Source organism: Puma concolor, chromosome A2 (assembly GCF_028749965.1).
Source record: "Puma concolor isolate L17-30 chromosome A2, mPumCon1.1.hap2, whole genome shotgun sequence".
Taxonomy (NCBI): Eukaryota; Metazoa; Chordata; class Mammalia; order Carnivora; family Felidae; genus Puma; species Puma concolor.
Window position 1 is genome coordinate 170,153,931 of NC_141668.1, and position 70,951 is coordinate 170,224,881.

At 47.9% G+C, this 70,951-nt stretch overlaps 2 protein-coding genes across 2 annotated transcripts; both read left to right on the top strand.

Moving 5' to 3' along the window:
- The first annotated feature begins 850 nt into the window (after positions 1-850).
- LOC112852812 (uncharacterized) lies at positions 851-27,530 on the top strand. Its single transcript, XM_086699566.1, has 5 exons — positions 851-1,347; positions 3,085-4,549; positions 23,316-23,442; positions 24,691-24,871; positions 25,279-27,530. Exons 2-5 carry the CDS (start codon positions 4,547-4,549, stop codon positions 26,972-26,974), a joined length of 2,007 nt encoding a protein of 668 aa, XP_086555692.1. The 5' UTR covers positions 851-1,347; positions 3,085-4,546; the 3' UTR covers positions 26,975-27,530.
- A 17,377-nt stretch (positions 27,531-44,907) lies between these two features.
- Positions 44,908-61,969, top strand: LOC112852810 (zinc finger protein 77-like). Its single transcript, XM_086699576.1, has 4 exons — positions 44,908-45,045; positions 52,330-52,456; positions 60,063-60,243; positions 60,637-61,969. Exons 1-4 carry the CDS (start codon positions 45,043-45,045, stop codon positions 61,646-61,648), a joined length of 1,323 nt encoding a protein of 440 aa, XP_086555702.1. The 5' UTR covers positions 44,908-45,042; the 3' UTR covers positions 61,649-61,969.
- Positions 61,970-70,951: the final 8,982 nt, after the last annotated feature.

Consider the following 70,951-nt stretch of genomic DNA (forward strand, 5'->3'; position numbering starts at 1 on the left):
GTTTGTTCATGAACGTGGGTGCCCAGGCTATAGCACATTTATTATTTGTTCCTTCAACTTCACATAATTTTTTGCTTGAAATTGTTTTTTTTTTTTTTTTTTTAATTTTTTTTTAACGTTTATTTATTTTTGGGACAGAGAGAGACAGAGCATGAACGGGGGAGGGGCAGAGAGAGAGAGGGAGACACAGAATCGGAAGCAGGCTCCAGGCTCTGAGCCATCAGCCCAGAGCCTGATGCGGGGCTCGAACTCACGGACCGCGAGATCGTGACCTGGCTGAAGTCGGACGCTTAACCGACTGCGCCACCCAGGCGCCCCTTGAAATTGTTTTTAATTTTAGAGAGAGCATGAGTGGGGAAGAGGGACAGAGAGAGAGAGAGAGAGAATGAGACAGAGAGAGACAGAGAATCCTAAACAGGCTCCATGCTAGGCGCAGGGCCTGAGTGGGGCTCAATCCCACGACTCTGGGATCATGACCTGGGTCGAAATCAAGAGTCAAGATGCTCAACCGACTGAACTACCCAGGCAGCCCTAGTTAAAATGATTAAACTTAACATTAAAACATTTAGTGCGTTTTTTTCCTCAGTCCAGTGTACTTCGCAATACCAATCTAAATAATTTTTAAAGCATGAAATAATACACAGTTTTCAAATATTTATTTTACCACATGATGTGACCATCTCCCATTTTTTTTTTAATGTTTATTTATTTTTGGGAGACAGAGAGAGAGAGAGACAGAGAGAGGCAGTGTCAGCAGGGGAGGGGCAGAGACAGAGGGAGACACAGAATCTAAGCAGCTCCAGGCTCCGAGCTGTCAGCACAGAGACAGACGGAACTCATGAACCGTGAGATCATGACCTGAGCCAGAGTCAGACGCTTAACAGACTGAGTCACGCAGGCGCCCCTGACCATCCCCCAGCTTTGATTTCACTCTTAGTTTGGAAGAGGTTCTCAAGCCTTTCATACCGGGTGCTTTGAAATTTAGTTGGTTTACAGGCAAATGGAACTGAGAGTAAGAGCTTTCATTCTCCCTGTTGAAAATGAGGAAACAGATGGCTCCCTCCTTTTTTTCTTAGAGCATTTTCTTTAGAGAACTTGTGTTTATAAACCCCTTCGCCTTTGAAATGTACGTAAACCTCTGTAAAAGCTAAGGAAAGCGTTCACCTGCTTTACCACCGGGACTCTTTCCTGGGAGCTCACTTTGAAATGCCATCAGCAAAAGAGAGCGGTCTCTCCATGGGGGCTTCTCTCACTTACAAAACTACCGACCCGACCGTCACAAAGAGAAGCTTGTTTTTCCTTTGCACAAAGCCAAGTAACTAAGACGGACGGTCACCGAGTCACCAGGTGGGTGGAGGATGCATGATTGTATGACAAAGGCTCTTGGGATTGGCCACGGGAGGACTGGTTATCACTTATCCTGAGAACGTGTATGGAATGGCTTGACTGTGCTTGGCTGCGTAAGGGGGAGAGATTTCTTTGTCTTTCCAGGTTCTCAAGAGGATTGCCCGAGATGCAGGTCACATTCTGGCTTAGTGCTGACTCAGAAATAAAACTGTTCTCCTGGTCTCTTTCTCTTCAGTCTTTGTGACAGGTTTCCTGGGTTGGCAGGAGGTTTGGTTTTCAGTTATATTTTCCCAACAGAGAGCAGTATTTGAGTAGCAAAAGTTTGGAAATAAACCCAGTGTCCAGGGCGGAGACCAACACGGGGTCTGAACTCGTGACCCTGAGATCAAGACCTGAGCTGAGATCAAGAGTTGGACGCTTAATCCACTGAGCCTCCCAGGTGCCCTGCGCAGGATTTATTTCTAATTGAACCAAAACCTCAAATTCTATTGCCGTATAAATATGTTCCTTTTTTATGTAACAAAGAAAGCAAGATAGGTATATGAAATTGTTACTTTTTGCATAAATACTGACCAGATGTACAGGAAATGAATTGCTGAAGGACATGCTACCAGAGAGTCTTAGAAGGATTTCTGAATCCCAGGCTGGATTTTTTTATATGTGGCATTTATTTATTATTAATCCATACCAAGAAAGAAATGTTTAGTTTGTAAGTCAAAAGGGATTTATTTTTAATTGGAAGTCACTTTTCTACATAGGAAATTATTCTCAAATATGTTCCTCTTGTTAAAAAAAAATGTTTAGTGTTTCTTTATTTTTGAGACAGAGAGCGGGGGAGGGGCAGTGAGAGGAGGACAGGGGATCCGAAGCAGGCTCTGTGTTGACAACAGGGAGCCCGATGGGGGGCTCAAACTCATGAACCTCAAACTCATGACCCGAACTGAGGTTGGACACTTAACCGACTGAGCCACCCAGGCGCCCCTATGTTCCTCTTCTTAAAAAAGAAACAGCAGATCTCAAATGGAGTCACTGGTGCTAAGTCCCACATCAGCACCGAGAGATTTAATACTTAATCTAATTGCGGTTTTGGCCTCTCTTGAGGAACGTGAACTTCACCGGTCAGTCTGGAATTGCTGGTCAGCACCAGTGAGATAACCTGCCTGATACACACACTTTCCACCAAAGGAAGGTGACCTTGCCTGAAACAATCCAGCCTTTGCTAGAAACTTCTTTTCCCCATCCCCTTCTTCTTAAGAAAGGCTTCTATTTTGTGTGGTTCCTCAGAGCTCCTTTGTAAGATAAGATGTAGTCTGATTCATGAATCGTGAAATAAACCCAAATTACATATTCAGATGTGCTGAGATGAATTTTATTTCTTAACACCCTGAACACTCCTTTTTATGAAAGTGAATAATACCTTTTTGCAAAACAGAGAAAATTAATTTTTATAATTATGTTTGTAAGTAACAGGGTCAATGATGCTGGAGTTTACACTTCTCTACCCAACGCTGGGGGGGTTATTTTTGAAATGAGCAGTCGTATTAAATGCTGCTGATGTATTTAGTGTTTCAGGTCCAACATAAGTTTATTTCAGCTTTTAATGCTTTTATTTCATCTCACTTTTTTCAGCTTTTGTTACTTTTAAATCAGTTAAAACAGGAATTCAATTGCCTTCAGGATATCGTAGGCTTTAATTGTACAAAATTCGCTAGAGATCTGAAAAACATTTCCTTGCAGAGTGTGAAAGACGACTCAATGAAGAAGGTAGCCCTAAAAGAGTCACTCAAAATACAGTCGGAAGGACATTCAGGAAGCAGGGACTACGCACGTCCCCTGTTTCAATTTTCAGAACACCGTGAACTTTTGACTTTTGTCAATTGCAATTCCACCTCCTCCTGGAACACTTCCTCCTACTGGGGACCGAAATAGAGATCATGTAATGCCTGTTAGCCAAGTAGCCAATCGTGTATTAGACAGTCAGTTTAAACTCTGCCAGCACCAATCATAATTCTTTCAAAACAACTTATGTAACCTTGTATTTTTTTGCCTTTATAAGCCTGCTCTCCTTGTTAGCATTTCGGAGCACACTTTGTATTTTGACTCTGGCTCTCCGGATTGTAAGCCCTAAGACCCCAAATAAACGCTTTGGGTTGCTTTACAGTCTTGTGGGCTTTTTGGCTGAAAAGAGTAAAATGCAGGTCTGAGAATTCCAACATCCCACCCCTGTGGCTGTGCTGAGGGGTGAGGTTGACCGACCTCAAGTCCCAGAGGTGGGGGACGGGAGAGGAGGCGGGGCCTCCTAGCATGAAAGGTCACAGGTCAAAACCCACGGACGCTGGCTCTGCCCTTACTGTTGAGGATCTTTGTTCTTTTTTAATATATATATTTTAAGTGTTTGTTTATTTTTGAGAGAGAGAGAGACAGAGCTTGAGCAGGGTAGGGATAGAGAGTGGCAGACACAGAATCTGAAGCAGGCTCCAGGCTCCGAGCTGTCAACACTGAGCCCGACAAGGTACTCGAACTCACGAACAGCCAGATCATGACCTGAGCTCAAGTCGGAGGTTGAATCCACGGAGCCACCCAGGCGCCAGGAGGATCTTTGTTCTTAAACAAAAGTCACGGATCCGCTCTTGACCTCGCCCCCGCGCCAACCCTTGACCCTAGGGCTCACCGGCCCCTCCCGTCCGTCCCCTCCTGTCCAAGCTCCTGACAAGGGGCGCTCCGCAGGGAAACTGAGTCAGGATCTCACGGTCCAGGAGGAAGACGCAGGCAGGATGGGTGGCCGAGCTGCAGGCGCCGGAAGTCCAACCGCAGGGAGCGGTCTCAGCTCTAAGCCCACGCTGGCCAGACACGTGTGTCCGAACGACCTGTCACTCAGGACGCAAGGGGCAGGGTCTGGGAGGATTGTCCAATCAGGGGGGGCAGGGGCGGTGCGGAGGCGCGGAGGCACTGTGGGTGGGCAACCGCAGGCCCGGTCTCTGAGGGGGCGGGGTCCGGAAGACGAACCAATCAGGACGCATGGTCCCGTAGCGCCGTCCAATCAGGACGGGGGGCGGGCGCGCTCCAGAGGCGAGTCCCTTGCTGCCCTGCTGCCCTGCGTCTGAGCGCACCTGCCTCGCGCGGCGTCTAGCCCGGTTTCGCGGTCGGTGTCGTACAGCCGCTTGCCTGGGCGCCGGGACAGTCCGGAGCGGGCTGCGAGATGGTGAGTGCGCGGGTTTGGGCGGAGCCCCGAGGGGCTGGTTCGATCCGGCCGGAACCGGCTGGAGGGGGCCCCGGCCCAGGTGGCACCGCCCCTGGGGGTCCTAATCCGAGCCTGTGCCCTCGGCCGGGAGCGGGGCTGCAGCGTCCTGCCCTTTCCTCCTCTTCCCGGTCCCCATCCGGGTCGTTCTTGGGCGGGGGTCTGAAGCGAGGGTGGGAGGACCCCAGCGCCGGCGATCAAGGGCTCGGGGGCAAGTGGGGGTGGCTGAGGTGGAAGACCCCCGCCCCCCACCTGACAGATAAAATCAAATCCATACTTGGTTAAGGAGACTTTGTTCTTGCTAAAAAACAAAATTCAGCTGAGTAATTGGCTTTATTCAATGATTCATGACTCGGGCAGCATGCCATCTCGCGGATACAAGGGAGCTCGGAGGAGCTGCACAAAATGAAAGGCTCACAGGCAGGAGGAGTGGGGACAGGAAGTTCTATTAGACAAAAAGTGGATGGATGGTGGGAGGTCACCTTTCCTTCCGGGAGGGCAGGGGTCTAGCAGCCCGGCGACCTCACTAGTGCTGACCAGGTCGTTCCTGATTGACTGGTTTAAGATTCCATTTCTGGGAGAGGCCGAAACTGCAATTAAGTTAACTCTTGGTCTGGTGACAAGGAGCTTAGTATGAGGGACTCCATTTTGGCTCTGTTGTCTTGTTTTTAACATTCCGAAGACCGCCGCAGAGGACACTGGGTTCGGAGACTCCCCCCACCCCCCACCCCCAGCACCTCCAATACTCAGAAACAGGCTTTCTGTATGAGGAGCAGTGACCAAAAGGTGTTTGGACAGGAACGGGCTCTCTGTGCTCGGAGGTTTCTTTGCTCAGGTGGGCAACTCAGTGCTTGTTCTGACCAGGTGCCGATGGGGAGGCAATGTCAGGGGCCTGTGGGGAGGACAGTGGCCTGGATAAACTTTGGGTAGGAAAGGGGCGGTGGCCGACAGTTGGTCAGACCAGTGTCAAATGAAGAATCCGAATTGAGGAGGAGAGACAGGTATTGAGAAGAATGATTGCAAAGGCTGGGAGGGAGGGGACTGTTGCACTAGAGGCAGGGGCCGGGCAGGGGGTTGGGGGGCTGTTGCATTAGGGGCAAGGGCTGGGCGGGGGGGAGCTGGGGGGGCTGTTGCATTATGGACAGGGACTACGTCGACAGGGAGGACACTGAGTATAAGACCTGCGAGTGTCTCAAGAGTCGTGTAAAAGGAGAGGAGGAAAGAAACCAGTCGTGAGCAGGTGTGGTGCTGGCGTTGGGGTTCCCTGAGGCCAGCCTGTCCCCCTGTCCCCCAGGAGGGGCTGTGTGTGGCTCAGCCTGAGAGCAAGCCCACGTTCAGGGGTCTGGAGGAAGGAGAGAAGCCAAAGCAAAGCGGGACCAGCCAGCATTTTGTGCCCCTTGGCCACGGGGACAAGCAGCTGAGCTGATCACAGATGAGGCACGAAGTGCGGGTGTGGGGGGTCTGCGCGCGGCCCCGTCGTGGGTGAACAGGGGGACGTGCTGTGAGTCTCCTGGTCTGACGGGGGAGGGGCCCTCGTGCAGCCTGCTGTTTTCCAGACCCCGACAGGGTGGGGGAGGGAGTGCCTTTCCCTTCCACTGAGGTTTTCCTGGGAGCACAGGGCTCAGGTAGGCGTCTGCATGTCATCTGTGAGCAGGACCTGTCACCCTGTCCAGCCCAGCACGGATGGCTCTGTCCTCCGCCAGCCTCGCGTTGAGCAGGTGTAAAATGCCCGAGTTCTTTCTGCCTCCTTTCTTCCCCTTCAGGGCAGAGGGTGGTAAATGTGTCGGGTCGTTCCTGTCCCTGCTGACATGGGTTACTGGGGGCTTTATCCAGAGAGCGTCCCCTGGGGAAAAGTGTCTCAGGACAGAACTGTCCTTCTCCATGAGGGTTGGGGGCTCCACGCCTTCATGCAGGTGGGTGGAGTCATGGATCAGAGGATTCATCCAAATGCTGGTGACGGTTCCACGCAGGGTCCAGAGGTGGAAAACTGTCTTCCTGATCTGTCCCCTGGGAATTGCTGGTGTCAGAGACGCACACAAATTCTGTGAACTGAGACGGGTTCAATTCTAACGGTACCAGGTCCCTGTTCTCTGAAAGGGATAAACAGCTTCCATTCATGGGAAACCACACAGGGGCCCTAGAGCCGCCCCTCCCACTGTGGCCTTGACCTCAGGGTGGAAGCCGTGATGCTGCACCTGGTTGTCCACACAGCAGCTTGGGGTCCCCGTGTCATTCGGATGACCCGGGTTGCTGGAAGCTGGGGCCTCCTCTGGGCTGGAGACCGGCCACCCCCAAAGCTGGGCCTGGTGGGAGGCGAGGGAAGGTGTGGTGGGGTCTCGCTCGCCTGCAGGTGGCCTCCAGCCCCCCGGATCGGTGGGGACCAGTGGGGAAGGGGCTGGGGCCGCCCTGGGGTGTCTCCCGAGGACCGGTGTTGGCATCGTCCAAGGGGTTGTGGGGTTAAGTGGGATCTGTGGAAACAGGAAGTCTGTGCAGGTCAGACTGAGGGAAGGCTCCTCGGGGTCAAGTGCCGTTGGAAGGGTCATGAACGTAGAGCGTGTAGGGTTCAGATCCTAAACTGGGAGGGTTTCCTCTCTGGTGAGAATTGTGGCCCCAGAGGAGGGGGTTCAGGGCGTGTGGAGCTCAGAGTCCAGTCCCCAGGGGTCTCTGGTCCCCTCCTTCCATCCCAGAGGACCGGTGTCAGCAGGGAGAGCTTGGCGCTCATGGGGGGACTGGGTGTCACCCTCTGCACTTGGGTGTCATGTGTGGTGTGGCTGCCGTGGGTGACCAATCTGAGCGGCTCCTGCTCTGGTGCTCGGCCCGTTGTTCCTGGAGAGGCTCTCGCTGCCCTGGGAATCCAGTGTGGGTGACACTTAGGACTTTTGTCCCTTGGCCATACCTCTTTGTGCTGGCAGCTTTCCGTGTCGTCACCCCCCAGCAGGTGTCACTCGACCTGATCTCTGTTGCGGTGTGAGAGGGGAATGTCAGCAGTGCCACCGGTGATGTGGCTGCCCAGGGCTCGTCTGTGTCTCTCTGGGGGGTGCTTGCGGCTCAGTGTGTCCGGTGAAGCCCTCCGTCCCGGGATGGTGGGGCGTGGGGGTCTCCAGTTCATGTTTTCCTTTTGTGGACTTTGCTGCTGCCGGCAGTGTGGTCTTGTCTCCAGGGTAAGTGCCTCCTAAGTCCTTTGCGCTGGGGGGACATTGCATGTTGTAGCTCGTAAGTTACACGTTAGCAGGAACGGGGTGCGGAGTGTGAACCACGTGTCGGTTTTGGGTCCTGTCACTTGCGACTTCATGGCGTCCAGCTCGAGCGTGTGACACGGGGTCTCCTGGACGTCCCACGTTGGTTTATCTGATTCCTCCAGGGCTGAGCATTTCTCATGTGTGGGTTCCCTCTTCTGTGGAAGCGTTTCCAGCGTGTTGTCTCCTGTATCTCACGTATCTGCTTCCTGATCTTCTGTTTCCTTCACGTCCTGGGGACATGTGTCTGTTTCATTTCTGCCTGCTGTGTTTTCTCCAGGTCAGGGTGTATCATTTCTCTGTGTTGTCTGCGTGGATGGATCCTTCGCGTTGTTAGTAGAGTTGAACTTCCCGGTCTTTTCCTGTGTAGACGACCATCTTTTGTTCTGTGAGAAAACTCCTCTGTTGCTCAGGTCATAATCATACGTGCTGGAACTTTCTGTGTGTTCCACTTGTTTCCACGACAGTTAAATCCACAGGACTCAGTTACTGTCCATGACACTGATGATTCTCTTTACCCTTTAGAAAACCAGTCTTCCCTGGCCCCGTGTGTCCCAGTGTCCCTGTCTCTGCTGCTGTCCTAGGGCACCTGCTGGGTGTATATCCACCAGCCTAAATCAGGGGCACGTATCTGTACATTCCCTTTGCCCATCAGGGTGTTTTTCTTCCTGTTAATGCCAAGTGTTCTAATAACTGATAACTTGAACATTTTTTTTACTGTTATTTTTTAGAGAGAGTGCATGCGCAGGGGAGGGGCAGAGAGAGAGGGAGACAGAATCTGAAGCAGGCTCTGCATTGTCAGCTCAGCGCCCGATGCGGGGCTCAAACCCGCAAACTGGGAGATCATGGCCTGAGCTGAAGTTAGACGGTCAACTGACTGAGCCACCCAGGTGCCCCTAATTCTGTTGACTTTAAACATAAAACTGGGGCGCCTGGGTGGCTCGATCAGTTAAGCGTCCAACTTCAGCTCAGGTCATGATCTCACGGCCCGTGAGTTCGAGCCCCGCGTCGGGCTCTGTGCTGACCGCTCAGAGCCTGCAGCCTGTTTCAGATTCTGTGTCTCCCTCTCTCTCTACCCCTGCCCTGTTCGTGCTCTGTCTCTCTCGGTCTCAAAAATAAATAAACGTTGAAAAAAAATTTACAAATAAAACCGTCAGGTGATCTCTCTTTTCCAACATGGACCTCTACGTGAGGGTCAAAGGGGCAGCGGCCGCTGCACTGGACGTGCTGTGATATATCAGGGTGGGAGGCTGAAGGCTCTGGAGGGTGGATGTGAGATTTCGAAGGACCAACCTCAGTGCTTTCGGACATGGTGGTTGTGTGTGTGTGTGTGTGTGTGTGTGTGTGTGTGTGTGTGTGTGTGTGTCGGGGGGTCTCTACACAGTGTGTCCATTGAGTGTCACCAGTGCCATTAGTGCGTTCAACTGAGCCTGCGTATGGGGCACGGTACTCACAGCGAAGGTGTAAAACAGGCTGAACAGAACAGACCTGTTGAAGCACCTGCCTGGTAAACTGGGTTCCTGGATCCCTGTGACGTTAGAGGTGTGTTCCCCAGGTAGGGATCGCAAGTTCTCACAGCACTGCAGCCACGGGATAAGCAGTGGGGTATCTACACGAGAAGGCTTCTGTCCCGTGAGATAACACGTGAGCCATGCCTAAACCGTATTCATGTCTGTGAGAGAGGGAGCTGTGTGAAATCCGCTCGTGTTAACAGACTTCCCTGGGTTGTGCGTGGACAGGTGGGACCAGGGAGTAGGCGCTTTCTGTGGATTTATGAGTCTTGGGATTGAACATATTGGGTTGTTTTGGGCCAGTGGTTTCATGCATGTGTAGTGGTGAGTTTTGGCTGTTGGAGCATCTCTGGCGGGGCCAGATTGTTATTTGGGCCAAACCAGAGTTGTCCCTTTTTATTGAAGCCACGGTTACTACATTTCCAATATTGCTCATCCTTCATGGGGCCGGTTGTTGGATATCTCTTGGCAATTCTCTAAAGTATTATTTGGGAAGAACATCCCTTTGGTCCAAGACAGAGGTGTGCCTCTCGGTTTTCTCGAGTTGCTTTTCATTTTTTTGTTTTCGAGTTTGTTTTTGTTTGGAAAAAAATATCAGCAAAAATGGCTTCTGTTGGCCTCCAGGGAGTCAAATCCGGAGCCAGGACCCTTCGTAATGCCAGAGAAGTCAGTTCAAGTAGGGCATCTCATCAAATTGGGACAGAGGAGCCATTTTTAATTGGTTCCCATGTGGGTCAGGACATCTTGTCTCTATAATAGTCCAAGGTCATGAGCTCCCTTACAGGCATGGCGACTGGCCTTATAAACATTTCTGGTTTTACCCTTGGCGAAGGTGCAAGGCCAGAGGAAGGGCCAGTTGTTCAGCATGTTGAGCCGAAGTAGCCCAAAGGTAAAGTGCTGCTCAGTGACCTCAAGGGACTTGCAGTCGCATCCCCAGCATGATATTTGCCATTTTCAATTTGTAAATAAGAGTCGTCAGTAAAGCATGGAACCTGTGCGTCAGTGAGAGGCGCTCCCTGTTGGCACGGGGAGTCGGAAGGTGCCTTGTCCGTGCTAAGCAGTCACAAGGGGTTTCACGTGGGTCCAGGATCAGGCGCCCTACGTATCGATCCTGAGTTTGAGCAACCCGCAATATTTCTTTAGAGACATTTTGTCCTTTCAAGGCCAAAAGGTGTAACAGGTGGATTCGGGCTTCCTGGGAAGAGGTCTGAGAAGGAGAGCAGAGACCGAAACCGTCTCCATATCATCAGAGAGCAGAGCCTTCAGCAATTTTCCATCATCCAGACCAGCTTTTGAGATTCAAGAAAAGCAAGAAAGCCTGTGCCGCCCTGGGTGTGAGTGCCCTGGCCTGTTTCTATTTCTTTCAAATCAAAGCAGACACATTGGTCATCCCTACTGGAATATGAAAATGCACTGCATAGGGTAGTTATATCAAAAAGCTGCTTTCCATGGGAATGGATGTCAGTAGTGTTGGAGGTTGGGAATGATGGCGTGCCAAGGGTTAAATAAAAGATGTTCAGGGGTGCGTGGGTGGCTCAGTCGGTTGAGTGGTTGAGCATCTAACATCAGCTCAGGTTATGATCTCGCCGTTTGTGAGTTCGAGCCCCGCGTTGGGCTCTGTGCTGACAGCTCAGAGCTTGGGGCCTGCTTCGGATTCTGTGTCTCCCCCTCTCTGCTCCTCCCCTGTCCAAAAAAAAAAAAAAGATGTTCAAGGGGCATTTCATCCCCTGTTTAGGTATTTTGAGTATCTTCATCCAGTTCTAGAATTACTTTCCCTTTGTGGGAGAATGAAATTCCAGCGTGATCCCTTCTGAGGATCCGTGCAGTGAATGACTAGAGGTGGAGGAACTAACGTGAAAATGGTGTGTCTGTCATACGGGACTAGACACAAGGGGGCAGGTTCAGAGGCAGGAACCTGTGCAGGTTCATTAGAGACCCCACTGTTGGAGCCCGGTGAGCTCTCTGCGGCGGGACCTTCTTCACAGTGTAGGTCCCGTGTCAGGCGGCACAGAGAGAGTCCCTTCCCATCTGGAGAGTGGTTTCTCCAAGCTGATCAAGAGGGAATTTGGGGCAGAGCCCCTGTGGTCCTTAGAGCCCAGCCATTGGGCATGAGGAGGGCTTGGGAGGGGCCGGGAGGAGGGCTCCCACCTGGAGCATTCAGGCTGCTGATAACCTTCCCTCACATGTCCTGGATGTTGGCCATAATAGTGCAAACTAGGAGGTATTTGGTGGGTTTTTTTTTTTTTAATGTTTGTTTATTTTTAGAGACACAAAGTGTGAGTGGGGGAGGGCAGAGAGAGGGAGACACAGAATCTGAAACAGGCTCCAGGCTCTGAGCTGTCAGCCCAGAACCTGACGCGGGGCTCAAACCCACAAACCATGAAATCATGACTTGAGCTGAAGCTGGATGCTCAACCAACTGAGCCACCCAGGCGCCCCTTATAGAAGAAGGCTTCAGTTGCCCGAGGTGAAAATGAAGAATTTTAGCTCTCTTTCTTTCACGTGGGGTGTCAGTGGCCTAGTTTGTCAAAATAACTAAATATGCAGGGCACGAGGTTTCCCAGCCCATCCTGGTGCTTTTAACTAAAAAGAAAGATTCCAGTCCAGCCCATTAAATGCTGCCTGGTGGATTCCACATGTGAAGAAAGACCAGAAGTCTAAAATAAACAACTCGGGCAACGACAGATGTTGGCGAAGATGCGGAGGAAGAGGAACCCTTTTGCACTGCTGGTGGGAATGCAAACTGGTGCGGCCACTCTGGGAAACAGTATGGAGGTTCCTCAAAGTTAAAAATAGCACTGCCCTATGATCCAACAATTGCGCTACTAGGTATTTATCCAGGGGATACAGGTGTGCTGTTTCAAAGGGGCACATGCACCCCCATGTTGATAGCAGCACTATCGACAAGAGCCAAAGTATGGAAAGAGCCCAAATGTCCATCGATGGACAGATGGATAAAGATGTGGTATATATGCACGATGGAGTATTAGTTGGCAATCAAAAAGAATGAAATCCTGCCATTTGCAACTACCTGGATGGAACTGGAGGGTATTATGCTAAGCGAAATTAATCAGAGAAAGACAAATATCATATGACTTCACTCCTATAAGGAATGAAAGATACAAAACAGATGAATATAAAGGAAAGGACGCAAAGGTAATATAAAAACAAGGAAGGGGACAAAACATAAGAGGCTCTTAAATACAGAGAACAGACTGAGGGTTGCTGGGGCAGTTGTGGGTGGGTGAGATGGGCTAAATGGACGAGGGGCATTAGGGAGGACACTTGCTGGGATGAGCACTGGGTGATATACGTAGGGGATGAATCACTGGAATCTGCTCTAGAAATCATTATAGCACTATATGGTAACTAACTTGGGTGTAAATTTAAAAATAAAATTAATTAATTAAAAAAAAAAAAGACCAGTTGGAGTCCATTGTAATAGCCACGTACAGATTCATCAGGCTTTTGAGTGGAAACCTGAATTTTGTGTTCGTCCAGTCTTTGGAAAAGCTACTGTTGGGACACCTGGCTGGTTCACTTGTTGGAGTGTGTGACTCTTGATTTCAGAGCTGTAGGTTCAAGCCCCCACATTGGGTGTAGAGACTACTTGCAAATAAAAAAAACTTAAAAAAAAAAAAAAAGGTACCTTAATTGCTTGGCGGGGATTTCCAGCCAGTGTCATAAGCATCTTTCCAGAAATGGGTGTCTGTCTCTCTCGGGTTAGTTTCATCCCATGTGTGGCCTGGGCCCCAGCAACACGCATGTGGACTGATTGATCTAAATCTGGGAAACCATGTTGGTGAGTTGAATAGCTGTGTTATGTTCTTCAGCGAGCTTATGGGCGTTCCCGGGCACTTCTGGAAACTTCTGCCTTAGTCCAGGGAACATGAGAAACATGGGGTTTCAAATCTTGAGATGCTTTACCTTAAAGAGGCTGGGTTAACAGGTTGAGGTAAGGAGGGATCAAGGGCAGGTTCAGAAGAAAAGGGAAGTTCAGAGCATGTCGAGGGAAGTGGTTGGAGGCAGGTCCTGGGTGTAGAGTGAAGCCAGGGCAGGAGAGAAAGACCCTTCGGAAGCCATTTGTCATATTTCAGTTGTTTGCCTTGGTTCAATTTAAATAGTCTTTTGCAAAGAGGTACACTTAGATCCTGAAAATATTTGCAAGTCTCGAGGTACTGAATAAAATCTGTATCAAATTCAGTTTGCTGGATTCATGACTTCCTAATTTTTTTCTTTTCCTTTTCTCTTTTCTTTTCCTTCCTTTTCTTTCCTTTCCTTTTCTTTTCCTTCCTTTTCTTTTCCTTTCTTTTCTTCTTTCCTAACTTCTTAATTTTTTAATTTTTTTGCCTAACAATATTCAATAAAACAAGTTTGGGGAGATCGAAAGTTCCCCATAAAGGCCCTTGTAGTTGTAAATTATATTTGTTCAGTTGCTCATTTTGTTAGAAATGCACGAGGATGCACCATGGTTTTTAAACCTAAGATTGGCCAGGGTCCCAGTTGGGTCCCCCCTCCATGCGCTTTGATAACTGGAATCCATTTCTTGGTAGTTTTCTCTAGACCAGAAAAAAAGTTTATAGACACTGGTCTCTACAGGAGTAGCCTTGTTCCAGAAGAAATCAGACGAAGGGCCAGCGCATTTCCAACAGGCATGGTTCCAAGAGGAACAGTCCAGTTCTGGAAAGTAGTCGGAACAAAAATGAGTTCTCTGAGAAAGGACAAGCCCCTAAAACAGGTTCCGAATAATCCCCCGAGAGCACAGACACAGGAGAGCGCAGACCCAGGGAGTGGGGCTCTGATCCCAGCACAAAACTTAACCTCCGCTTCAGGGTTGGGGAGAAAACAGAGAGCTCATTGGGCTCTGTGGGACCTGCACCTGTTTGCTCGCCAGCCTGGATTGGTTGGGGTCTTCTCTGGGATCACTAACGTTAACCTTAACAATGAAACCGTCAGGGGTGCCTTGGTGGCTCAGTCTGTTGAACTCAGATCGTGATCTCGTGGTTCAAGGGTTTGGCACCCTGTTGGGCTCTGTGCTGACAGCTCAGAGCCTGGAACCTGCTTTGGATTCTGTGTCTCCCTCTCCCCCCTCCCCTGCGTATACTCTCTCTCAAAAAAAAAATTAAAAAAATTAAAACTGCCAGTTATTTTTCAGCGAAAATGGGATTACCTGGGAATAGCAGAGAATTATAATTTGGGACACGCCAGCCCCAGCAAAACCACAGGCAAGTCTGGAGAAGAAACGGAAGAACAAAGGGAGGAAAGCTCTTTTCTAGAGGAGAGGGGACATTGGGAGGGGCTGTGGGAAACTAAACAACGATTGGAGCAAACTACGGGAATCCAGGTGTAGTGACTTCTCATTGGCTGGACTGTGATTGTCTCTCATTGGCTGGACTGTTGCCAGGGCAGGAAAACCCTTCCTTCCTACTCCTGGGACAGTAATACACCTCATGTAGACTTGCAAAGTCCTGTTCTTGATGGTGAGGTGTAGGGCTTGAGAGCTTCCCCTGCTGGTTTCCCCACTCAATTCTAAACAGAGTTTTCTCATGTTTTCATATTCACGTACTTTAAAAACTGATTTCTAGGGGCGCCTGGGTGGCGCAGTCAGTTAAGCGTCCGACTTCAGCCAGGTCACGATCTCGCGGTCCGTGAGTTCGAGCCCCGCGTCAGGCTCTAGGCTGATGGCTCGGAGCCTGGAGCCTGTTTCCGATTCTATGTCTCCCTCTCTCTCTGCCCCTCCCCCGTTCATGCTCTGTCTCTCTCTGTCCCAAAAATAAATAAAAAACGTTGAAAAAAAATTTAAAAACTGATTTCTATTGGGCAAAATCCCACCAGTTCTGTAACATATCTCCCGTATTCTGAGAAATTTGTGTTACATTTCAATATGAGAAATAGTGTCCTTTGGGGTGCCTGACTGGCTCAGTCAGTAGAGCATGTGACTCTTGATCTTGGGGTTGTAAGTTGGAGTTGCACGTTGGACAGAGAGATGACTTAAAACAAAATCTTAAGTTCAAAGAGAACAGAAATAAATCCCATAACAAAGCCACAGACAAACCTGATTGCAGATTTAATGGGATTTTTTTTTTTAAATCTCTTGATGTTTTGGGAGAGTTGATATTATGGTCTCATTTTGGAAGACACACAGCATCTCTTCATTTATTTCATTGTGTTGTGGTGTCACTGAATGACGTTTTGTAGGTTTTCCATTAAGTTACTTTATACGCTTCATGAGACATATTTTAGGACTTAAGGAAAATTAGTTTAATAGCAGTTATAAAGGCTAATGTTAGAAAGTCTTTTTAACACTTAATTTTCAACTGCTCGCTTCTAGTGACTCATTGTACCCTGAGATTCATTTTTATGAGTTTGCCTCCTGCAAACTAAAAATCCGTTTCTGTGATAATCTTTCTATTCTTTTTGGGCGCGAGCTACACACTCATTTGAGTTAGGAGTAAAGGAAAAAATGCTTTTCGGTTACAATATTCTCCTTAGGTGAAACTACATTGTTAGTTTGCTCTCTAAACGATTATAAAACATCAAGCGTGTACTGCACTTGAGCAGTAGAGAGATTTCTTTTTTTGTTTTTTTTGTTTTTTTTTTTTTTAATTTTTTTTTTTCAACATTTATTTATTTTTGGGACAGAGAGAGACAGAGCATGAACGGGGGAGGGGCAGAGAGAGAGGGAGACACAGAATCGGAAACAGGCTCCAGGCTCTGAGCCATCAGCCCAGAGCCCGACGCGGGGCTCGAACTCCCGGACCGCGAGATCGTGACCTGGCTGAAGTCGGACGCTCAACCGACTGCGCCACCCAGGCGCCCCAGTAGAGAGATTTCTACGTCTATCATTACCGGTAGCTCTGGGTGAGAAGCACATTTGGATGGTTGAAAAGACTCAGACAAGAAATAAGACTTGAAATGTGGTTTCATGTGAATCCATTTAGAAAACCTCACTTATCTAACAGCTAAAAGTGCAGAGGAGGAGATAAAGAGGGACTTATTAAACTCTTTGTCTCCAACCATGCAAAGTAACCTGTGAAGGCACCTTTCGTTCCCATCCTGGTACATGCAGCGGGGACAGGTTTTAAATGGGAACCAGCCCTTCTCCTCAAATGCATTTGGCAGATTTATTATTATTTTTTTTAATGTTTGATTTTTGAGAGAGAGAGAGCATGAGGGGCAGAGAGAGAGGGAGACAGAGGACCCGAAGCAGGCTCCGCACTGACAGCAGAAAGCCTGAACGTGGGGATCGAACCCATGAACGGCGAGATCATGACCTGAGCCGAAATCAAGAGTCGGACACTTAACCGACTGAGCCCCCCGGCCGCCCCCACCAATTCCTTGTTTTCGGTTGCAGCGCTGGCTGAGCCCTCACAGGCGTGTACATATGCATCCTCAGCAACTTGTTCCCGATCTCCCATTTCACCACCAAATAGGGAGTCAGCTCTAGGTTTAGTGTGGACAGCATGGTTTTCTGACGGTGCATGTTTCCATGTGGTTTGTAAGCCAGTCGTCACTCATGTGTGATGACATGAGGCAGGCGTGTCCTCAGCCTGTATGGATTGGAAGCCTGTGGTTTGTTTGTCTTTTTTTCCATTAGTGCCATAAGTTGTACTTCTTGAAGAATCAGTGTTTAATCCGTGTTGCATTTCTGGAATAAAATAGCCTTGGTTTTGCTGTCAAATGTTATTTCTACATTTATGTGTAAGGTTTCCTTCTAAAAAGACTTCAGTCTTGGGCGCCTGGGAGGCTCAGTTGGCTAAGCCTCTGACTTCAGCTCAGGTCATGATCTTGCAGTTCACGAGTTCGAGCCCCGCGTCGGGCTCTGTGCTGCCAGCTCGGAGCCTGGAACCTGCTTCGGATTTTGTGTCTCCCTCTCTCTCTGCTCCTACCCCGCTCGCACTCTCTCTTAAAAATAAAAAAAAAAATAAATAAACACTAAAAAAGAATTAAGAAAAAAGTATTAGCCTGTATGCATGTTGCGTTTTAATACTATTTAAATTATTCTTTTCCTGTGTTGGTAATGCCCTGTGATTCCTTTCTACAGTTGGGAATCACAAATGTTAAAATACTTGGTGCTTGGCTCACTCAGTGTTTGAGGTTTGCATTTAGAGTGTGGAGGGTAGTTGAATCTACGGAATTCATTTCTTTAATGACCTAGGACGTCCTCCTCTGTTCCCTTGCATCATCTCAGGTATGTTACCAGTTGGTACACATTCGTTCCTTTTCTTCTGTTCTAAAACACCTGTAGTATCTCCTCAATCTGCTTAATCTCCGAAACTGTCATTTTGTTTCTTTTTCATACTTCCTTTAATTTGCCCGATTTCTATTGTTTTTGATTACAAATGCCAAAAGATGAAGAAGGATATATTTTTAGCTTCTATGACTTTTTAAAAACAGCTTTCATGGAGGTGTAGGTTCCGTACCATGAAGATTATCTGCTTAAAGTAGAAATTCGGTGGCATTTATTGCAGTTACAGAACTGTTCAACCATTCTCACTTTCTCATTTTAAAACATTTTAATCACTCCATAAAGATAATTTGCATCAGTGGGCGGTCATCTCCATTCCAGTGTATCCCTACCCTGGGTTCTAGACAATTTCTTAATCTTTCTCTCTATTGATTTGTGAGTCTGTACATTTCCGTAAATGATATCCTGCTCTGTGTCGTCGTTGTGAAGTTTGTTAATGTTCTTGAGGTTCATTGATTTTGTGAATCAGTACCTGGATCAGTACTTTGTTGTGCGCATTTCTGAATAATATCCCATTGTTTGAATACACAGTGGTCATTTTGAAATGGGTTGTTAACCTTCAAAGTAAAACTGTCATTAATGTTACCAGCAAAAATGGGTTCATCCTGGAACAGGTGAGAATTGCAACTCGGAAAAGCAGGCTACAACGAGACCAAAGGCAAGCCAGAGAGCAGAGGAGAGGGGAGGCTCTTTTATAGAGGAAACCGGGAATTTGGCAGGGGGACGTTGTAAACAAAAAGTCCATTGGAGCAAGCTGGACGCGGAAGTATTGCGGCTTCTCATTGGCTGGGCTGTGACTCTCTCATTGGCTGGGCTGTCACCACACCGGGAAATAATCTTCCTCCTGTTGCTCTAGTAAAGTGATACCCACGTGTAACCGCAGGGTCCTCCTCTTGTTGTTGGGTCTGCAGTTGACCATGAGTGGTAGGGTGTCAGAACTCCACCTGCTGGCCTCCTGACTCCATTCTTAACAAGGTTTCCCTGTATTAATTCTCACAATTTTCCCTTTTGATAGAGACCCTTTCTTAAATGCATCATTAAGAGTCAGTTTTCCATATCTGGTGGTTTTGTTCCTTGGTGCCACGAAGGATCTTTGCTGATCGTCATGTCCCACGTCATAGGGAAACCACATAGCAGATGGAAACTCGTTAAGGTGACATTTGAGTAACAAGAAAGATTAGAGGGGAGCAGTGTCAGGCACTTCTCATCTCCAGTCCCTATTTATGAAGAGAGTAAGCGTTGGAGATTATCTCCTCATGGGTATGTCACTTTTATAACGTTTTGGCACGTAACAACTGGGAAAGCAGAAGTGACGTGGGAATTCCAAATTGTGTGATGGTTCTGAACCAGGACCCTAGATCTGAAAGCAGCTAATCGAATATTGGCAGTTTTCAGACTCAGGGAAAAATTAAAAAAAAAAAAATTTTAACATTAATTCATTTTTGAGAGACAGAGTACAAGTGGGGTAGGTACAGAGACAGAGAGAGAGACACAGAATCCGAAGCCGGCTCTGGGCTCTGAGCTGTCAGCACAGACCCCAATGCGGGGCTTGAACTCAACGAACCGTGAGATCATGACCTGAGCCGAAGTCGGACGCTTAACTGAGCCACCCAGGCACCTCCAAATTTTTTATTCTATTGATAAAAACTGGGAGTCCTGTATTCCTCCTGGAATTTGCATACAGTAGGAACTGGGTCGGTAGTTTTTGGGGGTTAGGAAGCACAGGGTACCGAGGGTTAACAATGGCATATGTTGCTCAGAGGTTCCAGACAAACCTCCATCTTCAGCCGTTGGGTTTTCACACCAGTAAAAACAGGTCATTACAGGGATTAGCGTAGAGGATGATGGGCCTCTGAGGCTTGTAATGTTCTATTATGGGCCTGATGCCTTAAAGAGCTTTTTTCTTTTAATAAAAAAATTTTTTTAATGTTTATTTATCTTGAAAGAGAGAGAGGGAACAGGTGCGCACAGGGGAGGGGGGTGGGGAGAGGTAGAGAGAGAAGGAGAGAGAGAATCCCAAGCAGGCTCCGCGCTGTCAGGGTGAAGCCAACGTGGAGGGCGAACTCACGAACTGTGAGATCATGACCTCAGCTGAAATCGAGTCGGGCACTTAACCAGCGGAGCCACCCAGGCGCCCCAAGAGTTTCTTTATTTATAGGTATTGATTAATTGCAAGGAGGTCCTTTGAGAGATCTATTTTCATCTTGATGGGAGATACACTGTGGATTCTGCCAATATCGCTTAAGGATTTTGCCCAGGAAGAGGAGGGTAGGGAATCCAACAGAGACAAATGATCAGTGACCCCAGGTCCATTACAGTGCGTCAGAGATAGAGCGGATAAAAGATGTGGAATGGCCACGTATTTCCTTTGGTTGGCTATTTCGATTACTGTTTTCAGATTCTGGAATTATTTCCTCTGTCGAATAGGGGTGTAGGAACTATCTCTCAAAGGGTCTAGACAAAGGGGAGTGGGTTCAGAGACAGGAACCTGTTAACGTTCACTAGAGATGCTGCCTCCCCCCCCCCCCCCCCCCCCCCCCGCCCCACCATTGGAACTGTTTTAGGCCTTCCAGGCAGAGGCTACTTTACAACAAGGGGTTGGGCACCGAGAATGTAGCTCTCCGGTCAACAAGGACAGAGATTCATTCCCGATGTGGAGAATGGTTTCTCTGAGCTGCTTATGAGGGAGGATTGGGAAGAGTCCCTGTGGTTCCCTAGAGCCCCATCACTGGGGATGAGGAAGGAGGACGTTGGAAAGGCCGGCTGGAGGGATGCAGGTATGGGAGCACTTAAACTGGTAGCAAGTGGTCTTTTTTCCAGTGTCCTGGCCCTTTGCAAGAATAGGAGAACCTAGTTAGTTTCTGGGTTTATTTAGGAACCTGCATTGCCAGAATGGAAAATCAAGAATTTTAGTGGTTTTGGGGCACCTGGGTGGCTTCGTTGGTAGAGCGTGCTATTCTTGATCTCAGAGTCATGAGTTCAAGCCCCACTTGGGCATGGACTCTACTTCAAAAAATAAATAATGGGGCGCCTGGGTGGCTCAGTTGGTTAAGCGTCTGACTTTGGCTTAGGTCATGATCTCATGGTTCGTGGGTTCAAGCCCTGCACCAGGCTCTGGGCTGACAGCTCAGAGCCTGGAGCCTGCTTCGGATTTTGGGTCTCCCTGTCTCTCTCTGCCCCTCCCCTGCTCATGCTCACTCTCTTAAAAATAAGTAAACATTAAAAAAAAAATTTTAAATAATAAAAATAAACCAGTAAATCAAAACAAAGAATTTTAGTGGTATTTTTGTAACTCATCTAGGATGTGTGTGAGCCATTTGCCAAACTAAATCTGCAATGGACATATTTTACCATTCTATCCCGGTCCTCTTAGTGAAAAGGGAAAGATAACTGGCTCTGCCCTTTATTTTATTTTATATATTTTATTTATTTTATTTATTTTAATTTTTTTTAACGTTTATTTATGTTTGAGACAGAGAGAGACAAAGCATGAACGGGGGAGGGTCAGAGAGAGGGAGACACAGAATCTGAAACAGGCTCCAGGCTCTGAGCTGTCAGCACAGAGCCCGACGCGGGGCTCGAACTCACGGACCGCGAGATCATGACCTGAGCCGAAGTCGGCCGCCCAACCGACTGAGCCACCCAGGCGCCCCACTGGCTCTGCCCTTTAATAAACATAGACTTACATGCTACCTGGGTGGATTCTGTATCTACAGGTGGACAATTTTCTTTAAAGAGAACGAGTTGATTTTAATTGTCATGAACAAGGCTGATCGTGATGCACTGTTGACCTTAAAAATAAACCCAAATATGGCTTGTCTGGGAATAGCAGAGAATTATGATTTGGGACGTGTGAAGCCCCAGCAAAAGAACAGGAAAATCTGGAAAAGAAAGGGAGGAACACTCTTTTGTAGAGGAGAGGGGGCCGTTGGGAGGGGCTGTCCCAAACACGAAGTCCTTTTGAGCAAACTGGGGTTTCCATGTGTAGTGGCTTCTCATTGGCTGGACTGTGGTCGTCTCTCATTGGCTGAGATGTGACTCTCTCACTGGCTGAGCCCTGGCTCTCTCTCATTGGCTGAGCCGTGGTTGTCTCACATTGGCTGGGTTGTGACTGTCTCTCATTGGCTGGGTTGTGACTGTCTCTCATTGGCTGGGCTGATGCCACCCGAGGAAATAGTCTTCCTTCCTCCTGCATGAGCAGTGATGCATTACGGGTGTGCCGGTGCGTCTCTCCGTGTTGTGTCTGCCCTTGGCCCTGAGCGGCAGGTTGGGGAACTTCCCCTGTGGACTCCTGACTCCACTTCAGTCGTGTCGCCTTTACTCAGCCTGGAAGAGGTGCCCGGCTTCTGGGTGGTTTTCATCCCTGGCGATCGGGAGTCGTGCGGCGGAGAGCAGAGCGCGTGCGCACGCGTGTGTGTGATGGCGCGCGTCCTCCCGGGTCTGGGGCAGGTGGATACGAGGAGCGGACCTGCCGTGTTGGGTGGGAACTCCACGTTGCTCATGTTGGGGGTCCACCAGACTCTTCCAAAGCGGCCGCCCCCGCTTACATCGGCAGCAGGATAAATGAAGGAGAATGCGTCCTGCTCACGTCCTCGGCGGCGCTTCCTGGGGCGTCTTTATAGCCAGTGTGGTGCGTGCGAAGGGGCCTCTGCTGGTAGTTCGAGGTGCGTGTCCCTCGTGACGAATGTCTAGCATCTTTTCATGACCTGTTTTCCATTTGTATATCTTTGGAGAAGTGTCCACTCACTTTCTTTACCCATTATTTAATCATATTATTTTTCTTTATATTGTTGTCTCTTATTTTTTATGGTTGTCATTTTTGAAATGTTTGAAATATAAGACTTAACAGGTGTGTGATATGCAAACCCTGGTTACAACTACAGTTGAAGTAGAATTTCCTTTCTTCTAGGTGATATGGTTGGTTTTTTTTTTTTTTTTCTCTCATTAAGTTTTGAGAACATAGTTTTTGCTTAAGCAATCTCTGATGTTTTAAAAAAATAATTTTTTTACTCTGTGTTTCACGAGCGTGGTGTCAACCCTTATTCCTCTAAAGTTATGAATTAGCCTTGGTTTTTTTTTTTTCTCTGTTAAAGCTATCTCTGGATCTGTCCCCATCAATCCTTCAGGGACTGTTCCTTCTGGTGCCCTTTTCCTTGACTTCTGGGCACTGGGTCAGAGGCCCTGCTTACGCCCAAGTTTCTTCAGCATCCAGAACTCGTTTTGCACACTAGGTGTGCCAGGCACCCAGGCCCTGGCCTTTGCCCATGCCCACAGTCCACCTAATCCGCGGAAAGGGTCATGTCTGCCTCTGTCGGAAGAGAGGGGACTCCACCAGGCTTCTTGCCCTTGTTCCTTCCAAGGCGAGAGCTCCTCACATCAAGCAGCCCTGGAATCTGAGTGTCCACAGCATCCTGATATTCTGGTTCCAGTTCTTGGAGCTGATGACACATAATCGTCTTTGAGCAAGCCAAACGTGTGTCCTCTGATTTGTGTGTTGTCTGAGTGAATATCTCACTTTTCAGTCTGTACAGTACTGGTCTGCTCAGATGTGTCTCAGTAGAAATAACCCAGTAAATTGGGTGCGTGTAAGTCCATGTCAGCTGTTGTCATCACCCTCTGTTGTGACTCAGGGGTCCTAGGAATGGAGTGCAGCTCCCCGCCTGTCACCCTTCATCCTCCCACACACATGGATGATGATGGAGCTTTGCTGCAATAGAGTGTGTGGTATGTTTCAGGCCTCTGTGGTCTTTGAGGATGTGGCTGTGTACTTCACCCCGGAAGAGTGGGCTTTGTTGGATCGAGGTCAGAGGAAGCTCTACAGAGATGTGATGCTGGAGACCTGCAGGAACCTGGCCGCAGTGGGTAAGGATGGCTCCATACCTTCACTAGTCTTTTAGGGAAGAGATGTTTCTTACAATTGTCCGATTTTGCTGGGGCCGAGGAATGGGAGTACGTTGGAGAAGAGACAGACACGGTCCAAGCCTTCATGGAGCCTACCTGGAGTCACATACCTTTTCCAGGAACACAAAGTTTTGTTGCTGTTAATCAAAGTCTGAGACTCTCTAATTTTATCAGTGTGAGGATGGTCTCCAGTGTTGCTCTGGGGCAGAGAGTGCTGCTCTGTGGAAGATACACTGGTTAATACACCTGTGTCATGGTAATCATCCTGCAGTTAAACTCACACTTCGTCATCTTCGGTGACTTTTGAAGACCAAATTAAACAGCCCGTCTTCCAGATTGCTTGTTGGCTCTTCAAATCCTCCCTCCTGCCAAGCTGTCCTCCAGGGGCAGGACCAGCAGCCACACACACCACCCACCCTCCCAATGGCAGCTGGGACAGTGCAGGCGGGCTTCACTGAGGGCCTCTGTGCCTTCGGAACAGTCCAGCAACCCTCGTTTGGACCAGGTTCTGGAGAAAAGAATGGCATTTGGAGATACCCATTAGAAACAAGACTCAGTCTTTGTTTGAGAAGGGTGATGGTTGTCATTTACCTGGCTTTCCTGTTGGACTTTTCATCCATCCTCATGCATGTGGTGAACCTCTTACACAGGTAGCGTGTGGATGTGTGTATCTTGCCCAGTTCCTTCTTTTCTTTAATTTTCTTTTTTCTTTTTTGTCCTTTTAATATGTATTTATTTTGAGAGAGAGAGCGTGAACATGAGTGTGGGGGGGCGGGGCAGAGAGACAGAGGGAGAGAGAATCCCCAGCAGGCTCCAGGTTCAACAAGGCGTCCAACCTGGGGCTCAATCTCAGGACCTCAAGATCATGACCTCAGCCGAAACGAAGAGTCGGACACTCAACCGACTGAGCCACCCAGGCGCCCCCTACTTTGCTTTTCTGATAATACCTATTTCCACGTTAGTCACCATCTATTTTGAAGTATTTCTAAGTGAATGGGCTTCCATTTTACACACTTTTCCCATTATTGCCAAAGCCCCAAATCACTAGGGTCCTGAGAATTTTCCTTTGGTCACCTGTCCATTCATTCTGATGAACTTCATTCACATTTGGGATCAGTATATAAATAGAAATCTGCATATGGTCTGTTTTCTTACCTTCACACATCAGATCATTCCCAAGAATTTAAATTATGCTCCCGATTCTTGCAGATTGTTGCACTCAAGTTAAAACTTGTGGATCAAGGACTCAGCTGAATATTTTGGAGAATGAACTATCCAGTGAAGAGAAAATAGTAAGATTTACAAGAAATGATCCCTGGGCTCTTTTTCGAGAAAACCCGGTGTTTCATAACATTGGTGATCAGTCCCAATCCCAGGAGAGGCGTTTGAGGTGAGTGCCTCTCCCCGTAGGAGAAAGGGGGATCTTCCCAGATTGATCGACTAACTTGGAATTAAAGAAAAAGTATAAACCTAGCCCCGTAATTGTGTAGTTGGAATTATACAATATAATATCTTCATAAATGTGATGTAGATATTGATCATCAGAAACATAATTGAGTTCAAAACGTTTATCGGGAGAACCCACATGTAAGAAATCCTGATGGCATTTCTGGGCCCTTCTCCTGAGCACGTAATTTCTTCCACTTTACAGCAGTATAGACGGTACCACCAACATGCCCATTCCTTGAAAATGGGTACTAGTAATCCGATAATCATTAACAAACATCAATAGGTCATTAATAAAGAGATCACTTACAAGCGTCATCCCCTAACCGTGTGCCTTCCTATTTTGAACAGAAGTCCTTTGGTGGAGAGTGTCTGTGAACGTATTGAAGGAGATCCATGTGGAGAAACCCTGAACCCGATTACAAGTCTTACTGTGCATGAGGGGTGTCCCACTGGAGGCAAATCCTGTGAATGTGCTAAGTGTAGAGAAGCCTTCGCAGATGGTTCCTTCCTTGAGAAACTGCGAAGATCTCACCCAGGACTCAAACCTAGTCCTGGTGAGGAGTGTGGCCCAGCCTGCAGCTCTGTTACGAGCCTCAGCACTCACGTGGACGCAGACCTTGTAGAGAAACCCTATGAAGGTCAGGACGCTGGGAGAGCATCTGACATATACGCGAAGAGTCTCAGTAGTAAAATATCTCTAGAGTGCAAGAAATGTGGAAAAGCTTTCACTTGCACGTCTTCCTTTCAGGGTCATGTGCGAGGTCCCTGTGGACAGAGTGTCCACGTGTGTGACGTGTGTGGGAAAACCTTCTTGTATCACTCCTACCTTACACGTCATGTGAGAACTCACACAGGGGAGAGACCCTATGAATGTATGGAGTGTGGGAAAACCTACAGTTGCCTCTCATATTTTCGAGAACACATGAGATCACACACTGGAGAGAAACGCTATGAATGTAAGGAGTGTGGCAAGACATTCAAGTACCCTGCATCCCTGCAGGGACACCTGATGACGCACACTGGAGAGAGACCTTATCTGTGTCAGCAGTGTGGGAAAGCCTTCAGTTGTCCCAAATACTTTCGAAGACACGTGAGAACGCACAGTGGGGTGAAGCCCTATGAGTGTACGTTATGCGAGAAAGCCTATAGTTGTTCCTTATCCCTCCGGGAGCACGTGAGGACGCACAGCGAAGAGAGGCCCTATGAGTGTAAGGAGTGTGGGAAGGCTTTCAGACACCCCCGATACTTCCAGAGGCACGTGAGGATGCACAGTGGGGTGAAACCCTATGTGTGTAAGGAGTGTGGGAAAGCGTACAGTAGTTCCACGTCGCTTCAGGAACACGTGAGGTCGCACACGGGGGAGAGACCCTTTGAATGCCAGCAGTGTGGGAAAGCCTTCACGCGTCACTCCTCCCTCCAAGGTCACGTGAGAGCACACAGTTTGGAGAAACGTTACGAGTGTACGCAGTGCGGGAAGGCCTTCCGTTGGTCCTCGTCCTTGCAGAAGCACGTGAGAACGCACCGTGAAGAGAAGCCCTACGAGTGCCAGCAGTGCGGCAAAGCCTTCTGGTATCCCGCGAACCTGCGGGCGCACGTCAAGACCCACACGGAGGAGAGACCTTACGAATGTCCGCACTGTGGGAAAGCCTTCAGTTGTCACTCCTCCCTGCAAGTACATGCGAGAAAGCACAACGGAGTGAAACCCTACGAGTGTAAGGAGTGTGGGAAGGCCTTCTGGTATCCCGTGAACCTGCGTGCTCATGTGAGGACGCACACGGGAGAGAGACCTTACGAGTGCCAGCAGTGTGGGAAGGCCTACAGGTGTCCCGCAAACCTGCGGGTCCACGTGAGGACGCACACGGGGGAGAGACCCTATGAATGCCAGCAGTGCGGGAAGGCCTTCAGGTATCCCGCAAACCTGCGGGCGCACGTGAGGACACACACGGGGGAGAGACCCTACGAATGTCCGCACTGTGGGAAGGCCTTCAGGTACCCCACAAACCTGCGGGCGCACGTGAAGATGCACACTGGGGAGAAACCCTGAATACACAATCACGCTGTTTTCCCTCATATCTTATTGTAAGTCCAGTCAGACACACGGGCAAGAAATGTGATGTATGAGTGTAAAGAATGTTGGAGAACCTTCAGGCATAGCACCTCATTTATTTTGTACATAAAGCGTCAGGGCTGGATGGCAGTTTTTGTTATAAATTTGCTCGTGCCTCAGAAGTGCCTCGTCTGTAATAGGGATCTCTGTTGTGTTTATTTCCACTGCATGCTGCTGATATGAACACCCAAGATAAAACATTCCTGAACATCTCCAGTTTCTGTATGAAATATATTTTGCTATCTCAGACATGAAAAGACTGTACAGTTCTATAAAGTGTGTCTCATTTCCACGACGATGTCTTCTGGACCCAGGGCTGATCAGTGGTCTGTACGTGTATCTCGTCCTCTGGTGCAGAGACCAGAATTCCCCGACTCTGCCCTGCCCTCCTTGGGGTCTTTATTATTGAAAGTTGTGTCTCCACGTGTGCTGTTGCTGCCGTGTGCCCACCTGTGTTCCCCATGGACGTTAGTAAACGTGCAAGGATACTGGAGGAGGACAGTCTCCTCTGATTGTGTTTGTAGTTTGACCTTCGCTCATCGCCTTTGGTCTCAGTTGTTTATCAGTCATGACCTGTTGTGTTACAAAGAGTAACTGTTGGGGGTGCCTGGGTGGCTCAGTGGGTTAAGCGCACCACTCTTGATTTCGGCTCTCAGGTCATGAGCTTGCGGTTCGTGGGATTGAGCCTCGTGTCAGGCTCTGCGCTGATAGCGCTCTCTCTCTCTCTCTCTCAAAGTAAATACATACACTTAAAAAAAAAAAAAAGAGAAACCTTGTGGCTTGAAGTGGAAAGCTAGTGTCCGGCTGGTTCTGCTGGGTTTCGTTGTGAGCCTTGTGAGGCGGGAGGCCGTATGTCCCAGAGTCCTCCTCTGTGCGGCTCTGAGAGGAAGGCCCTGAGAAGAGAAGCTGTGTGGGGCTTGGAGAGCAGCAGCGAGGAACCATGATTCTCCATCCTTCCGTGCCGCCAGGGGACAGACGCGTAGGGACCCAGGTGGGCCCGAGTCACGGCGTGTTGTCCTGGCTTCTGGTCTGCCGTCTGGAACAGCCCCCATGTAAGAAAAGTTTGCCAGTAGTTCTTGTTAGCATGTTCCAGAGACTTCCACGAGCTGTCCCGTGACAGATCGTCTTGGCTTCCCGGTCCCCACGGATCCTTGTGTTGCCCTGTGACTCTTTGTGTCCGTGAGGCCGTCTCTTCAGGCTGTCGTGCTTAGCGAGCTCTCTTATCCTGTGACCCCTTCATCTCCATGCTTTTTCTTTACATGATTTCTGTGGTAAGCATCTTGTCCCTCTCAGGGTAGGTCTGTATCCTGCCTCCCTCCCCCCCTGACAGATCGAATGCTTTAGCCACAGATGCAGGAAACCTCTGTCCCTGGTTGCATTGTGGAGAGGCTGTGCTGACCCTGCATTTCTTCTTTCTGGATGTTTCCATGATTGGAATTGTCGCGACCGGCATGACAAACACCGAGGTCAGGGTCCTGAGGGTAGGGGAATGTAAGAAAAAAGAGAGAAGAGAAAGTTTGGGAACAGGAGGGTCCCGTGGGCTGATGGCCCAAGTGACGGCTTTATTGTTGCTGTACACAATCTTTTATAATACAAGACTCTTATGGATCAGGTCATTCTAAGAATAAACAGGTTTCACATGATCGCTGCCAGCCACAACATTTAGTTCTGTGTACCTTGTGAACTTTCTGAACGGGTCACAAGACCTTGTTGATAGATGGCTAGCAAAACACAGTTCCCATGTTTGTTTCTATCTGACTCGGGGTAGAAATAGGGAGGTAGCATTACTGCCAACACCTGCAGACCACGGGCTCCAGGAATGAACTCTCTCAGCCTTGACAAGGCTTTCGTGTGCCCTTGGAAGTGGGGGAGTGGGAGGGGGAACCACCGGGTTGGCTTGAGTCAACAGGGAACGTTGCTCGACCCGGTCTCAGCCTGGCACCGGGGCCCGGCCCCCCACATGGAATTAGCACCTGTGAGTGTATTTGGCAGTTTGTGGGAGTTTTCCCTGTAGCTGACTGCTAAGAGAGAAACCCAGTATGTTTAATGACTGTCACTTGTTATGTGTGATTTCCCACTGTTTAATTCTGTCATTTTTTTTTTTTTTTTTTAAATTTTTTTTTTTTTAACGTTTATTTATTTTTTGGGACAGAGAGAGACAGAGCATGAATGGGGGAGGGGCAGAGAGAGAGGGAGACACAGAATCAGAAACAGGGTCCAGGCTCTGAGCCATCAGCCCAGAGCCTGACGCGGGGCTCGAACTCACAGACCGCGAGATCGTGACCTGGCTGAAGTCGGACGCTTAACCGACTGCGCCACCCAGGCGCCCCTAATTCTGTCATTTTTAATATGTATGTGATTCAAAACAATGTGCGTTTTTTTTTTTGTTGTTGTTGTTCAAACATGGTTTTCTACATTGCTTCATAGAAGTCTCATTACCAAGGGTTTCAAATCTATTGCATAATTTTTTTTTTAATGTTTATTCATTTTTGAGAGAGAAAGAGAGTGAGTGGAGAAGGGGCAGAGAGAGAGGGAGACACAGAATCTGAAGCAGGCTCCAGGCCCTGAGCTGTCAGCACAGAGCCCGACATGGGGCTTGAACTCACAAACCACGAGATCTTGACCTGAGCCAAACTTGGATGCTTAACCGACTGGGCCACCCCGGCACTCCACATCTGTTGCACACTTTAAGATTATATGTTTGGGGCGCCTGGGTGGCTCAGTCGGTTAAGCGGCCGACTTCGGCTCAGGTCATGATCTCGCAGTTCGTGAGTTCGAGCCCCGCATTGGGCTCTGTGCTGACGGTTCAGAGCCTGGAGCCTGTTTCAGATTCTGTGTCTCCCTCTCTCTGACCCTCCCCTGTTCATGCTCTGTCTCTCTCTGTCTCAAAAATAAATAAACGTTTAAAAAAATTAAAAAAAAAAGATTATATGTTTTATGTTTCACACCTGAGAAGTTATTTTAAAATATCCCATTCTAGAAGATTAACTTCTTGTGTTAGTTTTTTGAAATATATATTCTTGGTTGATAGTACTAAGTACGTAAACATTATGACATTTTCCTTCTGGTTTGTATTTCTTTAATTCCTCTACAACTGTCATGATTTTCTCAGTAAAATGACTTACTCATGGGGTGCCTGGGTGGCTCAGTCATTTGAACATCCGACTTTGACTCAGGTCATGATCCCACAGTTTTTGGGTTCGAGCCCTGCATCAGGCTCTGTGTTGACAGCTGAAAGCCTGGAACCTGCTTCAGAATCTGTGTCTCCCTCTCTCTCTGCCCCTCTGCTCGGTCTCTCTCTCTGTCTCTTTCTCTCAAAAATAAACATTAAAAAAATTTTTTTTTTAATTTTTTTTAACGTTTATTTATTTTTTGAGACAGAGAGAGACAGCGCATGAACGGGGAAGGGGCAGAGAGAGAGGGAGACACAGAATCGGAAGCAGGCTCCAGGCTCTGAGCCATCAGCCCAGAGCCCGACGCGGGGCTCGAACTCACGGAGCGCGAGGTCGTGACCTGAGCTGAAGTCGGCCGCTTAACCGACTGAGCCACCCAGGCGCCCCTAAAAAAAATTTTTTTAAGTGACTTAACTCCTAATGGGTGAAAATCCAAATATTGCTTATGTAGTGGCCTCCTCCCAGAGTAATGGTCTTGCAGCTCAAGAGTGTGGGAGGGGAGCCAAACACATTCATCTTCCCGACTTGTCTGTCAGCAACTAGAAAAAACAGCGTTGTTGCTGTTGTGAGTCTTAGTTGTGCTGGGAATCCGTTATTACACGGAGCTCCAGGCAGAACTGCCTTGAGGAAACTAACAGTTTCTGGAAATGCTGCTTCCCAGTGTGTGCTGTCCACATACCTTAGAGGTGTAATGGAAAACTGACCCCAGAATGGAAACGTGTCCTTCCTCCCTTACTCCTTCCTTGCTGGGAATTGTGCTGAACAGGACACTTCTAACTGTGACGGATGTGTAGTTGGTTCATAATGCTTCACCCAGTGGTGTCTCCTTGTATTATTCCCAGTGGAGGAAGAATAGTCCACTCATGTTTTTGTTGATCTGCCCCAGTTGACACAGAGATAGCAACTGATCTGGCATGGTGGGAGTCTGGTTGTATTTCGGGTGGGGCTGGTTGGGCTTCACGTCTGAGATGATGTGTAAGGGGAGCGGTTCCACGGGGACTTGGGGAAGGAAATGTCAAAGGAAATGTACAGGAAGTTGGTAGTGTAAATGGAAAATAAAGATATCTGTGTCTTCAGAGAGTAATACTTATGTGTAGTCATTCCAGCCAATGTCGGAATGGGCTTTCCTCTCTGCTGTCCTCAGTCCCCCAATATGACCTTGTCACCGGCCGACAACACACTGACCTAACAACACGGAAGGTGTGGATCCCAACAACATTGCGATTTCAGCACCGACGGTGGGAAATAGTCTGTATGTGACATTTTCCGTGGGACTCTTGCTTGTTCATAGCATAACCGTGAAATCCCTGATTTCAAACATGGTCTGCAAATACCCAGGTGAGGTTTTCCTTGTGAAGTGGTGTTCCTTTTCTCTCTGGTGCCTTTCTGATTCTGACTCTGCAGTTTTGCAGGGACAACCCCAGAGTTCGCGTTTAGAGGCTGTGAATGGGCACCTGTTCTGTGGCCATTAGGGGTTGGCCAGTGTCGTATGGTCACAGGAGGGGGCACAGGATGCCCCAGGACAACAGTTTATTACACTCAGGTCTGAGAGGGATGGTCAGTGCATGTAATGAGGGGGTGACCCCGGGGAGCACCACGGGAGTGAGCACGAGCAGGAAGGTGGGCGGCCGTGAGCCCGAGGCCATGTGGGCAAGTGCCTACAGTGCCTGGATCAGCACGGAATGTGATGGTGTGCTTTGAGCCAGGTGTGTGGCACCTGAAGTAGGGTCAGTAATCAGCCCCTGACGCTGAGTATAGAGTCTGGGAAAGAAAGGCTGGATTTGAATCTTGATCCTGAGTCGGTTCCTTTCTTGTGGTTTTTGGAAAATCACCTGCACTTACAGGCCTCAGTTACCTCCTACAAGGAGATAAAAATAGTATGTACCTTGTAGAATTTGCTGAGCAGCAACTAGATTTATATGTGCTGACAGGGTTCCCTTAAGGAGGACATTTAACACACTGCCGGATATGAGTAAGCAGCACATCCGTGTTCACACAGTCGGTGAGATGGCAGTCATAGCCTCAGACACGGAAGCCGGCCCGGCGCTCGGTACTGGGCTGTGACATTCACGGAGCAGAAACCATTTCACCCGCCTGTCCTCGGACGAGGCACTCCCTTGTCTGTGATGCGTCAAGGCACATGAAGACCACGATACGGTCATGTGTGTAAAGAGGCTAAAAAATAGAGTCCAGTCCATACAGCTCCCCACATATTCCCTGCTTCTTGCTGATGTGCCTGCTGCCTCTTTTTTTTAAATTTTTAAAAAATGTTTATTTTATTTTTGAGAGAGAGAGCATGAGCAGGGGAGGGGCAGAGAGGGAGGGAGACACAGAATCCGAAGCAGGCTCCAGGCTCTGAGCTGTCAGCACAGAGCCCGACACGGGGCTCGAACTCACAAACTGGGAGATCATGACCTAGGACGCTTAACCGACTGAGCCACCCAGGCGCCCCGTGCTGCCTCTTTATTCATAGTTTGAGCTGCACCGCATCCCGCCTGCTTTCTAGACAAGAAGTGTGAAGATCTCCAATCACAAACTTACCTGTACCTCCTGACGGCATCTAGTCCAGAATAAGGGAGCCCTTCCCACACGCCCCCATCATCTGTCACACATCTGCATGCGTCATGTCAGAACACATCCTCACGCGGTACATGTCACAGTGTGTCCCTCACACCGACACCTCCGCCCACCTTCATGAGTTGTGGTCATCCAATGTCCCGATCCACTGTGATCCTCTCTGCCGACAGGTGTGGTCCTGGTGGTCTTTGAGTGGAGGGCATTGATGAAGTCATCGCCTTAGTCTTAGTAATGTGTTACAATCACGGTAATGACAAAGATCGTAAGTATATAAGAATTTAAAATATCGACCCAAAAGAAAAAATCCCTAAAATCCTGTGCAGCTGGTACCATGACTAAGAATGCACGAAAATATTAACCAAGAATTGTCTTAAATGAGAAATAGCAAGGCTGACTTGACACTACGTAAGTGCAAAGGGATATTTTGATAAAATCTCTCTTGCAAAGAAAGTTAGATTTGTTAGTATACAAGTGATAGTTAAACACAACTTAGGAGTTCCTGGGAAACAAGTAGAATCATCTGTTTGAGTAAACAAATGTAGATTGGGGGGGCACCTGGGGGGCTCTGTCGGCTGAGCGTCCAACTTCGGCTCAGGTCATGATCTCATGGTCTGTGCGTTTGAGCCCTGCATCGGGCTCTGTGCTAATGGCTCAGAGCCTGGAGCCTGCTTCCGATTCTGTGTCTCCCTCTCTCTCTGCCCCTCCCCTACTCATGCTCTGTCTCTGTCTCTCAAAAAGTAAATAAACATTAGAAAAATTAAATGCACACCGTTTTAATCTCACGTAAATAGAATAAGTCAGCATTTACCAATGACTTGGATTCAGCTCTGTGTAAATGAAGAACTCGTACATTTACCCTGAGATATGCGGAAGGTGCTAATTTCTCACACGGAAGGATAGAATATGCACTCAACAAAGCAGCAGAGGGTCAAAATTCCATGTGCCTTTTAGCTGTGCCATTATATCTGTTGTCCTGGCATCGAGATCCCTGATCTCCTAAAATTATTGAGATGACGGATATTTGCTATACAAATGAAATCCCTCCCCCCTTTTTTTCAAGTAACCTCTTCAGCCAATGTGGGGCTTAAACTCATTAACTGGAGATCAAGACTGATCACCGACCAAGCCAGCTGGCACCCACAAATGCTATGTTATTATACAAATACGGTATGATCTAGAAAAGAGGGGAGTCAAAGCACCAAAGAAAGTCAACAAACGTGACAACCTAAATTAGGGGCCTGGGGGACAAGGTGTGACTGGCTGGAAAACCCAAAGCTATGGGTTTCTGACCCTAGAATCTGTACCATGATGGGGAAGATCATGAGTGGAACACAGGACTGCTAAGAAAATGGAAGAGAAAAGTTTGGTGTTTGGTTAGGGTACATGGTTGAGTGACAGGCTAGTACTCAGACAGATGGGCCGCAAGCCCCTATGCATTGATTCGTCTGTATGGTGACCCCAACTCTAGACTAGGGCATCTTCACTTGTGCGTTCATTTTTAAAGTTTATTTTAAGGGAAAGTGCGAGTGGGGGAGGGGCAGAGAAAGGGGGACAGAGGATCCCAAAGCAGGCTCTGCATTGAGAGCAGAGAACCCGATGTGGGGCTTGAACTCACAAACTGAGATCATGACCTGAACCAGTCGGATGCTTGACCGACTGAGCCACCCGGGCACCCCTTCATTTCTACTTCCAGTACTCATGCAATTTGGCCATTGGTGAATTGTCACCTAGAATCATAAAAACAGGGATTCTGGGAAATATGCCTGCTGTCCTTACCCACGATTAAATAACACAATTCAGCAGAACCATAGTTATCTACATGTAGATTTCATTGACCTTGCATAGTAGTATTGTAGTACAGTGAAGGGATGGAAGGAAGATGTATGTGGAGTTCATATAATGTGTCTCAGCAATACACGTGTATATAATCTGGGATGTTTATGTATATTTCATAGAGATGTTGTGCATGTGGTTGGAAGGACTAGGAAACCAAAATAGTAAAGTAAGGATTTCAGATAGCACTCAAGTTGATACCGAAATTGATGATAAGATATACGCAGTGCAGGCATATACATACTCTGGGTCCAGTATCGTACCCCCCAAGTTTCATGTCAAATGGACTTCCGACTACAGCTTTCTCTAGACATAAGGTGTTCGCACATGTAATGAAGATGAAGCCATACTGGGTCAGGGTAGGTCTTGACCCAGTGATGGGTGTCCTTATAAAACGGGGAAATTGGGACACAGAGGCCTGCGCTGAAGACAGGGCTTGACCATGTGAGACAGAAGCAGGGATTGGCATGATGTGTCTACCCGCCAAGGAATGCAAAGGGTTGTGGGCAACCCCCAGAAGCTGGGAGGGAGGCCTGGGACAGATCGTCCTTCAGAGCCTCCAGAAGGAACCAGCCTTGCAAGACATCTTGATCTCAGGCTTCCATCAGCCTCAGTTGTGACACCACAAATGTCTGTCTCTGTGTTATGGCTGCACCAGATAACGAAGGCATTCTGCAGGAGGGAGGGAGCCTTGGATGTCCGAAGGACACCAGAGGCCACTGTGCCCCCAGCAGAGTGAGGGGGGAGAGGAACAGCAGATGTGAGAGGAGAGGAAAGGGTGGGTCACATGCACTGGCTGACCAAGAAGACGGACTTTGGTGGTGGGTGGCGTGGACCCTCAAGATGAGCTGATCAGGCACCAGCACAGGACCCCTCTGTTACCATGACAACAGGCACTAGGAAGGTGATGTCGGCCAAGGTGGTGGGTCACACTGGGTTGGTAGCAGTGGCTATGATGTGGAGGTTGAAGCCCAGATAGTATTTGAAGTTAGAGCCATCAGAATTTCCTGGCTTGGTTGTGGGTTGAACACAAGAAAGAGTGGGAAATTAGGCTTCAGGAAAATCACAATCTTTTGTACGTCAAAGGTCAACATCAAGAGATTGAAATGCCTCCCATGAAATGGAAGATCATATTTGTAAATCAAATGTATGATGAGATTTTTATCGTCCAGAATACACAAAGAATGCTTATATCTGAATAACAAAAACTCGACCCAGTTAGAAAGCGAGCAAAACCTTGCGTAGACATTTCGTTTCGGATGACACACAAATGTCTAATACACACGTGCAGAAATCCTCAACGTCACTAACTGAAGGGAAACACAAGACAGAACACAAGACAATACCACTTCCCATTCACGAGAACGGCTAGGAGCCAGATTCCAGAAAACAAGCGGCAGTCAGGATGTGGAGAAAGTGGAACCGTGTGCTTGGCTGGTGGGAGTGTCAGGGCAGCTGACGTGGAAAAAAGTTTGGTGGTTCCTCAAGAAGTGAAACACAGAATGGCAGTGTGACCCAAGTGTTCCAGGCCTACGTAAACGGAAACAGACACTCAGATGTGTGCACACGAATGCCAGGTGCAAAGCTGTGCAGACCCCGCAAAAGAGGGAAACGTCCCAAGTGTCCCCGGTGTGTGGATGGGTGAACCGGGTGCGGCATAGACACAGGACGCAGGTGATTCAGCCCCAAAAAGGAACGAGGCACGGACACGTACTGTAAAATGAATGAATCTTGAAGGGGGAGTTAAGATGGCAGAACAGCCCGGAGACCCCGAGCGTGTCTCGTCCCTGAAATGCAGCTAGATCAGCACCAAAAGACCTTGGACACCTAGGAGGTTGACCAGAGGATTAACAAAACAATCTGCAGAACTCGAGCCACAAAACTTGGCAAGTACCTGGTGCCGAGAGGTGAACTGGGGGAGAGAAAAGCTGCGGAAGGAGAGAGGACAAAGAGAGAAAGAAAGGGGGAGAGTGGGGTGCATCGGCAGTGCAAGAAAAGTACTCCTCTGAAAGTAGCTGGGGTGAAGGAGAGAGAAAGTGAAAAACACTGGCAGGGGACTCAACAAGAAACCTGTTCCCCAAAACCACCGATGGGGAGAAAGGAGTGGGTTTCAATACCACCAGGCTTGTATAAACAGTGAAGTAGAGCCTGAAGTTCCTGAGTTCGGTGCCTGACGGTGCTCTGGTGAGGAAGCGGGATGAATGCCCAGGAGCAGGCAGCGGGGTCTGAGGGGTCCATGGGCGACACGGGGAGAAGCGGTTCCCCTGCTTGGAGTGCATTTGGTAGAGGCCATACGGCCTCCTCATGGGCAATGGTCCCAGTGGACCCTGGAGGGCAGACTCGTTTGCTGGTATTGGGAGAAAGATGCCAGAGTGCGGTGAAACACGGGGCCGGCTGTGTGTTGTGGTTTGCCGTAGTCTGAGCCTCTGCTGCCACGCAATCGCACGAACGTTTTCTGGGGCCTGCCGGGCACCGATCTTTGCTCAGTGAGACCCTCCCCCAGAGAGTTGGCACGGGTCCAAGCTGCAAGGGTCTCTGAAGCGTGGGGTTTTGAAACAACCCCATCCGAGATAAAACTCTGGAGGGAGTTGCCACCTGGCAGGCGGACAGCTTGGACGTGGACAGGTAGAGGTGCGGAAGGGACAGAGGCCTGAGACAAAGGAGGGGTGCTTGATTGCTGGTCCACGAGAGCAGGAAGTTCCTGCGCCAGAGAGGAGGCAGCTGGGTGAAGCCATTTCCGCCTCTCCCGCCCACGCACATGCGTGCCACACTGATCCACCCTAGTAAGCTAAGCAGCGCCACCAATTGGGGAATGGAGCCCTGACACCAAGCCCCGCGCAGCTGTGCCCTCCATGCTCATCCCCTAGAAGACCAGCACAAGCCCCTCCACCTGCTTAGTGTACGGACTACAGAAGGATTCACAGTTCAAGTTCTAGGGAAAACTAGATGTAACTTCATTCTGGTTTCATTCTGTGGGCTGGTTCCTTTATTTGTTCATTTTCTTTACTTCTGTTTTTGCTTAAATTGTTTTTTCCTTCTTTCTTTCTACCTCATTCTTGGATACAGAAAGAAAAATGTATTATTTTTATATTTTGTACTTTTAAAATTTTTTTTGTTCTCATTTCATTTTGTTCTATTTTATTATGTATATTTTTAATTTTTAAATTTTTTTTTTTTTTTTTTTTTTTACTTTTCCTTCTATTCCCCCCCCCCCCCCCCCCATTCTACCAAGCTTCCTTCCACAAGCAGACCAAAACACACCTAGGATCTAGCTTCCTTTGGTCTTTTGTTTTTAATTTTTTGATTTTAGTTTTTTATTTCATTAATTTTTCTTCCTCCAAAATCAGAAACAGGGAGAAATTCACCCCAAAAGAAAAAAACAGGAAGAAATGACAGCCTGGGACTTAATCAACACAGACATAATCAAGATGTCTGAACGGGGTGCCCAGGTGGCTCATTCGGTTAAGCGTCTGACTTCAGCTCAGGTCATGATCTCACAGTTTGTGAGTTCGAGCCCCATGTCGGGTTCTGTGCTGACAGCTCAGAGCCTGGAGCCTGCTTCAGATTCTGTGTCTCTCTCTCTGCCCCTCCTCCACGTGCACTCCATGTCTCGCTGTCTCTCAAAAATAAACATTAAAAAAAAAAAAAGATGTCTGAACTAGAATTTAGAACCATGCTAATAAGAATATTAGCTGGGGTTGAAAAAAGTATAGACTCCCTTTCTGTGGAGATAAAAGAAATAAAATGTAGTCAGGACGAAATTAAAGGTGCTGTAACTGAGATGCAGTCTTGAATAGATGCCATGACAGCAAGGATGGGCAAAGCAGAGCAGGGAGTCAATGATTTAGAAGATAAAATTATGGAAAATAATGAAGCAGAAAAAAGAGGGAAACAAAGGCAAAAGATCATGATACAAGACGTAGAGAACTCAGTGACTTATTAAAAAGGAATGACGTCTGAATCATATGAGTCCCAGAAGATGAAGAGAGAGAGAAAAAGGGGCAGAAGGTTTATGTGAGCAATGTTTATGTAAGAAAACGTTCCAAATCTGGGGAAGGACAGAGATATTAAAATCCAAGAAGCACAGAGAACTCATTTGGTTCAACAAAAACCGGCCATCACCAAGGCATAGCATAGTCAAACTCACAAAATACACAGACAAGGAAAGAATTATGAAAGCAACAAGGGGGAAAAAAGTCCTTAACTTATAAGGGAAGACAGATCAGGTTCACAGTAGTCCTATCCACAGAAACTTGGCAGGCCAGAAAGGAGCGGCAAGATATATTCAACATACTGAATTGGAAAAATAAGCAGCCAAGAATTCTTTATCCAGCAAGAAGGAGAGATTCAAAATAGAAGGAGAGATAGGGAGTTTTCCAGACAAAGAAAAACTAAAGGAGTTCATAACCACCAAACCAGACCTCCAAAAAACAAAACTCATCTATATGCTGCTTACAAGAGACTCATTTTAGACCTAAAGATACCTGCAGATAAAAGTGAGTGGATGGAGAACCATGTATCATGCTAATGGTTATCAAAAGAAAGCTGGAGTAGCTATGCTTATATCGGACAAACTAGATTTTAAAATGAAGACTATAACAAAAGATGAAGAAAGGTGTCATATCATAATTAAGGGGTCTACCCACCAAGATGATCTAACAATTGTAAATATTTATGCCCCCAACGTGAAGCACCCAAATATATAAATCAATTAATCACAAACATAAACTCATTGATTATAATACCATAATAGTAGGGGACTTCAACACCCCAATTACAGCAATTGACAGAGTATCGAAGAAGAAAATCAACGGCTTTGAATGACACACTGGATCAGATGGACTTAACGGATATATTCAGAACATTTCATCCTAAAGCAGCAGAATTCACATTCTTCTCGAGTGCACATGGAACATTCTCCAGAATAGATCCATACTGGGACACAAATCAGCCCTCAACAAGTACAAAAAGATCGAGATCATACCATGCATGTTTTCAGACCACAGTGCTAGGAAACTCAAAATCAACCACGATAAACAATTTGGAAAGACCATGAATACTTGGAGATAAAAAAAAAAATCATACTGAAGAATGAATGGGTTAATCAAGAAATTAAAGAGGAAATTAAAAAGTACATGGAAGCCAATGAAAATGAAAACACAACAGCCCCAAACCTCTGGGATGTAGCAAAGGCGGTCGTAAGAGGGAAGTATATAGTAACCCAGGCCTTCTTAAACAAGGAAGAAAGGTCTCAAATACACAACCCAATCTTACACCTAAAAGAGCTGGAAAAAGAACAGCAAATAGAGCCCCAAACCAGCAGACAAAGGGAAATAATAAAAAATTAGAGCAGAAGTCAATGATACATATAAAAACCAAACCAAACCAAACAAAAAACAGTAGAACAGATCAATGAAAGCAGGAGCTGGTTCTTTGAAAGACTTAACAAAATTGATAAACCCCTAGTCAGATTGATTAAAAAGAAAAGAGAAAGGACCCAAATAAATAAAATCACGAATAAAAGAGGAGAGATCACAACCAACACAGCAGAAATACAAACAATAGTAAGAGAATATGATGAACAATTATATGCCAACAAATTGGGCAATCTGGAAGAAATGGACAGATTCCTAGAAACATATAACCTACCAAAACTGAAACAGGAAGAGATAGAAAATTTGAACAGACCCATAACCAGTAAAGAAATTAAATCAGTAATCAAAAACCCTTTGGGGCACCTGGGTGGCTCAGTCAGTTAAATGTCCGACTTCGGCTCAGGTCATGATCTCACAGTTCGTGAGTTCGAGCCCCGCATCGGGCTCTGTGCTGACAGCTCAGAACCTGGAGCCTGCTTCAAATTCTGTGTCTCCCTCTCTCCCTGCTCCTCCCCCGCTCATGCTCTGTCTGTCCTTCAAAAATAAAAAAAAAAAAAAAACATAAAAAAAAATTAAAAAAAAAAAAAACACAAGAAACCCTTCAACAAACAAGAGTGGAGGGCCAGATGGCTTTCCAGGGCAATTCTACCACTCTTAAGGAGAGTTAACAACACCTGTTCTTTTGAAGATGTTTCAAAAAAAAAAAAAAAAAAAAAAAAGAAATGGGAGGAAAAGTTCCAAACTCATTCTACAAGGCCAGCATTACCTTGATTCCAGAACCAGACAAAGACTCCACTAAAAAGGAGAACCACAGACCAATTTCTCTGATGAACATGGATGCAAAAATCCTCAACAAGATACTAGCCAACCGGATCCAACAATACATTAAGAAAATTATTCACCACGACCCTGTGGGATTTATACCTGGGTTGCAGGGCTGGTTCAATATCCACAAAACAATCAATGTGATACATCACATTAATAAAAGAAAGGATAAGAACCACATGATACTCTCAATAGATGCTGAAAAAGCATTTGACAAAATACAGCATCCTTTCTTGATAAAATCCCTCAAGAAAGTAGGCATAGAAGGATTATACCTCAAGATCATAAAGGCCACATATGAAAGACCCACAGCTAATATCATCCTCAATGGGGAAAAACTGAGAGTTTTCCCCCTAAGGTCAGGAACATGAGAAGGATGTCCACTCTCACCACTATTATTCAACATAGTGTTGGAAGTCCTAGCCTCAGCATTCAGACAACACAAAGAAATGGAAGGCATCCAAATCAGCAAGGAGGAAGTCAAACTTTCACTGTTTGCAGAAGACATGATACTCTATGTGGAAAACCCGAAAGACTTCAGTAAAACACTGCTAGAAGTGATACATGAGCTCAGCAAAGTTGCAGGATATAAAATCAATGTGCAGAAATTGTTTGCATTTCTATACACTAATAATGAAGCAACAGAAAGAGAAATCAAGGAATTGATCCCATTTACAATTGCACCAAAACCCATGAAATACCTAGGAGTAAACCTAACCAAAGAGGTGAAAAATCTATACACTGAAAACTCTAGAAAGCTTATGAAATAGGGGTACCTGGGTGGCTTAGTAGGTTAAGGGTCTGAGTTTGGCTCAGGTCATGATCTCATGGTTTGTGAGTTCAGTTGCCACATCAGGCTCTCTGCTCTCAGCGCAGAGCCTGCTTTGGATCCTCTGTTTCCCTCTTTCTCTGCCCCTCCCATGCTCATCCTCTCTCAAAAATAAGTGAATGTTAAAAATAAAAAAAAAAGAAAGTTTATGAAAGAAATCGGAAGAAGACACAAAACAACTGAAAAACATTCCATGCTGATGGATTGGAAAAATATTGTTAAAATGTCAGTACCTACCCAAAGCAATCTACATATTCAGTGCAATCCCTATCAACATAGCACCAGCATTCTTCACAGAGCTAAATCCTAAAATTTGTACGGAAACTAGAAAGACGCCAAATAGCCAAAGCAATCCTGAAAAAGAAAACCAATGCTGGAGGCATCACAATCGCGCTCTTCAATCTGTATCACAAAGCTGTAATCATCAAGACAGTATGGTACTGGCACAAGAACAGACACGCAGATCAATAGAACAGAATAGAGAACCCAGAAATGGACCCAGAAACATATGGCCAACTAATCTTTGACAAAGCAGGAAAGAATATCCAATGGAAAAAGACCGTCTCTTCAGCAAATGGTGTTGAGAAAACTGGATACCAGCATGTAGAATGAACCTGGGCCACTTTCTTACACCATTCACAAAAATAAACTCAAAATGGATCAAAGACCTAAACATAAGCCAGGAAGCCATCAAATCAAGGAGAAAGCAGGCGAAACCTCTTTGACCTTGGACACAGCAACTTCTTACTCAACACGTCTCTGGAGGCAAGGGAAACAGAAGCAAAATTGAACTACTGGGACCTCATCAAAATAAAAAGCTTCTGCACAGCGAAGGAAACAATAAGCAAAACTAAAAGGCAACTGACAGAATGGGAGAAGTTATTTGCAAATGACATATCAGATAAAGGGTTAGTATCCAAAATCTATAAAGAAATTATCAAACTCAACACCCAAAAAAGAAATAATCCAGGGAAGAAATGGGCAAAAAACATGAGTAGACACTTCCAAGGAAGACATTTAGATGGCCAACCAACACATGAAAAAATGCTCAACATCACTCATCAACAGGGAAATACAAATCAAAACCACAGTGAGATACCACCTCACACCTGTCAGAATGGTGAAAATAAACATCTCAGGCAACAACAGATACTGGCAAGGATGCGGAGAAAGGGGAACGCTTTTGCGCTGCTGGTGGGAATGCAAACTGGTGCGGCGACTCTGGAAAACATATGGAGGTTCCTCAAAAGATTAAAAATAGAACTACCCTATGACCCAGCGATTGCACCTACTACATATTTATCTAAAGGATACAGGAGGGCTGATTCAAAGGAGCACAGGCACCCCGATTTGTTATAGCAGCACTATCAGCAATAGCCAAAGTATGGAAAGATCCCAAATGTCCATCGACTAATGAATGGATAAAGAAGATACACACACACACACACTGGAATATTACTTGCAGATCAAAAATACTGAAATCTTGCCATTTGCAACAATGTGGATGGAACTAGAGTGTATTAGGCTAAGCGAAATAAGTCAGAGAAAGACAAATACATGATTTCACTCATATATGGAATTTAAGATACAAAACAGATTAACATAAAGGAAGGGAAGCAAAAATAAGATAAAAACAGAAGGAGGCAAACCTTAAGAGACTCTGAATTACAGAGGAGAAACAGGGTTGTTGGGTTGGGGGAAGGCTAAGGGGTGAGGGGCAGTAATGAGGACACTCGTTGGGATGAACTCTAGGTGTTATACGTAAGTGATTAATCACTAAATTCTATTCCTGTAATTATCATTACACTATATGTTAACTAATTTGGATTTAAACTTAAAGAAGAGAAAATAGCCTATGTGAAAGAGACCAGACTCACATGGACACATACTCATATATAAAATGCAGAGTAGACAAATCCATAGAGACATAAACTATGTTGTGACCAGGAGACATGGTTTCATGGCTGTTTTGAACTTTAAATCTGTTTGAAAAAATGGAGCTGTAATTCACATACCATAGCTCACACTTTTTTTAAGATTTATTTTTATTTATTTTTATTTTATTTATTAAAATTTATTTAAGTGTTTTTATTTGAGAGAGAGAGTGCTAGGAAGAGGCAGAGAGAGGGAGGGAGAACCCCAAGCAGGCACCATGCCATTGGCAGGGAGCCCAACTCGGAGTACCAGCGGGATTAGGGGTGCAAACCCATGAACCCACAAACGGTGAGATCAGGACCTGAGCCCAAACCAAGAGTTAGATGCTTAATGGACTGAGCCACCCATGCTTCCGGTGCTCACACGTTTAAGAGTAAAACTCAGTGCTCTGTTTTTTGTGTGGTCACAGAGCTGTGCCACATCAGTGTACTATGCACAGAAGGGAAATAGAGCCTTTTACATTCCACATTCACAGGAACTGACTACAAACCGCGGTGATTTTCCTTGCAGAATATAACGCACACCTGAGTACAATAACATGTCACACCTGTAGCTGTGTCCTGCTGGGGCCCAGGGGTCCCATGTCCCACGGAGGCTGAGAGCACGGCCATGTTTGGTTGACCTGGGGACAGAGAAGTGGGAGCGGGGCCTTGCGGTGTCAAGAGTCAGGTCAAAACGCTGGGAGACCTTATCTTCTGTTCCGTGACATCACTGGTCATTGAATTGTTCTTAAACAGGGGACAGGGGCACCGTCACCTCGCCCGCGTGTCGACCACAGACACAACCGTCACCAGGCCCTTCTGCCCTGTCTCGTTCCGATCCGGCGCGGGACAGGGGAGGCTCCGCGGAGAAACCGAGTCAGATTCCCGGGACAAAGGAAGAGGCAGGCGGGTCAGCCGGCCAGGAGGGCGTTCGGCCGGAGCCGACCTCAGGGCGGGCGGATCAGACACGTGTGTACCGCCGGCCCGTCACTCAGGGCGTAGGAGGCGGGGCCTGGGGGATCTGCCCAATCTGGCGCCACAGGGGCGGTGCCGGGACCACCCTCCAATCAGAACGTGAAGGGCCTCAGGCTGCCCTATCACAGTGCGGCAGTGCGGTGTCTCGGAGAATTGTCCAATGGAGGTGGTGGGGAGTTATCTTCGGAACAGCATCCAATCAGATCGCATTGCCTGAAGCAACGCCCAATCCGTGCTTGGGGGCGCATAGCGCGGTGCATTTATATTACCGGGTCCGGAAACACTCCAATCAGGCCCTGGTGGGTGGGGGATGGGGTGATGCCATCCCGCTCGGTGAGTGTGAGCTCTGAGTCGTGGCTGCTGGTGTGCGCTTGTCCCGCGCTCACCCAGTTTTCCGGTCCGCTAGCTCCTCGGTTGGAGGAGGGGCACGTGAGGGCCGCGGAGTCGCCGGGTCGCGGGATCAAGAGGAGGACGCCCGGAGAGCTCCGTGTGCGGCCGCGAGATGGTGAGTGGCCGGTCCCTGGCCCGGGACGCGGAGGGGCTGGTTCCAACCGGCCTGAACCGGTTTGTAGCGACCGCGGACCCCTATTTCCCTGTTCCCCGCGAGTTCTCTCCCGAGTTTCCCCTGTGGGCCTTCGGATGGGATCCCGGCGTTCTCTCCCATCCTCGCGTGTGGGTCTCATAGTCTCTACCCGAATCTCCGCCGTGGACCGCGGTCCTAACCCTAGATCGGCCATGGGCCTCGGGGTGAGGTTCCTTTGTCCTGTCCCCTCTCCTCGTGGGGTCCCGGGGGTCCCGTCCAGAGATCTGTGGGCCGCGGGGTGGGGTTCCGGCGTCCTATCCCCTCTCCTCGTGTGGGTTCCGCAGGTCCTGACCCAAGTCTCTGTCTCTGGCCATGGGGTGGGGTCCCCGTGTCCCGTCACAATCACGGGTTTCCATGTGACCACCCGAGTCCTGGCTGGTGGAAGGAGGCGGGGACCACCACGTGCGGGGGCAGTAAAACCTGGGAATCGGAGTCCGGGAACTCACGATGGACCTGAGAGATAAATCCAAATTCGAGCTTGTCGAGGACACTTTGTTACAAAGGAGTTCCAACAGGGACCAGGTCCCGTCTCAGAGATCCTCGGATCCTCAGAGATTCAGCCTCTCCAGTGAAACAGAACCGGCGCTTGGCTGTTCTGCAAGAGGGGGATGGGCAAGAAGGCCCAGTGTCAGGATCCCACCCCTGCGGTGGAGGAAGGCCTCATTGGCTCAGGTCCCCCGGGCCTCCTTCCTCAGCTCAGTGGATGTTCAGCGTGTGGGCCACCCACAGCCAGGGGCCTGTGGGGAGGACAGTGGCCTGGGTAAAGTTTGGGTAGGAAAGGGGCAGTGGTGGACAGTTGGTCAAACCAGGTTCAAAGGAAAAATCCAAACTGAGTAAGGAGAGACGTGTAACGACAAAAATGATTGCAAAGGTGGGGGAGGGGACTGTTGCACTAGGGGCAGGGGCCCTGCAGGGGGGAAGGACTGTTGCACTAGGGGCAGAGGCTGTGCGGGGGGCTAGGGAGGCTGTAGCACTAAGGTCAGGTCGGTGTGGGGGGGGGGGGCTGTTGCATTAGGGGCAAGGGCTGTGCAGGAGGGCAGGGGGCTATATGGACAGGGAGGACACTGTGAGCCTAAGACCAGCGAGTGTCTCAAGAGTCATATAAAAGGAAAGAAACCAGGCATGAGCAGGTGTGGTGCTGACGTGGAGGTTCCCTGAGGCCAGCCTGTCCCCCTGTCCCCGGGGGGGCTGTGTGTGGCTCAGGCTGAGAGCAGGCCCGCATTCAGGGGTCTGGAGGAAGGAGAGAAGCCAAAGCAAAGCGGGACCAGCCAGCATTTTGTGCCCCTTGGGCACGGGGACAAGCAGCTGAGCTGATCACAGATGAGGCACGAAGTGTGGGTGTGGGGGGTCTGCGCGCGGCCCCGTCGTGGGTGAACAGGGGGACGTGCTGTGAGTCTCCTGGTCTGACGGGGGAGGGGCCCTCGTGCAGCCTGCTGTTTTCCAGACCCCGACAGGGTGGGGGAGGGAGTGCCTTTCCCTTCCACTGAGGTTTTCCTGGGAGCACAGGGCTCAGGTAGGCGTCTGCATGTCACCTGTGAGCAGGACCTGTCACCCTGTCCAGCCCAGCACGGATGGCTCTGTCCTCCGCCAGCCTCGCGTTGAGCAGATGTAAAATGCCCGAGTTCTTTCTGCCTCCTTTCTTCCCCTTCAGGGCAGAGGGTGGTAAATGTGTCAGGTCGTTCCTGTCCCTGCTGACACGGGTTACTGGGGGCTTTATCCAGAGAGCGTCCCCTGGGGAAAAGTGTCTCAGGACAGAACTGTCCTTCTCCATGAGGGTTGGGGGCTCCACGCCTTCATGCAGGTGGGTGGAGTCATGGATCAGAGGATTCATCCAAATGCTGGTGACAGTTCCATGCAGGTCCAGAGTTGCAAAACTGTGATCCTGACCCACTTCTGGTTAATTCATGGTGGTCTGAGATACACAGAAATCCCTTGAACTGGGTTGTGTTCAGTTGTGACTTATGATTCGCTATCATGAGGCTAAAGTTAACAAGCACCTGTTCTCTGAAATGGATAAACAGTTTCCATTTATTTAAAACCAGAGGGTGCCCTAGAACTTCCTTTCTTTCATCTCAAGCACACGTAGAAGCAGTGATTCTGCACGTTTTCCTTCACATGCTGGGAGGGGGTCTTTGTGTCATCCGGATGACCCAGGGTGCTCGCAGCTCAAAGCAAAGACCCAGGTCTCAAGTTCCTGCTTGTCTTGTGGCTTCATGTCTCTAAGTGTGAACGCATCGCCATTTTTACATGATGGGGAAAATTGCATATTGTAGATTGAGGGTAAGTTAAAATTTACTAAGTGATGGGGATGCAGCGTGTGAATCAGCCATCACTGCTGGGTCCTGTCACTTGCGGCAGTGGGAGTTACCCGCTTTATGTTGTCCCGCTCGCTCGAGGGCGTGACACGGATCTCCTGGAGGTCAGGATCTCCTGGATGCCACACATTGGTTTATCTGATTCCCCCGGGGCTGAGCATTTCTCACATGTGGAGTTCCCTCTCCTGTGGAAACGTTTCCAGCGTGTTGTCACCTGTAACTCACGGGTCTGCTTCCTGATGATCTGTTTCCTTCACATCCTGTGGACATTTGTCTGTTTCATTTCTACGTGTTGTGTTTTGTCCAGGTCAGGGTGTGTCATTTCTCTGTGCTGCCTGCGTGGATGGACCTGTCACATTTCCCTTTTTTTTAAGGTTATTTACTTATTTTGAGAATGAAAGAGCACGAGGGAAGGAGGGCAGGGAGAGAGGGAATCGCAAGCGGGCCTAGCACAGAGCCTGACGCCGGGCTCGATCTCAACCCTGAGATGATCTGAGCTGAAATCTTGAGTTGGACGCATAACAGGCTGAGCCACCGAGGCACCCCCTGCACATTTTCAGTAGACTTGAACTTCCTCATCTCTTCCTGTGCAGACAACCTTCTTTTGTTCTGTGAGAAAACGCCTCCTTCACTCAGGTCATAATCACACGCGCTGGAACTTTCTGTGTGTTCCACTTTGTTTCCATGACGGTTAAATCCACAGGTCTTGGTTACTGTCCATGAAGTGGACGAGGGAAAGGATTCCTTTTTTTTTTTTTTTTTTTAATGTTTATTTATTTTTGAGACAGAGACAGAGCGTGAACAGGGGAGGGGCAGAGAGAGAGGGAGACACAGGATCCGAAACAGGCTCCAGGCTCTGAGTTGTCAGCACAGAGCCCAACGTGGGGCTCGAACCCACGAACTGCTAGATCATGACCTGAGCCGAAATCGGAGGCTTAGCTGACTGAGCCACCCAGGCTCCCTAGGATTATTTTTACCCCTTAGATAACCAGCCTTCCCTGGCCCCATGTGTCCAAGCGTCCCCATCTCTGCTGATGCCCTGTGGCACCCGCTGAGCGTATACCCACTGGCTAGAGTCAGGGGCGCCTGTGTGTGCATTTCTTTGTCAATCAGGGTGTTTATCCGTCTGTCTGTTACTGCCTCGTGTTCTAGTTACTGGTAAGTTGTAAGTTGAAACTGTCAGTTATTTTACCCCCAAAACTGAGGTTGTTCCGGAACAGCAGGGAATTAATTCTGAACGTGTAAGATACCACAGGACCACAGGCAGTTACTAGAACAGAGGAGAGGGACGCTCTCCTAGAGAGGCCAGGAGGGGCCGGGATGGAAACACGGGATGCGGAAGAACCTAGAGCTGGAAGCACAGTGGCTCCCCGCTGGCAGGGTGGGGGTGGGGAGGCGGCGTCCCAGCCGAGGCGGGCTGGGCTTGCAGGGTGCTGGGCTTGCGGCTGGGGCCCCCGGTGAGGACCGGGCAGGACGCGAGGGCGCCCCCTGCCGGCCCCCCACTCCGTCCCTGAGGAGCTTTCCGTGGGCGAATCTCTCCATTTCCTCTGTTTGACCTCCGTGTTTCCTCGGAAGCATCTGGGAGTGAGAGGCGGGTTTGCTGTATTTAGCGGATTTGTCCCTCAGCGCCAGGAAGGACGTCTCCCGCTTGGCGTGTCTCGTGTTGGAGGGAACGACCAGAGCAGTGGAAACCAGTCGAGGCCACACCTGAGTGACAGGGACGGTTCGGAGGGAGATGCCGTCAGACACTTGTCATCTAGGCCGTGTGCATCAGCAGTGTCAGCCTTGCAGAGCGTGTACTTGTACGAATCACACGATTCACCGGCAATAAAATACGAAAGAAAAGTAGCATAACTCTATGGATTGTTCTAATTCGGGACCCCGGGTCTGAAGGCAGCCCACTGAAATGTTTATTGGCATTTATTCCAACCCCGGGGAGAAAGTTCTCCTGTGGAGGCAGACCCGGAGTCCTGTTTGCCTCCAGAAGTATTGTTCTTGGGGTGTCTGGGTGGCTCAGTTGGTTGATGATGGTACTCTTGATTTCAGGACAGGTCATGTTCTCATGGTTCATGGGTTCAAGCCCCAGGTTGGGCTCTGTGCTGACAGTGCAGAGCCTGCTTGGGATTCTCTCTCTCTCCCGCTCTCTGCCCCTCCCCTGCTCCTGGTCGCTCTCTTTCTCTCTCTCTCTCAAAAAAAAAAAAACAAAAAAACAAAAAAACAAAAAAAAAAAACCAAAAGCAAAACAGAAGTCAGTTATTTTTCCAGGAACAAGTGGGTGTATCTGGGTATAGCAGAGAATTACAATTTGGGACAGGTAAGCCCCAGGAAAACCACAGGCAAGTCTGAAGAAGAAAGGGAGGAACAAAGGGAGGAACACTCTTTTCTAGAAGAGAAGGGGGCGTTGGGAGGGGGCTGTGCCAAGCTAGAAGTCCATTGGAGCAAACTGGGAGAATCCAGGTGTAGCGGCTTCTCATTGGCTGGACTGTGGTCGTCTCTCATTGGCTGACATGTGACTCTCTCATTGGCTGAGCCATGGTTATCTCACGTTGGCTGGGTTGTGACTGTCTTGTCTCTCATTGGCTGGGCTGATGCCACCCGAGGAAATAGTCTTCCTTCCTCCTGCATGAACAGTGATGCATTATGGGTGTGCCGGTGCGTCTCTCCGTGTTGTGTCTGCCCTTGGCCCTGAGCGGCAGGTTGGGGAGCTTCCCCTGTGGACTCCTGACTCCACTTCAGTCGTGTCGCCTTTACTCAGCCTGGAAGAGGTGCCCGGCTTCTGGGTGGTTTTCATCCCTGGCGATCGGGAGTCGTGCGGCGGAGAGCGGAGCGCGTGCGCACGCGTGTGTGTGATGGCGCTCGTCCTCCCGGGTCTGGGGCAAGTGGATACGAGGAGCGGACCTGCCGTGTTGGGTGGGAACTCCACGTTGCTCGTGTTGGGGGTCCACCAGACTCTTCCAAAGCGGCCGCCCCCGCTTACATCGGCAGCAGGATAAATGAAGGAGAATGCGTCCTGCTCACGTCCTCGGCGGCGCTTCCTGGGGCGTCTTTATAGCCAGTGTGGTGGGTGCGAAGGGGCCTCTGCTGGTAGTTCGAGGTGCGTGTCCCGCGTGACGAATGTCCAGCATCTTTTCATCGACCCACTGGCCATTTGCATATGTTCTTTGGAGAAGTGTCTGGGTGCGCAAATGTTAGGTGTGGACTTTTCCCCGCCGCCCCTTTTCGGGATGAGGAAGTTCCTTTCTGTTCCTAGTTGGCTGAGTATTTTTGTCAAGAGAGGGTGGTGGGTTCAAGGAGATACTTTTCTGTGTGTAAGTGATCATGGGGTTTTTGTTTCTCTTCTGTTCATGAAGTTTATGACTGCTATTTTCTTGCTGAACCAACCATTTTATTCCCAGATAAATCCCACTTGGTCACGTTGTAGAATCCATTTTATATATGACTGGTTTTGGTATCATGATAAACTGGCCTCATAGAGTAGGTTAGACATGTCTGTGCACAATTAAATTTTGTGGATGGACCCCAGATGATTGGTGACATCGAGCATCATTTCATGTGCTTTTTGGCCATTGTGTATCTTCCTGGGGAAATGTGTACTCGCGTTCTTTGTCTGTTATTTAGTTGTATTATTTGTCTTTATACTTTTTTATTGTTGTTACATGAGTTTTTTTTTTTTTAATTTTTTTTTTCAACGTTTATTTATTTTTGGGACAGAGACAGAGCATGAACGGGGGAGGGGCAGAGAGAGAGGGAGACACAGAATCTGAAACAGGCTCCAGGCTCTGAGCCATCAGCCCAGAGCCTGACGCGGGGCTCGAACTCACGGACCGCGAGATCGTGACCTGGCTGAAATCGGACGCTTAACCGACTGCGCCACCCAGGCGCCCCAATGAGTTTTTAAAAACCTGTTTAGATCACAAACCTCGTATCAGCTGTGTGACTAGCAAACCCACATTTTAGCCCCAGATGAAGGGGTGTTGCCTTTGTTGTAACTGATGTAGCTGGGTTCTGTGTCCTTAGATTTTGGGGACATGTCTTTTGTTTTGCAACTTCTGATTATTTTTATCATAGTTGTTTGCTCTTTATTTCAATGATGCAGTGTCCTCTGATTTTGCTGAGAAGATATTATGTGGTTTTTTTTTTTTTTTTTCCTCTCTCTGTTAAAGTCATCTCTTGCCCTTTTAGTAGCAATCTGTCAGGGAACTTTTCTTTCTGGTGCCCTTTTGCTTGAATTCTGGGTACTGGGTTATATATTTCAGAGGCCCTGCTGACTTCTGAGTTTCTTCAGGAACCAGAACTTGTCTTACACGCCAGGTGTGCCAGGCGCCCGGGCCCTGGCCTGTGTCCGTGCCCAGAGCCCAACTAATCTGGAGAAAGGGTCGTGTCTGCCTCTGTCGGAAGAGAGGGGACTCCAGCAGGCTTCTTGCCCTTGTTCCTTCCAGGGCGAGAGCTGCTCCCATCAAGCAGCCCTGGAATCTGAGTGTCCACAGCATCCTGACATTCTGGTTCCAGTTCTTGGAGCTGATGACGAGGCATAATCGTCTTTGAGCAGGCCAAACGTGTGTCCTCCGATTTGTGTGCTGTCCGAGTGAATATCTCACTTTTCAATCTGTACAGAACTGGTCTGCTCAGATGTGTCTCAGTAGAAATATCCCAGTAAATTGGGTGTGTGCAAGTCTATGGCAGCTCTTGTCATCACCCTCTGCTTCAAGTCCCAGCCCTTCCCGTCACTGTGCGCAGTGCAGTGGGTCTGCCTGGGTGTTGTCACTCCCTACTCACGTGTGACTCATGGTCCTGGGAACGGAGTGCAGCTCCCCGCCTGTCACCCTTCATCCTCCCCCACACGTAGGTGATGATGGAGCTTTGCTGCAATAGAGTGTATGGTATGTTTCAGGACTCTGTGGTCTTTGTGGATGTGGCTGTGAACTTCACCCCGGAAGAGTGGGCTTTGCTGGATAGCAGTCAGAGGAACCTCTACAGAGATGTGATGCTGGAGACCTGCAAGAACCTGGCCTCAGTGGGTAAGGACGGCTCCATCCCTTCCCTAGTCTTGACGCAACACATGTTTCTTACAACTGTCTGATTTTGCTGGGGCCGAGGAATGGGAGTACATTGGAGGAGGGGTAGACATGATCCAAGCCTTCATGGAACCTACGTAGAGTCACATAGCTTTTCCACGAGAAAAGTTTTATGTGTTAACTTGCTCTGTTCATCTTGATTAAGGTCTGAGACTCCCTAATTTAATAAATGGGAATGCGGTCTCTGGTGAGTGCTGTTTTGTGGTTTTTACTCCTGTGGAAGTTACACGGTGGCGAATACACATTGGACACCTTAATATTGCTGCACTTAAATCCTCACTTAACGAGGAGGGATGGCGGCAGAGTAGGGGATCCTGAACTCACCGCGTTCCCCGGACACTCTGAGGCAATAGGAACGTGTACTCCCACTAAGTCTGCGATGCCTGGAAAACTGGCCGGACAGGTCTTTCGAAGCTAACATGAAGGCTGCATGGAAAAGGGTAGGCAGGGGGGAGATGTGGTTGGAAACCAAACCCCCGGTGTGGCTGTCCACAAGTGGGCGGGACATCCCAGTTACCGAGAAGCTGGGGAATCAGTCCCCACACCGTGCACCCCTGGCCCGGGGGACTACAGTGGAGAGACCAGGACCCATAACACCTGCCTTTGAAAATCAATGAGCCTTAAGTTTTGGGGGTGAAACCTCACAAGGGCTTCACTCTAGGCTGTATCGTTTGGCAGAAGGTCCAGCAGAGGGGCAGCCTTTTGAAAATGGCCTTAGTTGTATGTGATAGAGATTTATTGATTAATTTTAGGACACACACTGGAGGCTCAGGGAACTTCCTGCAGGAACAGACGTGTAGGCAGGTGTCATTTCCCTTGCCCCCCTTCACCCTAGATGGTCAGGTGCTTGTGGGAGCCAGTTCTGATGCTCTGCGTCTATGCTGCCAACACCAGTTGCCACACGACAGCATCCCCCCAGAGGACTCCCACCGCCCCCAGGATACAAAATCAATGTACAGAAATCTGTCGCATTCTTATAGACTAATAATGAAGCGGCAGAAAGTTAAATTAATGAAGAATCCCCTCTTACAATTGCACCAAAACCAATACAATATCTGGGAATAAGCTCAATCAAAGAGGTGAAAGAACTGTATCCCAAAGAGGGTAAAACACCAATGAAGGAATTTCAAGACAACACAAAGAAATGGAAAGACTGTAGTACCCCAAGCAATGTAGAGATTTAACGCAATCCCTGTCAAAATTCCAACAGCACTTTTCACACAGGTAGCACCGACATACTAAAATTTGTATGGAACTACAAAAGACTTCAAAAGCCAAAGCAATCTTGAGAAAGGAACACGAAACCGGGGGTATTCCAATTCCAAATTTTGAGTTCTATTACAAAATGGTAGTCATTAAAACAGGATGATACAGGTACAAAAATAGAAACAGAGATCAGTTGAGTGGAACGGAAAACCTAGAAATAAGCTCACAATTATATGGTCGATTAACCTTTTTTTTTTTTTTTTTTAAGTTTATTTATCTTGAGAGAGCGCTAGAGTGAGTGCAGGGGAGGGGCAGAGAGAGAGGGAGAGATAGATCCCAAGCAGGGTCTGCACTGTCAGCAAGGAACCTGATGCAGGGGTTGAACTCACCAACTATGAGGTCATGACCTGAGCCAAAATCAAGAATCAGATGCTTAACTGACTAAGCCACTCTGGCACCTCGTCAATTAATCTTTGACAAAGGAGGAAAGAACATACAGTGGGAAAAATATAGTCTCTTCAACAAATGGCACTGGGAAAACCGGACAGCCACATGCGGAATGAAACGAGACCACATTCTTCACCACACACAAAAATAAACTCAAAGTGGATTAACGACCTAAATTTGAAACCTGAAACCATAAAACTTTCTGAAGGGAGTGTAGGCAGTTCTCTCAGACATTGGCTATGGCAACATTTTTCTAGATCTGCCTCCTGAGGCCAAGAAAATAAAAGCAAAAATAAACTATTGCAACTGCATCCAAATAGAAAGCTTCTGCACAGTGAAGGCAACAAGCAACAAAAGTAAAAGGTAGGGGCGCCTGGGTGGCGCAGTCGGTTAAGCGTCCGACTTCAGCCAGGTCACGATCTCGCGGTCCGTGAGTTCGAGCCCCGCGTCGGGCTCTGGGCTGATGGCTCAGAGCCTGGAGCCTGTTTCCGATTCTGTGTCTCCCTCTCTCTCTGCCCCTCCCCCGTTCATGCTCTGTCTCTCTCTGTCCCAAAAATAAATAAAAACGTTGAAAAAAAAATTAAAAAAAAAAAAAAAAAGTAAAAGGTAGTCTCCGGAATGGGAGGTCATACATCCTATAACGGGTTAGTATCCAAAATATATAAAGAACTGAAACAATGCAATACCCCACAAGAAGCAATCTAATAAAAAATGGTCAGGATGGCTCAGGTTGTTGGGCGTCTGACTCTTGATTTTGGCTCAGGTCATGGTCTCACGGTTCGTGGGATCGATTCCCACCTTGGGCCCTGTGCTGATAGCAAGGAGCCTGTTTGGGATTCTCCTCTCTCTGCTCCTCCCCCATTCATGCTGTCTCATTCTCTGTCTCTCAAAATAAATACATATTTTTAAATACATATATGCATATCTTTAAAAATAAGTTTTTTGATTAAAAAAAATTTTTAAATAAAAATTTTAATTGTTAATATTTTAATTTTTTTAGACTTACTTAAATTTATTTTTTAACTTTTTATTTTTAAATAAAAATGTTTATTTTTGTGAGAGAGAGAGAGAGCGTGAGCAGGGAGGGGCAGAGAGAAAGGGAGACGGAATCTGAAGCAGGCTCCAGGCTCCGTGCTGTCAGTACAGAGCCCAACGTGGGGCTCTAACTCACCAACTGTGAGCTCATGACCTGAGCTGAAGTCGGAAGCTTAACCGACTGAGCAACTCAGGTGCCCCTATTTTTTTTTTTTTATGTTTATTTATTTTTGAGAGAGAGAGAGAGAGAGACAGTGCATGAGTGGCAGATGGGCAAAGAGAGAGAGGGAATCTGCAAGAGTCTCCAGCCTCCAAGCTGTCAACACAGAGCCCAATACAGGGCTCGAACCCACAGACCATGAGATCATGACCTGAGCCAAAGTGGGAGCTCAACCAACTGAGCCACCCAGGTGCCCCAATAAATAAACAATTTTTAAAAATGGGTAGAAGACACGAAGAGACACTTCTTCAAAGAAGACATCCAGATGACCAACAGGCACGTGAAAGGGACTCGGCATCACTCCTCATCAGGGAAACGCAAATCAAAACTATAAAGACATATCCCCTAACACCTGTCAGCATGTCTGAAAGAGAAAACACGAAAACAAGTGTTGGTGAGGATGTGGGGGGAAAGGAACCCTCGTGCAGTGTTGGTGGGAATGCAAACTGGTGCAGCCATTGTGGAAAACTGCGTGGAGATTCCTCAAAGAATTAAAAATAGAACTGCCCTATGATCCAGGAATCGCACTTCTGGATATTTACCCCCAAAACACACACACACACACACACAAACACTAATTCAGAGGGATACACGCACCGCTGTGTTTATTGCAGCATTATCTACAATTGCCAGACCATGGAAGCAGCCCAAGTGTCCATCACTAGATGAATGGATAAAGAAGCAATGGTGCATATACAAATGGAGTATTGCCCAGCTATAAAAAAGAATCAAATCTTGCCATTTGCAACAATATGGATGGCGCTAGACAGATTACACTAAATGAAATAAGTCAGAGAAAGACAAATACCAAATGATCTCACTTATATGTGGAATCCATGAAACAAAAGCAAACGAGCAAAGGGAAAAAATGAGGGTGAGACAAACCAAGAAACAGACTCTTAACTATAGAGAACAGAACAGACTGGTGGTTACAAGAGGGGAGGTGGGGGGCATGGGGGATGTAGGGGATGGGGTTTAAAGAGTACCCTTATGATGGAAAAAAAAGAAATCGAAGATGATACAAAAAGTTGAAAGATACAGTATTCTCATGGATTGGAAGGATTAATATTGTTAAAGTCCGTACTACAAAAAGCACCCTACAAATTTAGTGTACCTACCAACCTACCAATAAATAGTATTTTTCAAAGAACCAGAGCAAAATATCCTAAAATTTGTATGGAACCTGAAAAGCCCCCAAATAGCCAGAACAGTTTTAGGGAAGTGTAACCAAGCTGATGATATGATAATCCCAGATTTGAAAATATACTGCAAAACTGTAGTAATCAAAACAGTATGGTATGGCACAAAAACAGACGTAGATGAAGGGAAGGGGATAGAGATCCCCAAAAGAAAGCCATGTTTATATTGTCCAAATATCTACAACCAAGCAGGTCAGAATATACGACGTGGAAAAGACTGTGTTCAGTAAATGGTGTTGGGGAAAACTGGACAGCGACCTCCAAAAGAATGAAACGGTGCAGAGAAAGGGGAACCCTCCTGCACTGTTGGTGGGAATGCAAACTGGTGCGGCCACTCTGGAAGAAAGTCTGGAGGTTGCTCCAAACACTAAAGATGGAACTACCCTACAATTCAGCGACTGCACTACTAGGTATTTATGCAAAGGATTCAAAAATACAGATTTGAAGGGGTACACGCACCCTGATGTGTATAGCAGCATTATTTATCATAACCAAGCTATGGAAGCAGCCCAGATGTCCATCGACTGATGAATGGATAAATAAGATGTGGTTTATATACACAACGGAATATCACTCAGCCACCAAAGATGATGAAATCTTGTCATTTGCAACTACATGGATGGAACTGGAGTGTATTAAACTAAGCGAGAAGTCAGAGGAAGATAAATACCATATGATATGAGTCGTGTGGAATTTAAGAAACAAAACAGATGAACATATGGGAAGGGGGAAACAAACAATAAGAGACTCTTAACGATAGAGAACAAGCCGAGGGTTGATGGAGGGAGGTGGGTGGGGGATGGGCTAGATGGGTGATGGGATAGCACCAGGGGTTGTATATAAGTGATAAATGATGGCTTCCACTCCTGAAACCAATATAATGCATATTTACTAACAAATTTAAGTGAAGACTTGAAGGGGCGCCTGGGTGGCTCAGACAGTTCAGCATCCGACTCTTGGTTTCAGTTTGTGATTTCACAGTTCGTGAGTTCAAGCCCCGAGCTGGTATTCTCTGTCCCTCTCTTTCTGGCCCACCCCCACTCATACTCGCTCACTCTCAAAATAAATAAACTAAAACAACAAAACGGGGCCACTTTCTTACAGCTTACACAAAAGTAAACGATATGGATTAAATACCTAAACGTAAGACTTGAAAGTATATACCTCTTGAAAGAAAACAGAGACAGTAAACTGTAAGGACATTAGCCTTAGTGATATTTTTGTGGACTTGTCCCTCAGGGAAGGGTAAAAAAAAAAAAAACAACAAAAAACAAAAAAACCCCACACTAAACAATTGGGACTATATCAAACTGAAAAGTTTTTGCAGTGAGGCAACTATCAACATGATGAAAAGGCAACCCTTTGTTTATGGGAAGGGGAGAAGATATTTGAAGGTCTGTATCTAAAACATAAATAATTCCTACAACTCAACACCAAAAAAAAATTGATTATTAAATGGGCAGAGGAACTCAACAACAGACATTTTCCTGAAGAAGATATTGAGATGGCCAGTAGACATTCAAAAAGCTGTTCAGTATCACTAATCCTCAGGGAAATGCAAATCAAAACCACAATGCGATATCATCTCAGAGAAGATAGATTGGTTAGTATCAAAAAGACAGGAAATAGCAAGTATTGGTGAGGGTGTGGAGACCAGGAAACCCGTCGTTGTTGGTGTGAAGGTAAACTGGTGCAGCCATGTTGGAAAACCATATGGAGCTTCCACAAAAAACTAAACCACAAGTACCATATGGTCCATACATAATTCCACTTCTGGGTAGTTGACCACAGGGGAAAAAAAACTAACACGCAAAGATATGTGCGCCCCCACGTTCACTGTGGCACTAGTTGTGGTATTTAAGATGTGGAAGCAACCCAGGAGTCCATCGACAGATGAATGGATAGGGAAGATGTGGTATCTACATACAAGGGGCATCACTCAGCCGTATAAAATGGATGAAGTCTTGCCATTTATGACCACATGGATGGACTACAGGGTGTCATTCCAAGTAAATAAGACGGAAAGACAAACACCGTGTTGTAACTTAACACGTGGGATCTAAACAACAAAATGGAGGTACAGACAACAAAAAGTAGAAACAGGTGTAAAAACAGGAGATCAACATGGTGTTTGCAAGGTTGGAAGGGGCTGGAGGGACGGGTGAATGGATGAAGGGGATTGAGAAGTACAGAGTTGAGCTTATTAAATAAAGAAGTCTTGGGAGTGAAGAGTGCCACACAGGGAATATGGGCAGTAATATTGTAGTTTGTATAGTGCCCAGTGGTAATTTCACTTATCGTGGTGAGCATTTTGTAATGTATAGAACTGTCCTATCACTATGTTGTACCCCTGACACTAATATTATAGGCCAATATGGTTCCCTCTCCACCCCCCAAAAAAGCCCAGGGGCTCCTGGCTGGCTCAGTCAGAAGAGCATGTGATTCTTGATGTCAGGGTCATGAGTTTGAGCCCCACGTGGGGTGTACAGGTTAGTAAACAAACAAACAAACAAAAAAAGCCCACACTTACCCATCATCAATGACCCTGAAGACGAAAGTCAGGCCCATCTTCCAGATTGCTTGTTGTCCTTCAAATCCTCCCTCCTGCTGAGCTCTTCTCAGGGGCAGGACAGCAGCCACACACACACCATCTAATCTCCCTCCTAGTGGCACCTGGGGCAGTGCAGACAGGCTCCACTGAGGGCCTATGTGCCTTCAGAACAGGCCAACCCTCAGTTGGACCAGGTTCTGGAGAAGGGATTGGCGTTTGGACACATCCATTAGAAACATGACTCGGGGGCACCTGGGTGGCTCAGTCAGTTAAGCATCTGACTCTCGGTTTTGACCCAGGCCGTGATCTCATGGATTGTGGGATTGAATGCTGTGTCGGGCTCCAGGCTGACAGTGCAGAGCCTGCTCGGGATTCTCTCTGTCCCTCTCTCTCTGCCGCTCACCTGCTCGTGCTCTCCCTCTCTCTAAAAATAACTGAACTTAATAAAAAGAAAGAAACATGACGCAGTCTGTTTGAGAAGGGGGGTGTTTGTCACTTACCTGGCTTCCCTGTTGGACTTTTCATCCATCCTTATGCACATGGTGAGCCTTTCTGTAGTTTTGTTACAGAGGTAGTGTGTCGGTGTGTGTATCTTGCCCAGTTCCTTCCTATTTTGTTTTTCTAAAAATACTGATCTCTGCATTAGTCTCCATCTATATTGAAGTATTTCTGAGTGAACACGTTGCCATTTGATAGTTTTCCTATCATTCCCAAAGTCCCAGATTACCAAGGTCCTCAGAATTTTTCCTTGGTCACCTGACCTTTCTTCCTGATGAACTTCATTTACATTTGAGATCAGTATACGAATGGAAGTCTACGTTCGGTCTGTTTTCTTTCTTTTATCCACTAATTCTTTTCTAGCAAACTAAATTTTGCTACCAAATGTTGCAGATTATTGCATTCGAGTTAATACCAGTGGATCAAGTCCTCAGTGGGATGTTTTGGAGGATGAACCATCTCATGAAGAAAAAATAGTAAGATTTGCAAGAAACGATTCCTGGTCTGTTTTTGGAGAAAACCAGACATTTCGTAGCAGAGGAGATTACCTGCAAACCCAGGAAAGGCGTTTGAGGTGAGTGACACTTGCAGGGAGGAGGAGGGGGGACTTTGGCAGATTGTGAGACTAACTTGAAATTAAAGAACAGCTGAAAACCTAGCGCAACAATTGTGTAATTGGTGGGAAAAATGCATTCTACGTATTGATCATCTGAAACCCCATTCGGTTGGAAACCACGGTCAGGGAAAACTCTACGTAAGAAGCCCTGAATGTTATGACTCTGTTTGAGTCCTCAGCCAGACCAGTAAGCTTGTACCACTTTGTAAGCATGGAGACAGTGCCACAAACGTACCCATTCATTGACAGTGGCCATTGTGCATGAGCGAACATCAATAATAGATCATTAATGAATAAAGAGATCGCTTCTAATCACTAGTCCCTAACCGTGTGCCTTCCCGTTTTGAACAGAAGTCCTTTTGTGGAGAGTGTCTGTGAACGTATCGAAGGAGATCAACGCGGAGGCACCCTGAACCCGATTACAAGTCTTACCGCGCACCAGGGGTATCCCACCGGAGGCAAATCCTGTCAATGCGCTAAGTGTAGAGAAGCCCTCACAGGTGGTTTTTTCCTAGGGAATCTGCGAAGATTTCACCCAGGACTCAAACCTAGTCCCTGTGAGGAATGTGGGCTGGCCTGTAGCTGTGTCGCGAGCCTCAGCACTCAGGTGGACGCAGGCCTTGTAGAGAAACCCTATGAAGGTCAGGACGCCGGGAGAGCATCGGAGACGTACGCGAAGAGTCTCAGTAGTAAAATATCTCTAGAGTGCAAGAAATGTGGAAAAGCTTTCATTTGCACGTCTTCCTTTCAGGGTCACGTGCGAGGTTCCTGTGGACAGAGTGTCCATGCGTGTGGCGTGTGTGGGAATGCCTTTATGTTTCACTCCCGTCTTACGTGTCACGTGAGAACTCACGCCGGGGAGAGGCCCAGTGATTGCATAGACTATGGGAAGGTTTACAGCTGCCTCTCTTACGCTCAAGGTCACTCAAGTAATCAACCTGGGGAAAGAGTTTTTCAGTGTGGGCTCTGTGGGAAAGCCTTCACTCGTCGGACCTACCTTCAAAGTCACGTGAGAACGCATACTGGGGGAAAACCCTATAAATGTCAGGAGTGTGGAAAAGCCTTCACTCGTCGGGCCTACCTTCAAAGTCATCTGAGAAAGCACAGTGGAGTGAAATCTTTCAAGTGCCAGCAGTGTGGAAAAGCCTTCTATTCGTCCTCGTACCTTCAAATACATGCACGGATACATACTGGGGAGAGACCCTGCGTGTGTCAGCATTGTGGGAAAACGTTCAGATACCCCGCAAACCTGCGAGCTCACGTGCGGACACACACCGGGGAGAGGCCCTACGAATGTAAGGAGTGTGGAAAAACCTTCAGTCGTGTCTCCTCCTTTCGAAGGCACGGGAAAACCCACAGTTGAGTCAAACATCTGAAAGTACGGAGTGTCGTTCCTAATCCGTTCTATTGTTCTTCATTCCTTCGATACGGAACAACGCACGCTGGGGAGAGACGCTTGTGAGTAGTGGGGGAAAGCTTTCAGGCAGCTCCAGCATTTGCAGTCATTTGAGATACTGTTGCGTGAAACCCTAGGAGAGTAAAGAGTGTGGGAAAGCGTAGCAGGTTTACTCCTTCCTTGGAGGACGCACAGTGGGGAGAGACCCTTTGAAGGTCAGCACTGTGGGAAGACGTTCAGGCGTCACGGCTCCCGTCAAGAACACGTGAGGCTGCACAGTGGACGGTGAGCCGGTGAATCTGAGGACTCTGGTGGGGCCTTCCAGTGCCCCGTAGACCTGCGGGAGCGTGTGACGACTCACACTGGGCACTGTGGGAGAGCCCCCAGTCGTCCCTCCTCCCACCGAGGACACATGTGAAGGAAAACACGGCGAAGTGTAGCCTGAGAACGTAGGGACCGTGGAAAAGCCTTCGGGCATCCCAGGAACCTGTGAGCACACACACACTGGGGACTAGCCCTGAGCACAGCACCTGTGGCAAAGCCTGCATTCTCCCCTAATAGTCATATTTAAAACATGAGCAAACACCACGGAGAGAAATCTTCTCGATGGGAAAAGTGTCGGAAAAGCTTGGAAGGATCGTAGGTCACGTATTTTGTCCATGGCAGGTCAGGCAGCCCCGGCATCTTCTAATTGTTGTAAATATGGATTTGTCTTTGCAAATGCCTCTTCCTTACAGGGATCCCAAGTGCGTTAATTCCAGCTCATGCCTAAGAAGCATCCCACTGTGTCCTTCTCACCTGTAGGGCATTATTTTGTTATCTCAGATCCGAAAACCGCACACAGTTATGGCAAACGTGTCTCCACGACGATGTCTTCTGGACCCAGGGCTGATCAGTGGTCTGTACGTGTATCTCGTCCTCTGGTGCAGAGACTAGAACTCCCCGACTCCGCCCTGCCCCTTTTTGCGGTCTCTATTATTGAAAGTTGTGTCTCCACGTGTGCTGTTGCTGCCGTGTGCCCACCTGTGTTCCCCATGGACGTTAGTAAACGCGCAAGGATACTGGAGGAGGACAGTCTCCTCTGATCGTGTTCATGGTTTGACCTCCGCTCATCGCCCTTGATCTCGGTTGTTCATCAGTCATGACCCATTGAGTTACGAAGAGAAACTCTGTTGGGGGTGCCTGGGTGGCTCAGTGGGTTAAGCGCCCCACTCTTGATTTTGGCTCTCAGGTCATGAGCTTGCGGTTCGTGGGATTGAGCCTCGTGTCAGGCTCTGCGCTGACAGCTCTCTCTCTCTCTCTCTCTCAAAGTAAATACATACACTTAAAAAAAAAAAAAGAAGAGAAACCTTGTGGCTTGAAGTGGAAAGCTAGTGTCTGGCTGGTTCTGCTGGGTTTCGTCGTGAGCCTTGTGAGGCGGGAGGCCGTATGTCCCAGAGTCCTCCTCTGTGCGGCTCTGAGAGGAAGGCCCTGAGAAGAGAAGCTGTGTGGGGCTTGGAGAGCAGCAGTGAGGAACCGTGATTCTCCATCCTTCCGTGCCGCCAGGGGACAGACGCGTGGGGACCCAGGTGGGCCCGAGTCACGGCGTGTTGTCCTGGCTTCTGGTCTGCCGTCTGGAACAGCCCCCATGTAAGAAAAGTTTGCCATTAGTTCTTGTTAGCATGTTCCAGAGACTTCCACGAGCTGTCCCGTGACAGATCGTCTTGGCTTCCCGGTCCCCACGGATCCTTGTGTTGCCCTGTGACTCTTTGTGTCCGTGAGGCCGTCTCTTCAGGCTGTCGTGCTTAGCGAGCTCTCTTATCCTGTGACCCCTTCATCTCCATACTTTTCTTAAAAATGTTAATCTTACTTTTTTTTTTTTTTTTGAGAGAGAGAGTGAGCGGTGGAGGGGCAGAGAGAGGGAGACAGAACCCCAAGGGGGCTCCTCACTGTCAGCACAGAGCCCGACTTCAGGGCTCGATCTCACGAACCGTGAAGTCATGACCTGAATCGAAATTGAGAGGTGGACGCTTCGCCAACTGAGCCACCCAGACGCCCCTCCATGCTTTTCCTCGTACGTGATTTCTGTGGTGAGCATCTCAGGGTAGGTCTGTGTCCTGCCTCCCTCAGACCAAAGGCTGTAGCCACAGATGCAGGAAACCTCTGTCCTTGGTTGCATTGTAGAGAGGCTGTGCTGACCCTGCCTTTCTTCTTTCTGGATGTTTCCGTGATTGGAATTAGCACCTGTGAGTGTATTTGGCCGTTTGTGGAAGTTTTCCTCTATAGCTGGCCGCTGTCTTAAGAGAGAAACCCAGTATGCTTACTGACTCTTGTTACACGTGATTTCCCAGTGTTTAATTCTGTTGTTTTTAAATTTTTTTTTTCAACGTTTATTTATTTTTGGGATAGAGAGAGACAGAGCATGAACGGGGGAGGGGCAGAGAGAGAGGGAGACACAGAATTGGAAACAGGCTCCAGGCTCTGAGCCATCAGCCCAGAGCCCGACGCGGGGCTCGAATTCACGGACCGCGAGATCGTGACCTGGCTGAAGTCGGACGCTTAACCGACTGCGCCACCCAGGCGCCCCTAATTCTGTTGTTTTTAATACGTGGTTCAAAACACTGTAGTTTTTGTGAAACAATAGCCCCCCTCCCCATTATTTCTTAGAAAGCATCTTACCTGGGTTTTCCAGTCTTTTACATCTTTATAAGTGTTTTCTGATTCGTTACCCGAGATTTTATGTTCAAATATGACCTGCTGGGGAAGTGACTCATTTTTGGAGTGTGTCATTTTTTCCATACATATTCAGAAGCAATAGTACTAAATACTGTTTATCTTAAAAGTAAAACTGAACAGTTCCTTCGCCAGGAAAAATGTTTATCTGTCCTTAGCAGTTCAGCAGGGGAATGCTTCAGCAAGGGTATAGACGTGTCTGGAGAACAAAGGAGAGGAATGCTCTTTTATAGAGGAGAGGGGGGGTTGTAGGAGGGGCTGGTATAACAGCGCATTGTCGTGAAGCGGGAGTTCAAGTGGAGTGTATTTTCATGGGCTGAGCTGTGACGGTCTGCCACCGGCGAGGCCATTCATGGCAGAGGAGGAAACCTTTCTTCCTCCTGGTGGGACAATAAAGCAGTAGCTGAAGGCGTATCGAATCCGAGGGTGTCTTTCCTTCGGAGTGTGTAGTTGACAGTCAGCGCTGGGTCATGAGACCTCCCCAAGATCGTTCTTCAAGGGCATTTCTGACCAAGAGACCGGCTTTCCGTTGTTAGTGGTTTTGTCCCTCAGTGCTGGGGAGGATGTGTCTTGGTTCTGTGTCTCACGTGAGAGAGGGAAGGTGCACAGCGGTGGAAACCAGTTAGGGGCCCGCGAAGGAAAGCTGGAGAAACTCTCCAGCACTTCCCACCTCGTCTGTATTTATCAAGCTGATAAGCATCGGAGGGGCGGCCGGCTGGCTCGGTCAGTAGAGTGCACAGCTCTTGATCTCAGGGTTGTGAGTTCAAGCCCCACGTTGGGTGTAGCGATTACTTAAAAATAAAATCTGAAGAGACAGAGAGAGAGATGGTAAGTATGGGAAATCATCTAATTATTAGGTACATCATTTTCACAAAAGTTTGACAGGCAACAATATAGAAACCTTAGAATAAATATACAAAACTAAGTAGCTTAGCTTGGCAATTCTACATTATGTGAATAATATTCTTTTTTTAATAATTATTTGTTTCTCTAATTTTTTTTGAATTTTTATTTTTATTTTTGAGAGAGAGACAGAGTGCCAGCAGGGGAGGGGCAGAGAGAGAGGGAGACACAGAATCCGAAGCAGGCTCCAGGCTCTGAGCTGTCGGCACAGAACCCGACATGTGGCTCGAACCCATGGATGGTGAGACCATGACCTTAGCCAAAGACAGACTCCCAAACGACTGAGCTACCCAGGCGCCTCAAAATGATTATTTGTTTTTGAGAGAGAGAGAAAGTGTGAGCAGGGGAGGGGCAGAGAGAGACGGAGAGCGAGAATCCCAAGCAGGCTCTGTCCTGTCAGCACAGAGCCCAATGCTGGGATTGATCCCACAAACCATGAGATCATGACCTGAGCCGAAACCAAGAGTCGGATGCTTGACTGACTGAATGAACCAGGCGCCCCAACAGGTGAATATTCTAAACCGGACCCTAGGTCTGAAAGTACTCAACTGAAGTTTTATTGTCACTTACTCAGACTTCAGGGAGAAAGGTCTTATTTATAAAAGCAAACCCGGAGTCCTGGATGCATCCTGGAAGTGTCTTGGAGAAGCAGCATAGAAGGTAGAATAGTGGAGGGGTGCCTGGCACGTGACTCTTGATCCCAGGGTTGTGAGTTTGGGCCCCATATTGAGCATAGGAATTTCTTAAATTATTATTAAAAAGAAAACAATAGTGGGTCCTGTAGGAGCACAAGAATCAACTCGGGACTGGGGCAGATGTAGTGCAAATAATGCAAAGCAGTAGCTGATGAAATTTTTTGCAATAATGGCAAAACTTGAAAGTTTATTATTTATTTAAGGTCTCTCTATCTCCAACGTGGCTCTCAAACTAATGACTCCAAGATCAAGAGTCCCATGGGGGTGCCTGGGTGGCTCAGTCAGTTAAGCATCCGACTTCGACTCGGGTCATGATCTCACGGTTCGTGGTTCAAGCCCCGCGTCGGGCTCTGTGCTGACAGCTCGGAGCCTGGGGCCTGCTTCGAATTCTGTGTCTCCCTCTCTCGCTGCCTCTCCCCTGCCTGCATTCTCTCTCTCTCAAAAGTAAATAAGCATTAAAATAAAATTCTTTTAAAAAAGAAAAAAAAAGGGTCCTGTGGCTGCTCCAACCCTGCCAGGCAGGTGCCCCAAAAGACATTTTAAAATGTATTGTTAGCGGCACTTGGGAGGCTCAGTCAATTGAGTGTCCAACTCTTGATTTCGGCTCAGGTCATGGTCTCACGGTTTCGTGAGTTCAGGCCCTACATCAGGCTCTGCACACCGACTGCACGAAGCCTGCTTGGCATCGTCTCTGTCTCTGTCTCCCCCCCCCCCCACCCCCCATCCCCTGCTCTCTCTGTCTCTCTCTCTCTCTCAAAATAAATAAACTTTAAAAAAAAAAAGTGGTATTGTTATTCCAAAAGAACTGTCTGGAACCAAATGTGTTATCAAATGCAGCCTACAGAGCTGCATTTTTAGAAACTACTGCATAAGAATCCCGTGTCAGTGACGAGTTCAGATGAAAGAAAGACTTCTTTAAATTCTGAACGTCTTCCCTCTTAGGAGAAAGCCAGTGAAAATGACTGTATCACAGGGCCGTGATGAGGGGGTTTCTGAAAGGCCACAACTCGAAGAAGAGATTCCCCTCTTTTGTAACAGTTTGGGAAAGGTGGACAAGGGCACGTTCTTTCCACGAAGGACAGAGAAGAAGCAACGATGAGAAAAAGGAACCCAGGCGAGGCTGAACGTCTCAGGAGGGCTGCGACCCAGATGTTGCCTGCTGCCTTTAGGGGAAATCTGTACCAGCTATTGGTCTAAATGTGTGGTTTTACCCTTGGCTGAGGAGAGAGAGAAAAACAGTGTGAGTGGGGGAGGGGCAGAGAGAGGGAGACACAGAATCCGAAGCAGGCTCCAGGCTCCGGGCTGTCAGCACAGAGCCCGACGTGGGGCTCGAACTCACAGACTGTCAGATCATGACCTGAGCTGAAGTCAGACGCTTAACCGACAGCCACCCGGGCGCCCCCACTTTGATCCTTTTTAAAACACCAATCAATAAGCTATGAAAAATCTTTATTGTGTAGAGGGGTGGTATGTTCAATGCCATAGGGCGTCCAAAGGATGTGTCAGCATTAAGCAGCCGTGAGGGGTTTTGTCTGGATCCAAATGTCCAGTTCCAAGATCGAGTGCCCTGAGTATTGATCCTGAGTTTGAGCAGACTGCAGATTTTTGAGACTTTATGTCCCTTTAAACCCCAGAGTTTAACAGGTAGATAATGTCTTCCATTGAAGGGAAGCAGAGAATGGAATTCTCTCCATAGTGTAACAAAGGAGAGAGGCAGAAAACTTTCTATCCTCCAGATCAGCTTTAGGGGCTTACGAAGTCAGACTCTCTGTGGGTGCCTGGGGCACGACTGTCTGGTGTATTTCTGTGCCTCCAAGTGAGAGCAAAAACTCGCTACGCTTACCAACTGGAATACGAAAATCCACTGCATAGATAAGTCCCAGTGAAAAGTTTGCTCTCAGTGGCAGTGGGTGTCTATAGCCAATGGGGGTTGGGAACAACGGTGTGGAGGGAAGATGTTATTTATTGCCGAGACGTCTTGGACAGATGTCCAAGGTCAGCCACTGGATTTTCTGCTAAGTAAGATGGGTGTTACCGGAAGTAGTGCAGGGGGTCATGAGACACCGACGCTTTCAGTCTGTCATCGGCTTGATGCCCAGAAAGAGCATGGTGGCTGATCCAATGGGAACAAATGACCGGTGTTCTTAGACTGCTCTAGTGTCTCAGAGACAGAGCATAGAAGAGAGGACCTGGGCTCACTTATTTCCTCTCATTGGCTATTTTGATTACTACTGCCCCATTCCAGAATTACTTGCCCATTTTAAGGAAATGAAATTCTGGGATTTTACCTTTCTTGGAAGACTCGGCCTAAGACGTGAATAGGGGAGGAGAAAGGAAGGAGAAGAGGGTATTTCTCAAAGCGCCCAGACAAGGAATAGGCTGACAGGCAGGAACCTGCTGAGATATTTTAGAGACGCCCCCCCCGCCCCCCCCCCCCATAGTGGAGCTGTTTTTTTAGCCCTTCCAGGCAGGGGCTGCGTTACAGCAGGGGGCTGGGCACCAAGAATGTACTGGTGTCGACAAGGATAGAGATCCCTTCCCAATGTGGAGGTGGTTCTGATGGGGGAGGATGGGGCAAGCTGAGGGCAAGGTACAGGTTGCGGCGTGCGCACACACACACACGCACACACACGCACACACACCAGGTGAGATATGTGAGACATTCCCTGGACGCTCCTGGCTACCCACGAACAAAGGAAAGGGGTTTAAGTGCTTGCCATGGCAATGTGGGAAACTAAGGCAAACGAAAAATTCAATTCCCTTACTGCCTACAGCTCATTGACAAGTCCTTGAAACTGGCAGGGCGACCTCCTTCTAGGAGCTCAGCTGCCTCCATGAGGACACTTTGCTGGGAGCAGAAGGCAATCTGGGCTTAACATTATCCCGACCTCGTGGACCCTGTCAGTCTACTCCCTTTATCTCACCTCCCCCAAGATACATGCTGGCAATCATCTGCCAAGCCTGTGGACCCCTGATACACATCTGAAGGGTCTCATGACTGAGGTTTTATTATATGGTAACAAATGGTGTTTTCCCTAGCAGCAGCCAGCCCCTCAAGGTCCTGGGAACCTTGCTTCCAAAATACCTTAGAGACTTACTCTATCCCTGACCCCCTGCCAACCTGAGGGCATATAATGAGTCACCCGTCACAACCCCAGTGCGGCTCTTCCTGCCCATGGGTCCTGTTCCCGTGCTTTAATAAAATCATCTTTTGACCCCAGAGATGTGTTCAGGAATTCTTTCTTCGCTGTCGGCTCCGGACCACCCCACCGTCACCCCAAAACTTCAGTTTCACAAGCTGATTGAGAGAGAAGACTGAGAACAGCCCCTGTGGTTCCCTGGAGGCCCGTCGCTGGGAATGAGGAGGGTGTGGGAAGGGCTGGCTGGAGGGACACGGGGGGTGGAGTGCTTACATTTGTAACAAACTTTTTCCCCAACACCCTGGCTCTTTGCAATAATTGCAGAAAGCAAAGTTTTTTGTTTTCCTCATTTTGTGTAGGGGCTTCCATTTGCCGTAAGTGGAAATTGAGAATGTATTCGTATTCGTCTTTCTTCAAGTGAGGAGCGTGTCCGTGAAATTACCTGAGTCTGGGATGGTCACAGTTTCTCATTCCACGCTGGTTTCTTTTGCCTAAATGAGAAAGAATTCAGTTGTGCTCATGCATAAACAGAGTCATGAGCTACCCAGGTACATTCAGTAACTAAAGTTCAACCAGAATTTTCTTGAAAGGCAATTTGGAGTCCATTGTAATCATCATGAAAAGGTTCATCAGGTTGTGATGTTGCAAGGCTGAGTTTTGTTCCCCTCCCCAGGCTTAAGGGAAGATGGCATCGCTCAGTATTTCCAGTGAATGTTCTAGCATCCTGGCCAAAATGTAGGTGTCTGATTCCCCAATACTCTTTGGGGTGTTCCCACTGGGCTAGTTTCATCCAGTGTTTGGCCTGGCCGTCTCCAGCAAGCATGTGATCCAACTGGTATAAATCTGAGAAACCAGGGTGGTGAGTTTGAATAACTGTTAAATTCTTCAGCAAACCACTGGGGATCCTCAGTCACTTTGGGAAAGTCTAACTCTGGCTCCCAGTTCAGCCTCTGACCACCAGGCTTCACCTTGGGCTTTATTTGGATCCCCCACAGGGGCGTGTTTTAATGGGTTCAGGAGAGCAAGGATTGGGGAGAGAATCAGAGGAAAAGGACCTTCACTGAAAGGATTAGGAGGAGGGTGGGGGTACACAGGTGGTAGGGAGGGAGCAGAGGGAAGAGAGGGAGGGGGCACTGATGGCCTGGTCTGCACTGGAAGGGGCGCCCATGTGTCTGGAGACAAAGAAGATGGGGAAGGAGACGAAGACTTGGAAGCCATTTTGACACCTTTCAGTGGTTTGTCTCTGATAATTTAGAAATAGTGTTTTGCAGAGAAGGGAATTTACATTTTGATAGTGTTTGGAAGCTTCCAAATACCCATTGAAGTAGACATCCCATCTTGATGGGGTTTTGGGGCGATGGTGGGGGTCCAGAGCCAATGGCCAAGAAAGAATTCTTGAGACATCTTTGGTGCAAAAAGGTGCTATTAGTAAAGCACGGGGACAGGACCTGTGGGCAGAGGCACTGTGTCGTTAGTGTGGGGGGTGACCTGGGACTTGGGGGAGGTAGAGAAGGAAAGTTTCCAAAAGGACTTTCATATGCTAAAGAGGACTCCTAAGGTAGCAGGGGCCTTGCTGTGGTCAAGCTAAGGTGGTTTTTCCCTCTTGTAAGGCATTAACATGAAGACAAGACAGTTGAGAGTTAATTGGTGGAATGTTTTACTCTGCCTGTCTCAAATATTTGCCAATGGGCCACAGGTTACAAAGAAATTTAATTAGAAAAAAATTTTTTAATGTTTATTTATTTTTGAGAGAGAGACAGAGAGTGAGAGCAGGGGAGGGACAAAGAGAGAGGGAGACACAGAATCTGAAGCAGACTCCA

Bases quoted from the DNA above. Each gene is read 5' to 3' on its own strand.
- LOC112852812 (XM_086699566.1), top strand. The intron at 23,443-24,690 runs GTAAGGATGGCT...CGATTCTTGCAG, and splicing joins CAGGAACCTGGCCGCAGTGG to ATTGTTGCACTCAAGTTAAA. The intron at 24,872-25,278 runs GTGAGTGCCTCT...TATTTTGAACAG, and splicing joins TCCCAGGAGAGGCGTTTGAG to AAGTCCTTTGGTGGAGAGTG.
- LOC112852810 (XM_086699576.1), top strand. The intron at 52,457-60,062 runs GTAAGGACGGCT...CAAATGTTGCAG, and splicing joins CAAGAACCTGGCCTCAGTGG to ATTATTGCATTCGAGTTAAT. The intron at 60,244-60,636 runs GTGAGTGACACT...CGTTTTGAACAG, and splicing joins ACCCAGGAAAGGCGTTTGAG to AAGTCCTTTTGTGGAGAGTG.